Genomic DNA, 67,071 nt, shown 5'->3' on the forward strand with positions numbered 1-67,071 from the left:
CCATCTGCTGGAGATGTTTGGTTTGCTTCTGCTAGTGCAGTGGTGAAATAAGGCTGCTAGGAACATTCCTGGACAGGTTTTTCTGTAGAAACAGGTTTTCCTCTCCCCAGGGCATATGCTAGAGTGGAATAAAACTCAGGGTGAGGTAGTTACTTTGTCTTTAGTAACTTGGAGAACTGACAAACTGGTTTTGCAAAGTGCTACCCCAATTTACATTCCCACCAGCAATCTGTGGGGTTTCAGCTTATCACCTTTGTTAATACTTACTACTGTCCTTTATTTCATTTTAATCTGCAACCTTCAGGGTAAGGAGAAGGCTCCAGTTACCCTCCCTGTTAGTCAGTGAGAGTCCTCTCCCACTCACTCTTTGCAAACTATATATATATATATTTTTTAACTTGGTATTGTTTTAAAGAGTTATTTATTTTTATTGGAAAGGCAGATTTACAGAGAGAAGGAAATAAAGCAAGTTCTGCTTTCTACTGGTTCACTCCCCAAATGGCAGCAATAGTTGGAACTGAGCAAATTCAAAGCCAGGGACCAGGAGCTTCTTCCAGGTCTCCCACATGGATGCAGAGTTCTAAAGACTTCAGCTGTTCTCCACTACTTGAGCAGGTTGTAAGCCGGGAGCTGGATGGGCAGTGGAGCAGCTGGGACACAAACCGGTACCCATAAAGGATCCTGGCACTTGCAGGTGGAGGATTAGCCTGTTGTTAACCTGTTGAACCATCACACTGGCCCCCTATTTTAAAAAATGTATTTATTATCTGAAAAGCAGAAGGATATTGAGAGAGAGAGAGGGAAAGAGAGAATAAGAATCGGGCCAGGCAGGAACAAGGAGCCAGAGACTCCACCAACAGAGGCCTAAATATTTGGACAACCCTCTTCTGCTTTCCTACTTATGCATTTACAGGGAACTGGATTGGAAGCAGAGTAGCTGAGACTCAAACAGGCATTCATATGGGCTGCCATGTCACAGGCAGCAGCGTAACTCACTGTGCCACCATACTGCTGCAGGCCCCTGTCTGTTCCCCTCCTTTCTTAGTTTCTAGAGGCTGCCTACATTTCTTGCCTTCGTATCTTTGATGTCATGAAATGTGTTTTTTTGTTTTCATGCAGTTTATGGCTCTATGGTTAAAATATTTGGTGTTCTTATTTATTTTCATTCTATTTGGAAGGCAGGGAGAGAGAGAAAGCTAGACAGACAGATCTTCCACCTGCTGGCTTGTTCCCAGTTGAGGCTAGACTAAGCCAAATCTAATAGGCCTGAACTGCATCCGGGTCTCTCCTGTAGGTGGCAGGTGCCCACTGTCTTCTGCATCCCAAGGTACTCATGAACAGGAACCAGGGACTGGAACTGAACTAGACACTCCTAGTTGTGGGCATCCAGGGCAGTGACTTAACTGCTATGCCAAGCACCTGCCCCAATATTCAGCCATTTGTCCTTGGTTCTGACAGCAGCTTTGGAATGATGAATGAGAAAGAGTCTTTTGCTGTGTTGGGGGCTTTAGGACTCGCGAAGTCTTTCCATTCTTCCACATGCTGCTTTATTACCTTCAGTGGGCCGCAGGCACTACAGTTTGTCTTTTCCAAAGCGGGTCATAGAAACTAAACACGCACGCTTTTCACTCTCCGCCTTTCTGACTCGGAGCTAGCCATCAGGAAATTCTCTGCTGGTAGATGACAGGATGCCCACTTCGGCAGGGGTCCATCATGCCCCTACCCAGGGTAAAGGACATGAGTCCTTCAGTCGGCAAGCAGGGCAGTCCCTTAGGAGTAAAGCAGACTTTCTGTCCAATCACATTCCCACTGATTGTCCAGGTTGTAGTGATGTTCACACACTGAAGTCTCCACACAGCTCCCAGGGAACAAAAGTTGGGGTAGTTGAATCATGAAGGCCCCTGGAGAGGCACAGAGCTGCCACTGCCCTCCCTGTAGGCCAGGTATAAGGCCCTGTCCAGCCCAGAGGCTATAGGAGGCTGTGAGATCATTTGATCTGGCCAAAAGTTTGTGACTCCATAGCAGGCTAAAGATGGATGATTTAGCTACTGAGCTATCACACTGGACCCCTGGGCTATTTTTTCTTTTAAGATTTACTTATTTTTATTGCAAAGTCAGATATACAGAGAGGAGGAGAGACAGAGAGGAAAGATCTTCCATCCGCTAATTCACTCCCCAAGTGGCTACAATAGCCAGAGCTAAGCCGGTCCAAAGCCAGGAGCCAGGAACTTCTTTCCAGGTCTCCCATGCGGATAAAGGGTCCCAAGGCTTTGGGCCATCTTCAACTGTTTTCCCAGACCGCAGCAGGGAGCTGGATGGGAAGCAGGAAGGCCGAAACAGGAACCAGTGCCTATATGGGATCCCAGCACGTGCAAGAAGAGGACTTTATTTATTTATTTATTTTTGGGAGAGGACTTTAGTTGGTAGGCTACTGTACTAGGCCCCCTTGGGCTAATTTTTAAGTTGATGGTTTTGAATGACCCATGAATGAAACAGGTTCCCTACCCCAGCACCTTGCCCCACATGGGACTATACTTGTGTTCCTGGTGATGCTTTTATATTAAATCAGCTGGCAAAGCAGGAAGCTCTTCCCCAAGTTCTGTGTGTCCCTGCAGTGAGGGATCAGATCTGAGGAGGGGCTGTGGGAGCTCCATGCACTTGCAACTTGTGGGTGCCACCTGTAGGGGGGACAGTGATGGAAGACTGAGCCCGCAGCCTGGGGCATCCACGTGGAGAGGGTCTGAGTTGAAATGGGCTGGGGGGCACCTATCTGGTACCCACCCTAGGGGGGTGTGGGAGGGAGCTGCATTTCTGGTGTCAAAAGGGATCTGTGTTTTGAGGGTATCATTGGAGAGGCTGAGCCCAAGGGCCAAGTCCTTCTTCCCTTGCTAATCCAGCCAGGAAAGGTTTACTGACTGAAGGACTCAGGTGCTGACACTCAGCTTCCCCACATGACCAGCGTAATCCCTTCAGCTCAAAGTCTCTTTCTGTAGCTTCACCTGCACAGTCCTTTGTGACCCCTGTCCAGGTGCACAGGCTCTGGGGTTTATGGGGTGTACATGTTGGGGGGATCATGACTCTGCCTACTGTGCATAGTCATACCTCCTTCTGGGAGTGACACTGTTTCTACATAACAGTGCCATGCCAACTTCCCCTTCAAAGCTGTTTCCTTTTCCAATGAAGTCAGCTGGCTTAAGGGACATGTTGGGCAAGCAGCATTCACCCAGTTGTCAGATAGGAGGCAAGCACAGAAGCTGCAGACGTGGCCCAATGGAGACTGAGATTTGGGAAACTGAGGGGTGCATGAGAAGAAGTTTCCAAAAACCTACCCATGTAACCCAAGCCAGGAAGCACTGACGTTGAAAGATTCCGTTTCTGTTTAGTAGGAGGCAGCCCTCCCAGCTACTCAACAATAATCCTGTTGACATAACCAAGTTGATCAAAGCAATGCCTCACCGCCCCGGGCCAGTTCCCGTGGCTCTTTGGTGGAACTCAGCAGATCCGGATCTGGTTCCGGTAAATATAAAAGGCCCGGTCCCAGGGTGGGAGAGCTACATCCTGCAAGAGGCAGGCAAGAGCTGCTTTCCTGCTGCCAGAGCGATGCTGTTGCTGTCTCATCACATGGCTTCCTCTGAAGACTCCAGAGACTGCGGAGCTAACCTCAGAGACCCCAGCATTGGGACACACTTGGAGACCAGCTCTGGTAAGAGGGTCCAGAAGGGAGCCCACACTTAGAGAGAGGCGTGACAGGGGATATGTGGAGTACTGGGGATCTTGTGGCAGACCCCCAACCCTCTCGGGGCAGCCAGGGTGTGGTCCCGTTATTGCCATGTTCACAGCCCCAGCAGCACACAAGCCCCACTGAGCCTGTGTCCTGGTTCACAGCACCAAGTACAAGGGCAAACATGTGTAGCACTCCAGTGAGCTAGCAAGTCATTCTTAAGAGCACAGGCTTTGGGCCAGCACAATGGCTCAGTGATTAAATCCTCACCTTGCAAGTGCTGGGATCCTAAATGGGTCCTGGTTCATGTTCTAGAGGATGGCCCAAAGCTTTTGGATCCTGCACCTGCGTGGGAAACCCAGAAGAAATTTCTGGCTCCTGGCTTTGGATCAGCTCAGCTCCACCTGTTGCGGCCATTTGGGAGTAAATCAGTAGAGAGAAAATCTTTCTCTCTGTCTCTCCTCTCCATCAATCTGATTCGTCTTTCCAATAAAAGTATATAAATCTTTTTTTTCAAAGATTTATTTTTTTATTTTTATTGGAAAGGCAGATGTACAGAGAGGAGGAGAGACAGTGAGAAAGATCTTCCATCCGATGATTCACTCCCCAAGTGAGCCCAACAGCCGATACTATGCCGATCCGAAGCCAGGTCTCCCACACGGGTGCAGAGTCCCAAGGCTTTGGGCCGTCCTCGACTGCTTTCCCAGGCCATAAGCAGGGAGCTGGATGGGAAGCGGGGCCGCCGGGATTAGAAGCGGCATCCATATGGGATCCTGGTGCGTTCAAGGTGAGGACTTTAGCCGCTAGGCCACGCCACCGGGCCCATATAAGTATATAAATCTTAAAACCAAAAAAAAAAAAAAAAAAAGGAAAGAAAGAAAGAAAGAGAGCAAGCGAGTGAGACAGATTTTACATTCAGGTGGATGGCCCTGCCCCTTCTTCCATGCATAAATTGCCCCGGGGCTGGCATCTGAACTGAGCAGTGGGTTCCACCAGCTGCACAGAGACAGGGTCCCAGGGCCCATGATGGACCCTTGTTGGGTTTCTACCTGTCTGTGGACCACATTGCATGGGGTGGGAAGAGTGGCTTCCTGAACGCCCAGCCCCATGAAAAGTGGAGCTTTTATCTTTAAAAATTTGTTATTTACTTATTTGAAAGGTAGAGTGACAGAAAGTGAGAGACAGAGATCCTCAACTGCTATCCCAGACTGCTGGTGGGTCTCAGGCCGGGGTGTCTTCATGCTCAGATCCCTGACTCCAGCCACTGCGTGCATGTGGTGAGCTGTGCCCAGGCCTGCCTGGGCTCCAGGGGCTACTCCCTTCGGAGTGAGTACACTGATGGAGGGAGTCTCAAGGGCCCAGAAGGGCACAGGGCCCACCCGCCACCATCATTGGGCGGGGGATGGGATGGGGAGGGGCGCGACCTTGGGCCTGGGGGCTGAAACTTCCGGCTCTGCCTGCAGGCCACCCGGCCGCAAGCTCTGTGTTTGCTTCTTTGAATCGCTGTTTATGTAGCTCCATGTTGAACCCAGTGTGCTTCTCGGATGTGAATCAATCCTATAGGTTCTCAACGACAGAATATATTTAATTTGAAGAACTTGTAATCACTGAACAATGCTGACCACCGAACACTCGTCCATGCAAAAGCTAAGGCTTGGGGCTTGTCTAGCAGTATCATATCCTATTACCTGACATGGAGGTGAGTCACAAGACAGGTCACATTAGGCAGGACCACGACATTAACTAGCACGCTAGAGAACCATATCTGGGGGAAGATTCTGTGGGGGATATATAGATTCCAAACCCTGTGGAAATACTAGCCCCACTGGTTAGCTCAAGAGTTGGAGTGGTGATGGACTAAGCTGGTGTGACCAAGGAGCCTGCCATCACTCACAGGTGAAGGAACCCACAACAGTCTGGACTGGTCAAGGCAGCAGCACCCGAATGTGCATCCTGAATAGGGCGTGGAGTGGGCCGGGCTGCAATGTCCACCAGCTCATACAAGGCCAAAAGGAAGGCCTGACTATGCTGGACACTGGCCTAAGACCCAATGGCATGTATGAGAACTGGGTCTGGGAGTGGGTCAAGTGGAGGAACTTGGGAAACTTCTGTGGCGGGTCATAGCTCCCACTGGTGAACATGTGGTCCAGACCTTGGGGTCAGACAAGCTGAGAAAATAGCTCCAACGGTTGGCCAATGTGTGAGTTGGTAATGGAGCGGGGCATACCGGGCAGGACTGAGCAAACCTTAGCCCATAAGCAAAATTAGAAACCAGGATGGAGCACAGGGCATGCCGAGCTAGGCTCTTGCACCTACTGGTCTGCGTGAGCCAGGGACACTAAACCACAGTGTCCCACCCTTATGGGATCCCGGCGCATTCAAGGTGAAGACTTTAGCCACTAGGCCATGGTGCCGGGCCCTGGACTTGATTTTTAATACGATTCCCAGGCAGCCACATACACATTCAAGCAGAGAAGGTCTGCTGTGTCGGGTTCTGGGAAGGCAGGTGGCTGATAAGAGGAGGAGACAGGATTTTTTTTTTTTCCAAGAGGCAGAGACAGGCAAAAGGACAGAGAAACAGTTCCATCTGCTGGCTCATGCCCCAGTTATCCACAAGGTCTGACTCTGGGCCAGGCTGAAGTCCAGAGCCAAGAAGTATATACAGGTCTCCCAAAAGCAGTCCAACTACTTGAGCTCTCGCCTGCGGCCTCCCAGAGGCAAGAAGCTGTCACTGTGAATGGAGCGGGCTGTGGAAGCCAGGCACTCTGACATGAGATGCAGGTGCTCAGACCAGCATCTGAAAAAAAAAAGAGAGAGAGAGATTTATTGATTTTTATTGGAAAATCAGATTTACACAGAGTAAGATACATAGAGAGAAAGTTCTTCCATCTGCTGGTTCGTTCCCCAAGTAGCCACCAGAGCTAAGCCAACTCAAAGACAGGAGCCAGGTGCTTCTTCCTTCATGCAGGTGCAGAGTCCCAAGGTTTTGGGCCATCCTGTACTGCTTTCCATGGCCACAATCTGGGAGTTGGAAGGTAAGTGCAGCAGCCAGGATACGAACCACCATCCATATGGGATCCCGTTGTGTGCAAGGCAAGGACTTTTAGCCTTTAAGCTAGTGCGCCAGGCCCAGATCAGCATCTTAATTATTAGATCAAGGGCTTGCTCTGAGCATCCAGGGTTTAAACTTAGATCTGTGCAGTGCTGGATTTAAAAAAAAAGTTTGGGAAGCTGGCATTGTGGCACAGTGGGTTAAGCAGTCTGCAATGCCAGCATCCCATATGGCCACCAGTTGGAGTCCTAGTTACTATGTCTCTAATCCAGTTTCCTGCTAATGTGCCTAAGAAAACAGCAAAGAATGAGCTAATTCCTTGGGCCCCTGCACTCATGTGGAGAGACCCTGACAGAATTCTAGGCTCTTAGTTTTGGCCTGGCACAGTCCTGGCATTCAACTATTTGGGGAGTGAACCAGTGGATGGAAGATTTCTCTGTCCAACCTTTCTGTAACTCTGCCTTTCAAATGGATAAATAAGTCTTTCAAGAAAGCAAGATGTATTTTTTCTTTTTTTGAAAGGAAGAAAGAGATAAGAAATTCTTCCACCCACTAGTTCACGTCTCAAATGTCTATAACAGCCAAGATTGGTTCAGGTTGAAGTCCAAAGCTAAGAACTCAATCTTGCCCTCCCAGGAAGGAGGCAGAAACTCCGAGGGAGACTCGGAATGAAGTTCCTGGCTCCTGGCTTCAGATTGGCGCAGTACTGGCCGTTGCGGCCACTTGGGGAGTGAATCATTGAATGTAAGATCTTTCTCTGTCTCTCCTCCTCTCTGTACATCTGCCTTTCCAATAAAATAAATAAATCTTTTTTTCCCATTTTTTATTGTATTTTTGACAATCTTTACATAGTTAATTAGGGTAAAAAGGTTCAAGGACTACAGGAAAACGGGTAAGACTATCATTTCCACAATGTTTCCTTCATATATCTGAGGTAAGGGGATTTTAAGGGAGAAGCCCCACCCAGTCTCCCACCTGCCCCAGGTCCCTGATATGGGGCATGCTCCAAGGATCCTGCTCAAGTAGTTTTGATGGTTCAACACTTATGAATTGCTGCCAGTCTCTCCAGTGCAAGCACGATGAGGTCACTGAAGAATCCACTGATTGGCATAGTCCATCATAGAGTCTCCATTTGCCCAGTTTTTTACTGCCAACATATAGCTGAGGTGGTTGATTGACTTGTTCTGTCCTCTGTCTTTTCATGGTTAGGGTTCTGAGTCCGGCATTCCGATTGAGAGGATCCCCAAAGAAACTTTATCTGAGGTGAACCCAGACCAGGTTCTTCTATGTACTAGCTAGCATAGGGCCCAGCACAGTCCATCGCCCTAATCAGCTGGTGGTTGCAGTTGCTGGGTTGATTCTGTTTCCAGCCCTGTCTTCCACTGAAACCAATGGGTGTTGCAGTCCAGCCTGGTTCTGCCCAGCACACACTCGGCCCTCACAGAAACCAGTGGGAGCTGCAGCCTAGTCGGAGTGACCCACAATAACCCCCAACATACCCGCCCCCTATCCTGGTTTGCCAGTATGTGCAGCAGACTAGTCCAGTCTGTCCCACATTCAGCTCTCATACATGTCAATAGGCATTGAAGCCTAGTGCAACCCAACCAGCCCGCCTATCCAGCCCTCACGGATGTTGTGTTGGGTGTCTCTCTGTCTAGCCACCCCAGCCCCTGTCCTGGTTTTCATGTCCTCCCTTGGGAGTGGTAACCCAAGAGGGAGGAACCCACTATTCCCCTCCTGGGCCACTCCCACTCCTGGATTATGCACTTTCCAGGTGGTCTTGTGGTTTAACTTGACAGAATTAGCCCCCAGTGCCAGCTTCTGCCAGCTGATGCTGTGGCTAAGCCCAACCAACCCTCACCCACTCTAATTGTAGATTGCACCAGGAGGACCAATCAGCCCAGCCTGGCTTTTCCCTGGTCTAGCACGCATGAGGTCCACAGGTGTTGTATCCCTGCTGCGCCCATCCCAGCTCACGCTCTCCAGTGGGAGTAAATGTCCAGTAGGGGAGCACCCTTCTTATTCCCCCTGCTGGCTCGGCCCCTCTCTTCCTGGTTCTCACGTGTGCTGTTGGGCACTGCGTCCACATCTGGTACAGGTAACCTCACCTTGGCATTCTGTAATGTGCACTGGTTATGGTCGTGACTGAACCAGGGTCGACCCACACTCTGTTCTGGTGCCCGGATTCACCAGTAGATGACATGAACTGATTCAGCCTGGTCTGCCCCTGACCTGTGCCAAATGTATGCCAGTGGGTAACTTTCCATGGCCTGTTCTGGGCTGTTTCCTATCATGCTTCTTGTGCTTACCAGCAGGGACCGTGTCCTGCCAGAGGAGTTGCCCAGGCTCCTCCATCAGAACCCCTCCCAATGCCAGATTTCGCGCATACCAGGGCCAGCCCTACTCAGTTCACCTTCTGTCCTAGCAGGAACAGTGGCTTTTTCTAACTGGCCTTCAACCCAATCTGGTTCTTGCTGTTACATGTTTCAGCTCAGCCACGGCTCGTCCAAACCCACATACACCTCACACATGGTTCAGTAGGGATTGAGACCTAGCCTAGTCCGTGCCACATCTACCCTGGTCCTCCAGAACACCAGATGGTGTTTGAGTCTGGCCCGGCTCGGTGCATCCAGTCTCATTCCACACTTGTGCCAAGGGAGACTACAACTGTATCCTGATCAGAACACAGCCCCCATTCCAGCCAACGCGTCCCATGGTGGGAACCTCAACCCTGCTAGGGTGTCTCCTTAGCTCCCCAGCTGGGTCTGTTCCCAGCCATAGATCATACGCATGCCAGTGTTTGCTCTGACTCAGCTTGGCACAGCCCCTCACCTGTCCTGACCCCTGCCTTAGACACTGTGGTTTAGTGTCCCTGGCTCACGCAGACCAGTAGGTGCAAGAGCCTAGCTCGGCATGCCCTGTGCTCCATCCTGGTTTCTAATTTTGCTTATGGGCTAAGGTTTGCTCAGTCCTGCCCGGTATGCCCTGCTCCATTACCAACTCACACATTGGCCAACCGTTGGAGCTATTTTCTCAGCTTGTCTGACCCCAAGGTCTGGACCACATGTTCACCAGTGGGAGCTATGACCCGCCACAGAAGTTTCCCAAGTTCCTCCACTTGACCCACTCCCAGACCCAGTTCTCATACATGCCATTGGGTCTTAGGCCAGTGTCCAGCATAGTCAGGCCTTCCTTTTGGCCTTGTATGAGCTGGTGGACGTTGCAGCCAGGCCCACTCCACACCCTATTCAGGATGCATATTCAGGTGCTGCTGCCTTGACCAGTCCAGACTGTTGTGGGTTCCTTCACCTGTGAGTGATGGCAGGCTCCTTGGTCACACCAGCTTAGTCCATCACCACTCCAACTCTTGAGCTAACCAGTGGGGCTAGTATTTCCACAGGGTTTGGAATCTACACATCCCCCACAGAATCTTCCCCCAGATATGGTTCTCTAGCGTGCTAGTTAATGTCGTGGTCCTGCCTAATGTGACCTGTCTTGTGACTCACCTCCATGTCAGGTAATAGGATATGATACTGCTAGACAAGCCCCAAGCCTTAGCTTTTGCATGGACGAGTGTTCGGTGGTCAGCATTGTTCAGTGATTACAAGTACTACAGAGGATTTAAAGGAGTTTGGTATATCAGTCTTATCCATAAAGATCATCTGGTCCCTTTCCTCCAACCTTCTAGGTCTCATTACCCTCGCTTACCTTCAAAGGAAAAGTTGAAACAAACAAACAAACAAACAAACCCAAGTGTCTTCCTGTCTTTGTATCAGCCACTACCCTGTCTAACCCCCATAAGGTGAATGAACAGACAGAGGGAGGGAAACTTGTCTCTTGCCTTTGCCACTGCAAGTCTTGGTCTTTTCCTTCCAGGAGAGAAGCCGAATCGCCCTCAGAAGGCCATCCCTAAAGCTCATGTGACCTTCCTCGTTGACTGCACTCGAGGGGAACGGCTCTTGCTGCCAGCCACTCCCATGGCGCATGGAGGCTGGAGGCCCCCACAAAGCCCTGCTATGCCACCAATGAAGACCTACATGGTGTTCTGTGGGGAGAGCACAGCTCAGAAGATGCCCCTGGAGAGTGGACTCCAGGCTCAGCCGCCGTGCAAAGGGGTTAAGACCCCAGATTCCTCCGCAGTTGGCTCACTCTGCCCCCAGGAGGTTTCAAGTGCCAAGGGGAACCCCTCAAAGGGTGGGCCTGGCAGGTCTTCAACGTGGGGCACAGTCAAGGGCTCGCTCAAAGCCCTCTCTTCCTGTGTCTGCGGGCAGGCAGATTAGTGGGAAGGGTCAGGCCATGGAAAGTGGGCTGCCATCGTCAGGACCAACCTACACTTCCCCAGTCAAGCCAGAGTCTTGGGTGAGCCAGAGAAGGACCCTGGAGACAACCTTTGGGGTAGTGATCCTACTTCTACTCTCATACCATCACCTCCAGCTTGGCAGGGATTAATCCATTCCTGCAGCAAATATGACCAGCATCTTCCCCCACGCCAGGTTCTGGCTGGGGAGTGTATGCTATACAGCTTTCTTGGCAGTAGGAGAAGGGGGAAGGACAACAGGAATCACCCATTAAGTTGATGTTGAACAGCGATGGATGCTGTGCAGGCACAAGTCAGATGCTGTGATGGAACATGCCTGGGGGAAGAACTTTGTGACTGGAATCTAGGAAGAGTGTCTCTGAGCAGGAAATAAAGCATGAACTAACCTAGGAGGGGCAGGTGTTTGGGTAGCCATCAAGATGCCCTTTGGAACACCCACATAATAGAGTGCCTGGATTTGGGTCCTCACTTGGTTCTAAATTCAAGCTTTCTGCTGATTTGCATCCTCGGAGACAGTGGGGGAGAACACAAGTGCTTGGGGCACAGTCCAGGGCTCACTCAAAGCCCGTGTGGGAGGCTTGGGTGGAGTGCGGGGCTCCTGGCTTTAGCCCAGCCCCAGCTGTTGTGGGCATTTGGGGACTGAACCAGCAAAGGGAATGGGAAATCTCTGTAACTTTTTTGAATAAAAATTTAATTAAAAAAATGAAAAGGAGCTTGCAAGAGCAGATGGTCAGGATTCCCCAGGGTGCTAAACGGGTGGTATGCTGCTTGCTGTCATCTTGGTTCCTCATGCAAGAGTGGACATCACCAGCAGGGCACAGGACATCAAAGAGCGTGATTCGCCAGCTTAGCAGTGGTATGAGGTCCGGAGATGCTGGCACCTCACAGGAGAGCCCAGGAGGGCCCTGGTGTCCCAAAGTAGGAACTAGGGGGAGCTCTTCTCTCGGAGGACAATGTTCAGAAAGAAAAGGGAGTATTAAATTCCACTTAATGGAAGTAAGAGTAATAATTGTTTACCTACTGCATGCCAGGCTCACACTGTCCCCAGTGGATACAGAAAATCAGGGAAGGAGGGGTTGGTCTGGTTCCTGCATTCCTGAGCAGGAGTTGGGTCACTGGCATGGCTGTGAGGCTGTACACACGTCTTAGATGAACAGCCTTAACTCCACCTGTGCAGGGAAGGGACTCAATGGCGATTTCATAGGTTTTCACAAAATCTAGTGACCCAGATGCATCTATTGCTTGCTTACTCTGCCAGTAAAATGCCACCCCCACAGGTCTACTGTAGGGGAAAAAACCCTCTGGCTCCTGTGCGTGGGCTTTAACAAGCACAGGAGGCCGAGCCTTCATCTAGGCAAAGGGGCGTGCCGGTGTGACTGCAGACACCATGGCTGTATGTTGGCGATGCATGCGCCGATGGAGTCCTCCCCTCTCCTTACCCCAAGCCCAAACGCTGCGCAGGGATTTGGACCCTCCAGGAAAAGGGAGGCCCATGGCTGCGCACCCAGCTCAGCAACAGCAGGTGTCGCTCTGCCACCACACTGGACAGCCCTGGGTCCAGGGTTGAGCTGCATCAGGATCTGTGACTAAGCCAGGTACTTATGGACCTGCCATCTCAGAATGTAACCGTAGGGGTCCTGATGAGGCTTTAGCAGGGGTCGGGGAGAATCAGACACTTTGTTCCTGCTACCCTTGGTCATTCTTATGGACACCGCGGCTTTCCCTGTCCTGGGAGGTGAGCTGCGGAAACAGGTACCAAGAGAGAAATACTTTGCCCAAGGTCACTGAGTAGAGGTCACTGAGCAAAACACAAATTCACAGCCTGGGCAGGGTGACTGCACACCCTGGATCCTGCTGTGCCCTGTGCATGGTTGTTCAATGAACAAGTGAGGGTAAAAGAGTGCTTTCTAGTGCCCCAGGCACCAGGAAAGTCTTTGGTGACTGGGAGAGTGATATAGAAGTTGGAGGGGAGTGGATGTCATTACACAACGGGGTCAGAAAGGGACAGGCATTTGTGCAGTCCCCTGGGACATGTCGGCAAGAAGTTGGCAGATGGTCCTGAGGGTGCCTCTCCCCCGAATCTAGGTGGCATTAGTGATTTTGCAGAAAGACACTGCACTGGGACCCAGCAGCAGGCAGGCCCTCCTCTGGTGCCTGGCAGAGACCTCCGGCACCGCATTGCACTCCCAGGCTTTCAAGATGGTAGGCCAGGTCAGCTTCCAGTCTCCATAGGTGACCTGATCTCCTTGTGTTTTGTCACAACACACTGTGGAGGAGAGGGTGAGGCTGCTGCTTTGGCTGCGCACATCACACACTGGAGTGCCAGATCGAGTCTGGCTGCTCTGCTTCCTGCGGCTATGCCCAGGTCCTTGGGTCCCTGCCCACCCAGGTGGGAGATTCAGATGGGGTTAGGAGCTCCTGGTTTTGTTCTGGCCCCAGTTTGGGTCGCTACATCATTTGGAAAGAACTTGGGGAGTGAGCCAGTGGATAGATCTTTCCTTCTCTTTCTGTTTCTATGTTACTCTACCTTTCAAGTAGAAAAGATAAACATGATTTTTTTTTTTTTTAAAGGAACCAAGACACAGGATTGCTTTAGCTGTTACAAAAAAAATGTTCCGGAATTGGAGAATGGTTATGGCTGTATGACCTTGGAAATGTTCTCAGCGCCACTGAAGCATACACTAGAAAATGATTAATTTTTACCTTGTGTGAATTTTCCCTCCATGCTAGTAATAAACTCTCTTTAACCCTGACCCGTTTCATGTTTGTATGAAAGCCATGATTTCACTCCTTGTCTTTAAGTACTTTTAACAAAGAAAAGAAATGGGAATAGAGGCAGGTATAGTATGGGAGGTAGAGAAAAACCACAAGAAAAACACAGCTGGAAGGAGACAGTGAAGGAATGGCTGTTCCGAACACAAAGCCCTGTGGGCAGTGGAGTGGAGAGTGGTGAGAGCTGGCTGCCAGTGTCCCTTGGGCACCAGACATCATGCTGAGGCCCCCACAGACCACCTGACTGGCTTAGCCGGTGGCAGATCAGGCTTGGGACAGAGACTTACCTGGCCGTCCCCCGTCCGCCCTCCTCCGTCTCGTCCCTTCCCCTGCCCTGGCAGCCCCCATCCTGCCACCATGGCAGGAGATATGTCCCTTCTAGTTTTCTTTCCCTTCACTCCCGCTCCCGTCCCTACCCGGTTGGAATAAAAGGACCTCCTAAGCACCTTTCTGTGTCTGGGATTTTGGCTTGTGGCAAACCAATTGTGAAAAGAGGGCTTGGCAGGGGGAATTAGCTGTGCATAACAACTGTAAGAACTTTAAGTGCATTTAAAACCTAACAGTCACCATCAGAGAGCTCACTGAACTGGCAAATGCCGTGTGTGATGGTATAGAGGCCGTGCAAAGCACAGTGAGGGGAATTCGCTGCTCAGAGCCACACAGCACAGACGCAGCCCCAAGCTTTGACCCGAGGCAGCCAGGCTTCAGACACACTGCCCCTTCACTCTGTACCAGGCTGGTGGCTTGGCTTTGGAAGCAAGAGGGGCAGGAGAAGGTACTAACCAAATACAGAGCAAGTGTTCCCGACAACCTGGGGAGCCTGCGAGCTGGGATTTGGGGAGCCATGAGGGATGTGGGATTTGCAGAGTGGGGGTGGTACGGGGGAGCAGCTCTGGCCTGAGGCTATGGAGTCTGGGGTCTTCACTCTTCTGGAGGAAGTAGAGGAGGAGGGGCCTGTACAATGAGGGAAACTCAGACACCCTCTGTGCTCCTCAGGGCATCCTCCTCCTTATCCAGACCCTCCCAAAAGTCTTCAGCCTCAAAAATCCTCAGTCATTTAAATTCCCTCTGGAAAAAAATTAAAAATAAATAAATAAATATATACACTTCTTCTGGCTCCTTTCCAGGTCCACCCCAAAAGCTGCAAGAACCCCTTCCTCCATATAAAGGCTCCGGGCGGGGGATGTGAGGCTGTGCTTCCTCAACTCCCTGGCAGGCTGATTTGGAGAAAGGCTCAAATCCCAGCCTTTCCACTTCTGAGCCAGCTGGCTTTGGGCCAGCTACTTGCATTCCCTGAACTAGGCACCCTTCTGCGGAGGACAGCAGCCCTCCATAGCAGGAGTGAGGTGGGGCGGGCAGCACGCCTTTGGGCACACACTGGGCATGATGAATGGAGCCTCAGGACTCACTCTTCGAGGGCTGGGGGTAGGGAGCACGGTGCAGGGCCAGTGTCCAGGCCTAAATTTAGCCTCAAAGGAGTGGGGAGCACACCCCCCCAGACAAAGCACGCTGGCGCCCAGGGGCGGAGCCGACGACAGGTGGGGCCATGTTTCCCCTTTCGCGCCCGGCGCGGGGTCACCTTGGCGGTCCCGCTTTCTTTATCTGATTGCTGGGGTCCCCCCTCTCCCCGCACAGCCCTCATGTCCTCCTCCACTGCCGCCAGCGGAGGAGATCGCTAGGACCAAAGGTGTTCACCGCCCTCCCCCCACAAACACACAAACGCCTCTTCTTTTCCAACGCGGATGCCAGCGGCCCAGGACAGGGGCGCCGCATTGGGGTCAGGACGTTACGGTGAGCTTGCCTGGGGATGAAGGGGGTGGGGGAGACACCGCCCCTCTCCCACCCCTGCTGGGGTAGTCCATGAGTGTCGGGCTGCAAATAGCCTGTGGAATCAGTGAGTCATGGAGCCTGGAAATACCGCACCCCGTTACCCCCACCCAGACTGGTTAGGGGGTTGGAGCGTCTGCAGCTCAGATTTCAGTAGTGCTGCGGGTGTGCAGGGCGTGTCCCCCCCCAAACAGTGAACACCCCTCCCCTGGTGCCACTGGGGTCCCAGCAGGCTGCACCCTTGGGTGCTCAGCCTCTGTCAGCCCCAGAGCTCTAGTTCCATACAAAAAGGACTTCCAGAGGGAAGGGACCTGGTGTAGCCTGGCTGCCCTTGAAGCCGGTGCCTGGCACCATGCCTGGCACACTGTAGCCAGACAATACATGTCTCAGGAGTGAATGGATGGCAAGACAGGTGAGAGAGAGGGACGGCAAAGTTTCTTACCACTGCCATCCTGGGGTTCCTGCCCAGGTGGGTCAGGGGAGCCATAGGCACATACAGTTTCTGTGAGGGCTTAGCTGGAGCTGGAGTCTTCCCTCCTCCTCCCAGACCCCAAATCCCAGTAAGGGTGTGGCTCTTTATCTTGGAGTTCCCCAGCTCAGCTGTCTCCAGCCCCGTCCCAAGTAGAGACTTCAGCCAGCGATCCCAGGAGACTGGGACCATCCTTTATTGTGTGTACAGTTTACAGCACACCCCTGTCCTCCCCCACCCCCAAGGGCCCCAGAGCGGCTGGCCCTGCTACTTGGCCTGGGGACCCCAGCCACCTGGGAGACATCCTCTTCACCCTGCATCGGTATGTGGGAGGCTGAGCACTGGGCTCGGTCAGGGCTCCGCAAGGTTAAGATTGACCTGGATGGGGAGGGTGGTCAGGGAGATGATTTGGGACACTTCCTGTGTTCCCCATGTCCCCCCAACAGGACTGCATGGGGCAGAATGAGGGGAGATAGTTCCCTCAGGGCACATAGGCAGGGGTATGGACAGCTAGTGTCCTGAGTTCAGCTCCAGCCTTAAATGACAAGACCTAGTATCCCCCTTGACAACAGCAGATGGTAAATATGCTCGTAGGATGCCCTGGCCCTGACCGACAGCAATGCTAACATCTGAAGGGCAACGTTAGGTGCGTGTGATCCATCTACCAAGCCTACAGTCATCAGTCAGGAAAGGAGAAGGGTGGTGACCCAGAGAAGACTACATAAAACGGGTTCCCAACATGAGACCCCAAAGTCCTGTCCTGGGCTTGTGGCTACCTCTGATGGTACATCCTGTCTGCAGGGGCGACTGCCTCAGGAACCCTAGGCTATGGCTGGAAGTACCCAGCTTTGCCCTGGCCTGGTCTGGAGGCTCATCAGGCAGCCCACATCAGGAATCTCGCACATCCTATCAAGAATCAGTTATGCTGGGGAAAGCCCGACTAGGCTGAGGTGCGGCATGGCCCTACCTTGGCACAGCTGGCTGACTGGCCTGGGGCATAGGATGGCACATAGCCTGTTGGTAGGTCGAGGACTTAGAGAACAGCCGAGAACAGTTTTATACCATGAGTGGTTTCTCCTCCTAGTCTGTCTGAGGAATCCCACTTAGATCTGTCTCTGTCCATGACCCTCTCTCTGCCTCTTCTGTTCCCCTCGGTCGGGGTGTCTCAGTTCCCCAATCCCCCGCCCCTGCCCTGCAAAGACCACCCCCTCAGATAATAAGATTTGTCTGTCCTGCAGATTCTAGGCCCCCCAACGCATTCCCCAAAGTAGCATCTTTGGAATTCCTTTTCCCCACTGCAAGCCCTGTAACCTGGTTGAAGGGAGGATGGCCACACCTGGAACCTGGGTACCCTAAGCAAGGCAAAGTGGAAGACCCTAGTCTGGGGGATGACCCACCTGGGGTCTGGGGGTGTCAGGGGCCAGACCCCGGGCTGAGCTGTCCTGGGGGCTCAGTGAAGGGGTCAGGCCACAGTCCCCACCCACCTCTGCCGCTGGTGGCAGGTCAGTGGGGAAGGAGCAGGGGGGAGGGAAGGAGACTGTCAGATCTTAATCTCTGTCCGGAAGGTCTGCTGGACGTGCTGTGTGTGTGGGTGACGTCGGGCCCGGATGGTGAGACTGCCGTCTTCCCGCAGGGCAGAGGTCACCGATGTGGGGTCCACGTCATCCGGCAGCTGGCACTTGTGAGCAAAGGTGTTCATGATGGTGCCATCTGCCGCCAGCTGTGGAAAGGGCCACACACAGGTCAAGGAGGATGCCCCAACTCCTATCCGGCTCTTATCGAGCCACAGCCTCTCCCTCTCCATTCTGTCCTCATCTGGGCTCCCACATGGGGGCAACCTCTGCCATTGGGTGCACAGGAGGTGAGCAAAGGGGCTCCAGGAATTCCCAGAAATGGCCAAGGGACTTAGGCTGTGTCTGAAGGCAGGCGGGGGCTCTGAGCCTGGCCTCCTGAGCTTTGTAGGAGATGATGGTGCAGGGGACAGCTGTGCCTTCTTGGCTGTCTAGACACATTGTTGTCTACTCTTGGGCCAGGCCGATGGCTCCTGCTGGGTAGGTCCAGCCAGCACACAGTGTCCAGAGGGGATGGGATGGCTGAGTCACTGTCACGGTGGCAGAGCTGACACGTGCTCCCCTGGTCCTGAGGGCCCACAGTCCTTGACATCCCTGGCAGAGGTGCCCAACATGCTAGCCTTGCATGCTCTGGGGACAAAAGCCAGGTCCTGGGGGAATGGGGGCGGAGTCCTTGGGTAGGATGCCCTGGGGAATGCCAGAGGTAGCGGTGGCTGCAGCCACCTGGGACAGCAGGGCTGGCAGTACCTTCCTCCCAAATGGATACCCAATGCCTCCCACCCAGGAGCACAGGCCAATAAGTGTGTGTGTATCCCCAGCTGCAGGTTTTTGCCTGGCCCCTAAGTCAGGGTCCAGGATGGGGCTGGCTGAGGTCTGGAGGTGGGGTGTGTGGGAACTCCTCCCACTATTGGCAGCTGAGTCCCCCATCTACCCACCTCACTCCACACCACCACCTTCAATCCTCCTGCTGTGGCCCCTCTGCTTCTATGCCCCCACCTCTCCCTATTCTACAGGTTCCCCCTTTTGCCCAGGATTCCTTACTCTGGCTCCCGGAGAGGCAGAGGGAGGCAGTAGGAGGTTACTGTCCGTGGCCTACGGGAACAGGTCTCTAACCTCAGCGAGTGGAGCAGGCATTCCAGGATGAAAGATGGGGGAGGGAGACACGGAGGGCAGGGGCGCAGGAGTGACTCCTGGGGTAGGGGTGGGAGAGGCCAGGCTTACCTTCTCGGCTCGCACTTCGATGTGGTTGTTGGAGGTAGTGACAATGATGTCTTCCGGTGAGAAGTCCCTCACGTCCACTGCAAACTCATAGGCATCTCCAAGGGTCTTGATGTTCCCCGGACCTGCTGAACGGGCTGTGAGAAAGGCCCTCCCGTGAGCCGGGCATGGGGCATGGCGGGCATCCAGGATTTGCTGGCCTCCTCATTTGTTGCTCACACCACCCTCTTCTCCAGTGCAACCCACCTTTGCTGTGGTGGGTGTGGGGCCGTGTGTGTATGGCAGTGCTTGGCCATCCCTCTTAGCCTGGAGGTGGGGCGTATCTCCCACCCCCAACCCACACCTCCAGTGCTCCATCTGGGATCCAGCCAGTCACAGGCCTTATGTGACCCCGAGAGCGAGTGGCTCAGCCCTAAAGCCATAACCATTCATTGGGAGCCCACCTGTTCCCATGACCACATCTGCCTCTGTAACCACATGTGACTCAGACTGCAGTCCCTGTCCCCGGAAGGTGGACAACCACAGTATACATCTGGCAGTGTCCTGGAGCCAGTGTCCCCTCCCCATATGTTTCCCACCCCTTCAAAACCTGAGCACTTGCCTGGAAAGGCCAGGGCCTCCGAGTGGGGCCGCATGAAGCTGCCAAAGTCCTCAGAAAACATGCTCAGTGCCTTCTCCATGGGTGGGTCCTGGGCTGGGAGGGCACGGGAGGCCGCGGAGGAAGAGGAGGAAGAGGAGGAGGAGGAGGAAGAGGAGTGAAAACTTCTCTCCGCTCTGAAGGAGGAGGAGGTCCTGTGGCTCATCCACGGGTGGCGTGGGCCCTGTCCCGGCGGGCAGGGGCTGCACAGGAGTAGTGAGTGGGTGCAGGCCTCTGGCGGAGTGTGCCGGGGGCCCTGGTTGTGAGCGCTTTATAAGGCTCTACTGACCCAGGGCTCACTGCCAGCCCCTTGTCTCCCAGCTAAATTTAGGCCTCTCCATGGCCGTAGGGGACTGGAAATCTTCTCCCGTGAGCCAGCCTTGCTGACAGCCGAGCACACGCAGGCCACAGGCCGGAGAGCTGAGCTCACAGCCTAACATTCCAGACCCATTGCTCCAGCCCCAGGGCGCCCAACACTGCAGGGCTGGGGGTGGGGCAGGGGTAAGGGTGCTGTCCCCTGGCCACCCAGACTGCCCCTACCCCCTGCCGTGCCTGCCCCAAGCCCTCACGGGAAGGCGTGTGTATGGGGGGGAGGGGGTTATCTGGTGGTCCCTGTGTCTTCTGTCTCCTCCTTCAACCTGGAGCCTCTCAGGGGACTTCAGACCCTGGTTCTGCAAAGGCTGAGCCCCCCACCCCCAACCAGCTGGCAAACTCCAGGGTGGTGGAAGACCACCCCTCCACCCTACATCAGGACCACTCTGTGCAGTGAGGCCCATCCGTGCAGCATGGCATGGGATGTCTCCAGCCCATTTCTTAGTAAAGCCTCACAGCCACCTGGGTTGGGGGCAGGAGGTAGGTGGGCGGCTGCCTCTCGCCAGCCAGCTCTCATGGGAACCCTGTTTCCAAAACAACCCCCCACCTCCAGGTCACACACACACACACATACACACACACACACACACTCTTAGGGGCCCAAGAGAAGAGAGCTGGAGATTGACTCAGACAGGGCCGGGGGCAGATCCAGTGATCTTGTCTGGCAGTTGTCTGGGAGGTGCTGGTGGGTCACCTTCCGAGCCACTTGATCTGGGCTCCATGGGGTTGCCCTGAACCTCACCCTGCTGTGTAATTTCCTTTGCAGGTGAAGGAGCGTTCCGGCAGCTGACTTTTCTAGCTCCAACTTCCAGGCTGCTTTGTGAACACAGTTTCTGGCCAGGAGCTGCCCAGCATGGTCAGACAGGTGGGGTGGGGGGCTGCTGTTAAGCTCGTTTTATAGGGCCGTCCAGGCAGGGAAGGGCTTACCTTTGTGGACAGGGGCAGAGCTGGGATTCAAACCCAGAGGTGTCTGATCTGGCCCCCGTCCAGCTACCCTAGTCGCTTGACCTGTCTGGTGACCGTCTGGCTGGGGTGAACCCAGGAAGCCCTCATCTGCTCACCCGTGGCTCAGTAAAGCTGGATTCAAGTCATGCCAGTCTTGGGGGACAAAAGCCAGAGGAAGGATCTCCAGCGAGGAGGGCAAGGCCCTCGACCCTGATCAGGTGGCAGTGTGTGCCCCCTTCTCTGAGGATCCTCCCTTTCCTTCCCAGACCAGCTTAGGTTCCTCCCACCTCCACCAAGGAGGCCTCTTGGATTGCTCCACCCTGCACAGCGGCCATCCAGATGCCCACAGCACAGATGGTCACGGTCACCACCAGACGTGACAGTGTGTCAAGGTGCCCTGTATTCTACGACTGCCCTTTCCCCCTACCCAACTGTCATTCTCCCTCCACCCTCTGCAGAAGTCTGCCTGTTTGCCCAATAGACTGAGGGCTCCCACAGCTGGGACTGTTTTTATCTGTGGCTCCCACAAACCCAGACTGGAGACTCCTCTCTGTGGGGCTCTGTCTTAAGGGAAGTGGGAGTAGGGAAGGGCATGGGGCAGGGAGACCAGAGCTGTTGAGAAATCATTAGTACCAAAGCGAGATGGAGAGAGGGTGGTGGTAGATGGGGGGCCCAGAGGGCCAGGGCCCGCCAGGGACACAGGAGCCAGCAGCTAAATGCAGACACAGTGTCATGGTGCTGAGCGCCTGAGTCACTGCTCCTGGATGCCTCAACCCTTACCCACCCCTCAGCCCCGCCTCCCGGGCCCGGAGGCATCGCCCACACAAATACTGGCTCCTCCAGCTTCAGTGGTCAGGAGGCACTTGGAAAGGTCACCAGGGCCAGCCCCCCTGTCTCAGCCATGCGTCTCCCTTCAGCTCACACAGACGGAGGGCCTGGCAGCCAACATGCTGGGACCGTGCCACCCTCCAGGGGAACCTTAGCCCCGGGTTCCTGATGTGGGTCCTGGAGGTGACTGGAGACCTGTTCCTCTGCAGAGCAGCCCTGAGACCCACGTGTGAAAACCACTTCCCGGGCCTGACTATGTGTGTATGCTGGGCTCTGTCCCAGACTCAGGACACAGAAGGATGAGGCCCACCCAGGCCTCTTGCCCAGGAGAGGAGCTGGATGCCCTCAGGGGTGCGGGGGCAGAAGTAGCATAGGGTCAGTGCTGTGCTGGCCTTGAACTTGCTCTTGCCCCACCCAAGAAGGAGGAGCTAGGACTGGCAGGTGAGGAGTGATGGCTTAGTAGGGGGTCTCCCCCTGGGCACTGTGAGCCCCACTTGCCCTCTTCTCAGCTTCTTGGGGCTCAGGAGGTGAGGGCAGCCTGAGGACTGTGGCCAACAGCTGCCTGTGCCGGAGCCTGGAGTTTGAAGTGTCAACAGAGCCAGGGACTCTGAGTGCAGGAGGCTATTGCCTGGGGGTAGGAAAGGTGAAATGCCTGGCCCCTCCACCTGCTGCTATTTGAGTTATTCATTCTTCATTTGAAATGAAGCACAAACAGATCACCCTGCTGCTGGTTCACTTCCCAAATGCCCACAACAGCCAGGGCTGAGCCAGGATGAAACCCAGAGATAGGAACACATTCCGTATCCCCCATGTGGGTGGCAGGGTTCTGCTGCCCAAGGCGGCATCTTAACAGCTGTCTGCCCCTGCTCCTGTGTTAAATTGGATCGTCCTTTTCATCAATTGATGTTCCTCCACCCCTGGGTGCTGATGTAGTTTGACAGCAAGGAGTAGTTCCCTCCCTTTCCCCGCCCCCTGCTGTGTGGGGGGCTGAACTTGGGATATTTGTCCAACCTGCCTTACTCCATGACTCGACCCTCCCTACACCACATGGGTGTACATCCCTCTCAACTACTTAAAAGCAACTTGGTAAAAACAACAGTGGAAATTATTTAAATATTAGACTATTAAAAGTTTTCTAGGTAATCAGCATTTTCTTTTTTTAGGTATATTTAGGAAAGTATTCAGGGAATTCTTTTGTTTGATCTGACAGCGTACTGTCTGGTGTGGCAACTATTAAAATTCTGATTTAATATAAAAAATCATATTAAAAATGAATTGGTTTGGTCTGACTTCTGGGACAAAGGGTTGCTCAGGGTCCGAGATTGGAACCAGTCAGTCCAGGGCCACCGTGACTTACAAAGGTGGCATCATCAGGGGCATGGGGGAGGATAATGTCCTACTTCTCTTGCCCACATCTCACAGGCACAAGCCCTCTGCTGTGCCCAGACCATTGCCCTGTGAGGCCTTGGTGGTCAGGGAGCTTCTGGCAGTGGGGGCGGGGGGCACACACAGGCAAAGACCTGCTCCAGCCCCTGCTGTGTGACTCTGATGACTGTCTGCCCCTCTCTGGTCCTCTGTGCATCCCTGAGAAATGTTGATGCTGTCCCTGGCTCACAGAGGCAAGGGAGGGGGAAGGGAGGGGCAGATGCAGAGGTCCTGCAGGTAGCTGGCCCCCAACTCACATGTGCCCTCACCATATGCCCATCTCCTGCCCACTGTGGGTGTGAGACCGAGTCCATGGCCTTTACCCAGTGGTCCTTGGGCATAGCCCCACAGTGGACCCCTCCCTGTTCTGTTGAGTGCCCCAGCGTCCCAGGCCAAGGAACCTCCCTCTGCGCTGTCCTGCAGGTGAGGGAAGCCCCTGTTCCCCTCTCCTCTCTCCTGGCAGCTCTGGCCTGCAAGGCTGGGCTGTTCTGGCAGTTCTGCTTGGTTTACAAGGACATTCTTAATGACCAAGGAAAGTTAGGGCTGGGTGGGGGAGAGGGCAGGTTTTGATTGGTGGAGTACACTTCTTCCAGGAGCTCCTGACTGGGAAGCAGAGGGCTGGGTCAGAGGCTGGCAGAGCTGGGCTCATAGCAGAAAGTGCTGACAGGTAAGGGGTCTGGGGGTGGAGGGAGGGGCTGAGGGCTTGTGAACCTGGATGGGTCTGGAGAAGACAGAGCAGGAGGAAGGCAGGGGCAGGAGCTGGCCCTGCACTTGACCCTCCAGGGGTCTCCTTCTGACTCCAGGGTCATGCCTCTGTGGCCAGAGGGGGCATGGGCTTGGGGAGTCAGAGCTGCCCATGGGAACCACAGGGACAGGGACATTCCTGGGGTGACAGCAGAACCCACAGAATGGGGCAGGTGGCTCTGAGAGAGGAGCTCAGGGCACACAGAGGTGACTCTGGGAGACACACACTTCTACCTCACACAGGCACATGCGAGACAGCCTCTCAGTGCTGAGGACACCCTGCGTCCCCTGACTGCACGCGGTCACCACAACACATAACAGGGACGAAAGGAGGGAGCGGGACAGGCAGCAGGTGGGACAGGCTATGCAGTGGCTGATTGCGGGTTCATCTGTCCTTCTGCCTCACCAGGAAGCCCATGGATGAGCTGGTGGGGCTGCGTGAGGGCTCCTCGGGGAACCCCGTGGCTCTGCAGGAGCTCTGGGGCCCGTGTCCCCGCCTGCGCCGGGGCATCCGAGGTGAGAGCTGGGCGCTCACATCCCCTCTAAAGACCCTTGGGCTATCTGCCCTGCCCAGCCCCACCTGGATGTCCCGCAATGGTTTCCTCCTTTCATGTGCCTCTGGGGACATCGTCACCCAGTCTCTGAGGGGTTGGGAGGGGAGGGATCTGCCAGCCTGTCCATCTGCCAGGGCCGGGTATGCCCAGCATGTCCCCTCTGCCTTAAAGTTTCAGCCCTGCTGACTGAGCCTAACTCCAGCATTGCTGGATCCACAGCAGGCGTCCAGGGAGCTGTGGATCCAATGCCTTTCCTAGGAGTCCCAAGTGCATTGTTGACCTTGAGACCTGACTGTCCCTCATAAGGGGGCAGAGATGGCGGGCACCCCCAGACACACCCCGCCCAGTGGGTTAGGGATGTAGTTGGTGCTCCTGGAGAGGTATAAAGGTACAATACAGAGATGGCAAAGGCCGTAGAGCACCAAGTCTGGTTCCCTTGGTGCCACCCTGCACCTGCCCCAACTGCTCTGTGCCCGATGCCCGGTCTAGGTGGCCTGGAGTGGCTGAAGCAGAAGCTGTTCCGTGTGGGTGAGGACTGGTGCTTCCTGCTGGTCCTAGGGGTGCTCATGGCGCTCATCAGCTATGCAATGGATCTTGCTGTTGGGAGTGTGGTGCGAGGTATCTCCTTTCCAGAAACACAGATCCTGCTTGGGGACTTGGGTTCCCAGCACACTCTCGGGGATGCCTATGGGTTGCCAAGTGCAGTGGGGTGGGAAGGGTGGGGTGGCAACAAGTGTGAGTGTGGTTGTGACTCAGTTTCTGAAAGCTGTGTGACCTTGAGCAGGCTCCTGCCCCCTCTGTGCTTCAGTCAGATCTTCCACGCAAAGACAAGTGCAAACCCTCCATGTGTTCTCGAGTCCTGGCTTCTCTGAGAGTGAGATGCTGGCCCTAGGTCACACCGGATTAGGAAGCAGTTGGGATCTGGACCCCCGAGCTGCACCCCTAACCTCTTCCTGGCATCTGCCCTGCCCTGGGTGCCCTTAACCATATTCCCTGGGATCCCAGGGTCTGGCCTGAGGGCTACTGCGTCCCAGGGTGACTCCTTGATGCCTCGTTGTCCCCAGCGCACAAGTGGCTATACCGGGAGATTGGGGACAGCCACCTGCTCCGCTACCTCTCCTGGGCCGTGTACCCGGTGGCCCTGGTCTCCTTCTCCTCCGGGTTCTCCCAGAGCATCACGCCCTTCTCAGGAGGTGGGTTTGCGTCACCATGCCATGTGCCAGGGTCTGGGTCTGTGGTCCCCACTGCTAATCCTTCTCATGTGCCCAGGGCCTGTGTGGGCAGGGGAGGCAGGGAGCAGCCACCCTCCTCAGGCCAAGGACAGTGGAATAGGAATGTGGCAGCAGGTAGCTTAACCCGCTGTGTCACTTCAGCCATGTAAAAGTTTTGCCTTTTTTCCTTTTAAAGATTTACTTGTTGACTTATTGATTAATCAGTATTTATTGACTGATTGGTCACGGACCCCACATCTCCCTCTGCATGGGGAGGAAAGTGGGTCCCATCTCCTAGGGCTGGGAGGCTCTGAGTGTATCCCAAGGAGTTCCCCGTGTGTGGGAGGTAGCCTCAGGGCTCTTACTGTTTTTGTTTTGTTTTTAATAATTTATTTGAAAGACACAGCAATACAGAGAGGAAAAACAGAACTTCCATCTGCTGTCTCACTTTCTAGCCAGGAGCCTGGTGGCCAGGAACTTGAGCTCTGTCCAGGTCACTTGTGAGTGGCAGGGGCCAAGCACTGAGGGTGTCTTCCACGGCCCCGCCAGACATGTTTGCAGGCGGCTGGGCCAGCAGCACAGCAGCCTGGAATGGAACCAGCGGTGCTGATACGTGGGGACAGGCAACAGCTCTCTGCTAGGCCACGCCAGCCAAAGAAGGGTTTTGCTTGTTCGTTTTCTTCTTCTCACTCTGCTCATTCTCCCCTCCTCTTCCTCCTTCTTTTAAAGATTTACTTTCTTGGTTTTCTAAAATGGTTCATCCTCCACTTGACTAAGCATCCTACTGGGAGCCAGTTTGTGCCCCGGTGGCTGAATTTCTCGTCCAGCTCCCTGCCAGTGGCCTGGGAAAGCAGTAGAGGATGGCCCAAAGCCTTGGGATCCCGCACCCATGTGCAAGACCCAGAAGCACCTCCAGGCTCAGGTTTTGGATCAGCTCAGCTTCAGACATTGTGGTCACTTGGGTAGTGAATCAATGGACAGAAGATCTTTCTTCTCTTTCCTCCTCTCTGTGTATCTATCTGACTTTCCAATAAAAAATAAATCTTTTTGTTAAACATTGCTTATTTATTTGAAAGAATCACAGAGAGGGAGAAATAGAAAGAGATCTTCCTTCTACTGGTTCACTCTCCAAATGGCTGCAACAACCAAGGCTGTTCAGATTAAAGGTGAAAGCTAGGAACAAGCTGAGACCTAAACTGGTGCTCATATGGAATGCAACATTGCAAGTGACCACTTAACATCTTGTGCCATAATCCCAGCCCTCTCCTTGGAGCTGTAATCCAGAGATTCCTCCCCCTCTTTGTTCAGGTTCAGGAATCCCAGAGGTGAAGACCATCTTGTCAGGGGTGATCCTGGAGGACTACCTGGACATCAAGAACTTTGGGGCCAAGGTGGTCGGCCTCTCCTGCACCCTGGCCACGGGCAGCACCATCTTCCTAGGGAAAGTGGTATGACTGGTATCTGCACCCTCACTCCCTCCCTGCCCAGCTCCATGGATGTGACAGAAGGGCTCAGCCAGTTCCTGCCTCAGGGAGCTCAGTGTCGGGGGACAAGGCCGTGGAGGCCCCAGAGGGGACAAAAGCCATCCCAGACCTCCCTGGCCTGTGGGGGAGACAGAGCAGGAGGGGCACAGGGCAAGCTACCCCCAGTGTGAAGGGGCCCTCTCTGCTGCCCTCTCCCTGGGCCCAGAGACAGATGAGGGGGTGGAGACAGGCAGCTGAGGGCTGGAGGAGGCACAGGCTGCCTCTGTGCCCTCTGCCCTGTGTCCACACCTTGCCCCACACAGGGCCCCTTCGTGCACCTGAGCGTGATGATCGCCGCCTACCTTGGGCGCCTGCGCACCAAGACTCTCGGGGAGGCAGAGGTAGGGGCTGGGGGAGGTCCCAGCCTGGAGGAATGGGTGAGGGCAGGAGGGGCCGGCTGTAAGCCCTGGGTCTCCACTCTGGCAGAACAAGAGCAAGCAACATGAGATGCTGGTGGCGGGGGCGGCGGTGGGCGTGGCCACGGTGTTTGCAGCCCCCTTCAGCGGTGAGACCCTCTTCCTGCCTTTTCTCTGCCCCCTGGGCCTCCACCAGCCCTGCCCTCTTCAGTTTAATGTGCCTGCCCGCCAGAGGGACCTGGGGCATTGGGCTTTGCCTGGATCTCCCTGTTGTCCTGCTTGACCAGCCACCTTCCATACCACATTAAAGAGAACGGGGTGGCAGAGGTGGAATCAATTCAGTTCATGTTTGTGGCCCTGGCCAGGAGACCCGGCTGTGTAACCTATAGGAGTAGACGGTCACAGTCCCCACCCAATGTGTGAGATACACACTCGCACAGGCACACATGCATGGTATCACAGATTATGCATCCCCACATGGAATACCATACATGTGCACACACACGCACACTCACACACGGGTTCAAGTGAGGGTCAGGAGGGGATGGTACGCTACTCACCTGCAGCCCAGGTCCCAGGAAAGCTGGTGACCCCACCTATCCAGGCTGCTGGGCACCAGGACAGGTGGTGGCCAAAGAGGAGAGTTCTGGAAGCTGTGGGACCCAGGGTTGGTGGAGCAGGTGCTTTGAGCTTGGTGCTCCTCCCCAGGCGTCCTGTTTAGCATCGAGGTCATGTCTTCCCATTTTACTGTCTGGGATTACTGGAGGGGCTTCTTTGCCGCCACCTGCGGGGCCTTCATGTTCCGCCTCCTGGCCGTCTTCAACAGCGAGCAGGGTGAGCCACACTGGGCACCTGCACAGGGAGGGGAAACTCCTCCTTCCCTCCTTCCACCTCACCTTCCCTGCCCTCCCTGTGTCCCCCCTCCAGTGTGTCCTCCCCCTCATCCTCCTCCCTCTCCTCCTTTCCTAGTCCACCTGCCCCTCCTGGGGAGGGAACAGAGCTGTGCTGGATTTGTGGGTTCCTAGCATAGAGAGGGCCGCACTGGCTGGAGGCAGGGGAGGGCTGGGGGCCTTGAGTGTCATGAGCAGGGTACTGGGATGGGCTTGGCAGCAGCACCCCAGCCTCTGGTGGGCCTGATAGGCTTGTGTGGGGAGTGGGCTGGGGGCTCAGAGCAGCCTTGGACCCCTGCTCCCCAGAGACCATCACCTCCCTCTACAAGACCAGCTTCCGGGTGGACGTCCCCTTCGACCTGCCCGAGATCTTCTTTTTCGTGGTGCTGGGGTGAGCAAGTGCCTGGGCTCCTGAGGGCACTCCTGGGGGTCTCCTTGCCTGGGCCAGGTGGAGCTGAGGCTTCACTGTGCCTGTCCCCAGGGCCATCTGTGGCATGGCAAGCTGTGCCTACCTCTTCTGCCAGCGCACCTTCCTGGCCTTCATCAGGACCAACCGGGTCATCTCCAAGCTGCTGGCCACCAGGTGGGCTGGTGGACGGAGTGACCCTTGACTATGGGTCACTGCCACCCTTCATTTCCCTCAAGGTGGCAGGGGTGCTGTAGCTGAGACTCCCCCAGCCTGACTCCCTTGTCCATGCAGTGGGAAAGGTAGGGGTCAGCCTACCTTCCTACTGTCAGCTCCTGCATTCTCCCCCCACAGCAAGCCCCTGTACTCAGCTCTGGCAGCTCTGCTCTTGGCCTCCCTCACCTACCCTCCTGGCGTGGGTCGCTTCATGGCTTCTCGGGTGAGCTGAGTTGGGCTGAGAGAAGTGGGGGTCCCATTAGTTGCCCCTTAGGTGCCCTCTATGTCTAAATGCCTAGGCGGCATTTACAGGAATGGGGGCAGACAGGAAGTTCCTGATTTCCAGCTACCCAGCTCAGGAGGGCTCAGTGGGACTGGAGGCAGCCTCTCGCTTTGCTGGGTGGGGGTCTGCTGGGCCCCACGTGCAGACCCCTCCCCCAGCTCTCCATGAAGGAACATCTGGACTCACTCTTCGATAACCGCTCCTGGGCGCTGCTGACCCGCAACGCGTCCCCACCCTGGCCCAAGGAACTTGACCCCCAGAACCTGTGGCTCGAATGGTACCACCCACACTTCACCATCTTCGGGACCCTCGCCTTCTTCCTAGTGATGAAGGTGGGCACCCAGAGCCACCAGGGCCACAGCTGACACCTGCTTGGGTCAGCAGGGGCAGCGCGGTGCCCCATCCTGCCATGGCGAGGTCCTGGGCAAGTGGGCTGAACTCTCTGAGCATCGGTCTGCTCTCCTTTCAAATGGGGTGGCTCTTAGTCCTAAGGGAAGGCTAAGCGGGAAGACGGCATAGCCAGCCCAGCCTCTGCCCTCGATACCAGGCACACACAGTGGGCACATTGTTGAAGGAGAGGGTTCTGGCCCTGGCCCATGTATCCCTGACCCCAACGCTGGTGGTGGGCACATGGCTGGCCTGCCCTGGTCTCCTCGTGCCTGGCTGGCTGCCTCTCATGCTGCCCTAACCCCACCCCTGCAGTTCTGGATGCTGATCCTGGCTACCACCATCCCCATGCCCGCTGGCTACTTCCTGCCCATCTTCATTTATGGTGAGTCTGGGGTTCTGGGAATCTGGGAGGGGCAGAACTCGGCCAGTCTACGGCCGCCTCCTCAGCCTCAGCCTGTGTCCAGGAGCGGCTATCGGACGTCTCTTGGGCGAGGCCCTCTCTCTCGCCTTCCCTGAGGGCATCGTGGCTGGGGGCATCACCAACCCCATCATGCCTGGTGGCTATGCCCTGGCAGGTGAGTGGGTCAGCTCCCTGCTGTGTGGGTTGCATCTGAGAATGGGCTGACAGTGAAGCAAGGCACAGAGAGAAGACATGGAGATATCTGTCCCACCACTCCCCGAGAACCTGACACCCCTCAGCTCTTGTTCTGTCCCCAATTCCCTGTCCCCTACCTTCTGTCTCCCCTCAGCCAGAGGCCTTGCCTGATTCTCACCTGAGCCCGTGACCTTGGCCATGCCGGGATGCTGAGCTCTGGCCTGAGCCTCCTGCCTGTGCTGTCCCTGCAGGGGCGGCAGCCTTCTCGGGGGCAGTGACCCACTCCATCTCCACAGCGCTGCTGGCCTTCGAGCTGACCGGGCAGATTGTGCATGCCCTGCCCGTGCTCATGGCGGTGCTGGTGGCCAATGCCATCGCCCAGAGCTGCCAGCCCTCCTTCTACGATGGCACCATCATTGTAAAGAAACTGCCTTACCTGCCATGGATCCGGGGTCGCCCCATCGGGTGAGAGTGCTCACTGTGGCCCCTGGGTATGAACAGTAGTAGGGGTAGGGGCTAGGGTGCAGAGCCCTCAGACGCCCTCACTCCTGCCCTGCAAAGCTTGGCAAACGGGCCCGGGAAGGTCCTCTGGTGTCCGCCTGCCTATACCCCCTGTTGTTGCATGAGGAAGCTGGGGCACAGGCAGTGGTCAGGGCTTGCTCCAGGTCCCACGGTGCATGAGCCCTAGCCCCGAGGGGCCCTGGCCTGTCCTACCACTGTTGTTTTCCTCGCTGGGAGCAGAGGAGCAGGAGGCACAGCTGAAAGGAAACAGCTTTGAGGGCGTCCCGGGACCCAGTTGGGCCAGAATGCTGCCATCGGCCCGAAGTACAGGGTTGAGAGGCTGAATCGGGTCCTTAGCCAGGCCTAGCTCTAGCGACTGGCAAGCCACCAACTTGCCTCAAAGCTCAGCATTCCCACCTGTAAAATGGGCTGGTTACTGTAGTGCTTTGTAATCTTGAAGGTGTTTGTTCCCTCATCTATCTTGTCCTGAAATGGAATTCTCAGGGAATGCTCCCCTATGAATGTGAACATGATGAAGTTCACGGTGGCGTGACTGCACTGGGATTCAGATCTGGGTGTTTTGTAAGATGACCCCAGCTATCTCTCTCTCCGCCCACCCAGTGGGGCTCCTGGTTGGTTCATTCCAAGAAGCTGTCTGTCCATGCTGGAGTACTAAGACCCTGTCTGTGCTTGTCACCTCCCAGGGGCCCCTGCTTCGTCCTGAGGTCTGACTCTGGGGCCTGATGGGTGCTCCTTCTGCCCCCAGCTCGCACCGCGTGACCGTGGAGAACTTCATGAACCACACCATCACCACACTGGCCAGGGACGCACCGCTGGAGCAGGTGGTCAAGGTTGTGACCTCCACGGATGTGGCCGAGTACCCTGTGGTGGAGAGCAGAGGTACCCAGCAGGGAGGGTGGCAGCCAGGGCTCCCCCTGCCCTCTCTCTTTCCCCACCCAGACTCCAGAGGGTCAGGCCCAGGAAAAGCAAGTCCAGTGGAAGGCTTGTCTGCGTTTGGATGTGCCTTCTAACAGCCATGTGAGCCTGGGCGAGCACCGGTCCTCCTCCAGCTTCAGGTTTTCTAACAATAACATGGCAACATTAACTCCCTCTCTCGACATGGGTGATACGGCTGCACGCGAGGTGACAGTGGCTGTGGGCTGTCTGATCCATGCCTGCCATTCTGCGTATGCTGGCACCAGTAAGGTCTTCACGAGTTTTTGTTCATTTTTTAAAAGAAGGTGTATTTATTTTCATCTGACAGGCAAATTTGCAGAGAGAGAAGAGATAGATCTTCCATCTGCTGCTTCACTCCCCAAATGGCACAATTGTCAGGGCTAAGCTGATCCAAAGCCAGGAGCCTGGAGCTTTTTCTGGGTCTCCCACGTGGGTACAGGTGCCCAAGGACTTGGCTGGGAGCTGGATCAGAAGTGGAGTATCTGGGACATGAACCAGCATCCATATGATATGACAGTGCTACAATTGGAGGATTAGCCTGTTAATCCACCACGCCAGCCCCTTCTTGAGTTTCCTGCAGCCAATGCCTGGTAGGGGTCACACCCCTTGCCATCCCAAGAGGGACAGAGTCACTCAATGAGCTGAACATCTGCAGGTTTCTCACCTTGCAAACAGGGCTCCTCTTCAGTTAGGGTTACCCAAGGGTCTCACAAGGCCCTCTTGTGGGCCTCCCCCACATATCACACCCATGGCAGAGTTCTCCTCATTGTCCTTGGGAATTTTCCTGCGAGTGGGTGAGCTGCCAAGAGCTCTTGGCTCCTGGACAAAGCAGGAATTGTCCTCGTGGTCAAAGCTGTCTTCTCCCTGAACTAGAGCTCCATGCAGCACAGGCCAGGACTGGGGGACCCCACTGCCCACCCAGCCACAGCTCTCTGCATTTCACGGATTCACTTGTTGATCGATCGATCTATCTATCTCTCTATCTATCTGAATTTGAAAGAATTACAGACAAATAGAGAGGAAGGGAGGGAGGGACAGAGTGTGAGAATCTTCCCTTTGGTGGGTCATTTCCCAAATGGACCCAGGGGTCCAGACTGGGCCAGGCTGAAGCCAGGAGCCAGGAACAAGCAATTCCATCCAGGTCTGTCCTGAGAGTGACCAGGACCCAAACACTTGGACCATGTCTGCACTGCCTTCCCAGGCCATTAGCAAGAGCTGATCAGAAGGGGACGAGCTGGTGTTGGACAAGCTCTCATAAGGGATGCCCAGCAAGCTTGGCTTAACCCTTTGCACCGCAAGGCTGGCACTCAATTTGTTTATTTTAAAAGAGGAAGAATGTGGGACCATTGCTGTGGTATTTCTGGTTGTGTTGCTCTTTGCAACATCAGCATCCCATATGAGACATGGTTTCTATGAAGCTGTTCCACCTCCAATCCAGCTTCCTGCTAATGTACTTGGAAAAGCAGCAAGAGATCGCCCAAGTGCCTGGGCCTCTGTACCCACGTGAGAGACTCAGAAGTTCATTGGGCCTGGAGTGGTGGCCTAGTGGCTAAAGTCCTTACCTTGAAAGCGCCACGATCCCAAATGGTCGCCAGTTCTAATTCCGGTGGCCCATCTTCCCATCCACCTACCTGTTTGTGGCCTGGGAAAGCAATCGAGGACGGCCCAAAGCCTTGGGACCCTGCACACGTGTGGGAGACCTGGAGGAGGTTCCTGGCTCCTGACTTAAGACAGATATACAGAGAGTAGGAGAGATCAGAGAGGAAGATCTTCCGTCCAATGGTTCACTCCCCAAGCGACCACAACGGTTGGTGCTGCGCTGATCCGAAGTTCATGGTATGGTTCCTGACTTCAGTGAGCCTTGACTTTTGAGACCATCTAGGGTGTGTACCGATGGATGAAATATTTCTCTCCTCTTTCTCCCTCTCTCTCTAACTCTGCTTTTCAAATCAATCGATGCATCTTTTGGAAGTAAAAGTGAAAAGGGGACTTACATATCTGTCTTGTCACATTTTTATTGTAATGTGTGGAAAGTAAAAACACCCAGCAGGCAGTCAGCCTCCTTGCCTGCCAGCTCCACACCTGCCAGTTCAGCCCATCCTGAGTCCAACGCATCGGGAAAAAGGGCTGCGTCTGGACGGAACGAGTCCAGATTCCTGCCATCTGCATCCTTCGATAAGACTGTTCAGCCACATCCGAGCACTTGCGCTGCAGGAGGTCACACAGGAACGCCAGGAGGCAGAGTGTACACACGTTCCTGACAGCCCCTATGGCATTTATACGCAGAGTCTGAGCACCAGTGCCTTGGGGGTCCAGGTGGTCCTAGACGGAGCCCTCTAGATGTTCAGGACAGAAGCTGACCCTCTGGGCATGTAGATTCTCACCAGGCCCCTGCTCACCAGAGGATCCCTGAGCCAGTCATCATGCAGGTGGCCCGAGCTGGCCGCTGCCTCCCTGGACCTGCAGCAAGGGCCAGCTCCTTACGCCTGCTCTGTACCACCTGCCGCACCTCCACACTGGAAGCTGAGTGACTTTGGGTGTGGCGCTCAGCAGTTCTGGGCCTGAGAACTCACCACCAGACCGACAGGAAAAGTCCAGCACACAGGTTCTTGGCACACACTAGGTCTTCAGTACAGGTGAGTTCCTTCTTCCTAATGTGCTTCTCTACCCTCCCTGTGCTCCTGCTAGAGTCCCAGATCCTGGTGGGCACCGTGCGAAGGGCCCAGTTGGTGCAAGCCCTCCAGGCCGAGCCGCCTGCCTGGGCTTCAGGACAACAGGTGTGTATGGGGGAGAGGTGGGCAGCAGGGAGCTGATGGGAGTGGTGGTCAGGCAGGGCAGCCTGAGGAGGGGTGCAGGACCATGTGCCCCTCACTCTGCCTCTGTCCCAGCACTATCTCCAGGACATGTTGGTTGGAGGTTGCTCCCTGGAGCCAGTGACCCTGATGTTGTTCCCTGAGACCTCACTTCACCAGGTAATGAGAAGCAGTGGGGAAGGGGAGAATTTGGGGGTCAGCTAGGGCCCTGGGACAGAGGGGAAGCCCCCAGCAGGGAATGAGGTTCCAGGCTCCCCGACTGCGCTGGAGGAACACCGAAATAGAAGTTTTGGGGCGGGGAAAACAGTGTAGGGAAATGAGACAATGTGGGGAGGGATGAGGTGGCAAGAGGGAGATGGAGGAGCGAGACCCTGGGCACAAGTGTCGCATCACTGCACATGGGATGTCCCTCCCTTGTGACCAGGTACGGTTCCCAACCTGCACAGCCAGAGTCCAGCTGTCAGGTGGGCAAGGCCAGAAATACCCAGGGCAGCTGGCAGTGACCACTCATGATTTGCCACTAGGTTCCTTGCTCTGCTCTTGTGTGTGCTCTATATGCCCCCTAGTGGCCTTAGCGAACATTGCAGTCACATTCCAGGTTCCCGCTGAGATTTAGAGCAGCGGGCCAGAAGGATGGGCTGGGGACCCTGATTTTCCTGTGTTTCCCTACAAAACCCCTACAGGCACACAATCTCTTTGAACTGTTGAACCTTCAGTCGCTCTTCGTGACGTCCAAGGGCAGAGCTGTGGGCTTCGTGACCTGGGTGGAGGTACCAGGGACTCCCAGGGAGCAGGGTGGTGGGGGCCATAGAGAATTCCTTTCTGCTTTTGTTCTGATTTATTTATCGACAAGCTTGAGCAACAAAGAAAGAGGGAAGGAAAAGGGAGACAGAGAGAGTTTCCATCCACTAGCTGCAACAACCAAGACTAAGCCAGACTGTAGCTAGGAGCCAGGAAGTCCACCTGGATTTTCCATAAGGGCGGGCAGATCCTCAAGCACTTGGGTGGATGACCACCTGCTGCTTCCCAAGCACATCCACAGGAAGCTACATGTTAAGTGGAGTTGCTGGGGCTCCAACCAGCACAACACGTGCTCCACTGCTCCTCTCACGGCCTCCAGTTCCTGGCCAGGGACTCCTGGGCTTGGCTGTCCCTGCCCTGGTTCTGTGGCCTGCAGTCCTGACGCCCTCCCATCAGTGCAATGGGGAGGCACAGCTCCAGCAGTCACAGGATCCCCACCCACATCCAGGGAAGCTATGACAAAGCCCACTCTCACCAACCCTCCATCTCCCTCCTGGGATCCGCTTTGCTCTGTTCCAGTTGGAGAAAGCCATCTCTGCCCTGACCAACCCTCCAGCCGCCAAGTGAGTCACCTAAGGAGGGGACAGGATACCTCGCTGCCCAGTGACCACAGGGCCTCAGGTCACAGCCTTTCCCACCGCTCCATCACCACCCCAGCATGGCAGGCCTCCCTAACCCAGCCCAAGATGATCCCTACATTCACCCCAAGCCATTGTCAGGCTCACCAACTACAGCTGCAGGGCAGATGTGCGAGCCAGCAGGAGGCCCGACCATGGGTGCCTGGGAACCGTCCCAAGGCTCATGGCCGACGACAAGGGCATCCACCGTCACCATGACAGGCCCAGGAGCCCTCTGGGGTTGTCTGATCCTAACCAGAGGTACCTGCACAATAAAGCTGAGCCCTTCCCAGCTGTAGCACCCAATCAGGTCGTGCCTGGGCTGAGGCCAGTCAAGGTCACACTGTGAGCAGGAGCTGGGCCCAGAAAGCCTCACCTCAGTTGTAGAAAACCTCATCTTCCTCTTCCGAGAGGGAGCCGCTGTCCACTGAGGACAGGGAGCCCTGCGGGCAGCCCCCCACCTCAGGCCCCAGTCCCCCAGGCAGCCGCTGCCGGGGCTGCTGCTCAGGACTAGGGGGCTGCGGGCAGACAGCTGCTTTGGGGTCAGGGGAGGGCCAGCCATCAGGGGAGAGGCCAGGAGAGGAGAAGGCCAGGAGACTGTCATCCCGCGAGGGGCCGCTGGGGAAGCTGTCCTGCAGGCCTGGAAGCAGAGCGGCACATGTATCTGGGTCCTGCCCATCACTGCCCCCCACCCCCACCCCAAAGCACCTGCCCCATGCCCCAGTGCAGCTGCTGAGCTGTGTGACCTGACCAGGGCCCAGAACCCTGCTGTGTCATCTCCTCTCTGCCACTCCAGGGGGCTGTAGTGTTCTAGCAGGTGCTTGGCTGTGTCTGGTGCCAAGTTTCACACCGTGCTCTGACGTTTCTGGTGGGGTGACTGGGGTGCGTTCCTATGCCCTTAGTGCCTCTATTTCTTTGTTGTAATGTGGAGACTCAAGGCCCCCTCCTCCTCTCAGTGAGGGAATCACGCCAGCACACACTTGGGTGCACAATTCCATTTCCTGACTCATTTTGCTGTTGACACACACTTGGGGAGGCAGCCATGAAGTGTTGCCACCACAAGGGAGACTCGCCTGAGTTCCAGGCTCCCCATTTCGGCCTGGATCACCCCCAAGCTGTCGTGGTCACTGGGGAGTGAAGTGGCTGGTGGGAGATCTTAGTCTGTGTCTTTCAAATTAAAAAAGAAGAAAATGTTGATCTCAATGGAGTGTTCATCCCCCCCCCCCCCCCCAGAAGCCGCTCAACTTCCTGCTCCCTGGCTGTGTGGACGCGGCCCACTTCCTGATCAGAATCCAACCTGTGGATTGGCTCTGGGTCTAAGGACCCAACTGACCTCACACTAAGGTGGTGACCACCATCTGAGGCAGGTGCTGCCAGGGACCCTTGTCCATTCCCTGTAGGACACACCCAGACTCGCTGCTGCCCCTCTTGGGCCGCCTGCAGGTCACCACGGCCCTGGTCCCTGCTGAGAGCCTCTGCTTGTCTCAGTCTGGGTCTGGAAGCCTTTGGGAGGCCCCAGCCTGGCCTAGCGTCCCACATCGCCCCTTCCTGCCCCATGGACCCACTTTCCCTCCTGTGAGAGGTGGGGAGCTACTCCTTGCACCTCAGGCCTCTGTCCCAGAGGAAGTGGGGGACAGGGCAGAGCACACATGGGGAGCAGGAGGGGCTTGCCACCCTCAAGAGGGGTGGGGAAGATCCCTCCCTGTATTGTGGGCTGCTGACCTCCCTCCTGGCCAGGGGGTTCCACCAGGCTGTTAGAAAGTCACCGGTACTGAGGTACCTGGAAAGACAGTGAACCAAGGGGGGTCCCTGAGGGCCGGAGACACAAGAGCAGAGACCTGCTCACCTGTCCAGGGCCTGAGGCACTGCTCCTGGTGCCTGATGCCTTAACCAGCCTTACCCACTCCACCATGGCTCCACCCCCTTTTGTCTCCTAGGCATCGCCCACACAGATACTGGCTCCTCCAGCTTCAGTGGTCAGGAGGCACTTGGAAAGGTCACCAGGGCCAGCCCCCCTGTCTCCAGCCATGCGTCTCCCTTCAGCTCACACAGACGGAGGGCCTGGCAGCCAACATGCTGGGATCGTGCCACCCTCCAGGGGAACCTTAGCCCCGGGTTCCTGATGTGGGTCCTGGAGGTGACTGGGGACCTGTTCCTCTGTGTGCTCTGCAGAGCAGCCCTGAGACCCACGTGTGCAAGCCACTTCCCGGGCCTGACTGTGTGTATGTTGGGCTCTGTCCCAGACTCAGGACACAGAAGGACGAGGCCCACCCAGGCCTCTTGCCCAGGAGAGGAGCTGGATGCCCTCAGGGGTGCGGGGGCAGAAGTAGCATAGGGTCAGTGCTGTGCTGGCCTTGAACTTGCTCTTGCCCCACCCAAGAAGGAGGAGCTAGGACTGGCAGGTGAGGAGTGATGGCTTAGTAGGGGGGTCTCCCCCTGGGCACTGTAAGCCCCACTTGCCCTCTTCTCAGCTTCCTGGGGCTCAGGAGGTGAGGGTGTGGTCACATAGGGCAGCCTGAGGACTGTGGCCAACAGCTGCCTGTGCCGGAGCCTGGAGTTTGAAGTGTCAACAGAGCCAGGGACTCTGAGTGCATGAGGCAGCAAGCGGTAGGGTGACAGCAGCTGGGTGTCCCCACACCGCCCACACCTGTTCTTCCTGTACTTCATGTATTTGTGAAAATTTCCACTTTAGCTCAGAGCAGAGAGGCAGAAACACATCTTTGTATCCATTTACTAAATGCCCACAAAGGCCTGCATGGGTCAGCCCAGAGCCAGGAGTCTGCAGCTCCATCTGAGTCCCCCACGTGCGCGGCAGGGACCCCAGGACTTGAGGAGGACCTGTGGCCCCCTCAGTGAGCATATTAGCAGGAAGCTACATCAGATGCTGAACCAGGACTTGAACCCAGGATGCTGATAAGGCATATGATTTAACTGCTGCACCCAACCTGCCCCTGCTCCTGTGTTACATTGGCTCACAGTCCCAGGTTGGAACCAGTCAGTCCAGGGCCACCATGACTTACAAAGGTGGCATCGTCAGGGGCATGGGGGAGGGTGATGTCCTACTTCTCTTGCCCACATCTCACAGAAGCAACCTCAGGCACAAGCCCTCTGCTGTGCCCAGACCATTGCCCTGTGAGGCCTTGGTGGTCAGGGAGCTTCTGGCAGTGGGGGCGGGGGGGGCCACACACAGGCAAAGACCTGCTCCAACCCCTGCTGTGTGACTCTGATGACTGTCTGCCCCTCTCTGGTCCTCTGTGCATCCCTGAGAAATGTTGATGCTGTCCCTGGCTCACAGAGGCAAGGGAGGGGGAAGGGAGGGGCAGATGCAGAGGTCCTGCAGGTAGCTGGCCCCCAACTCACATGTGCCCTCACCATATGCCCATCTCCTGCCCACTGTGGGTGTGAGACCGAGTCCATGGCCTTTACCCAGTGGCCCTGGGCAGAGCTGCTGCCCCTTAGATGCCGTGGGTTGGACGCAGCTTTGCTAGAAGGGATGCCCAGACACAAAAACCACGCCTGTGCTCCTGGCCAGGATCTGGAGGCCTCTGGCTGTCCCAGGTCACTGCCGCATTGTCCTCCTTGCTGACTGTCTTCTCACCACTCAACAATATGCACATTCCCTTGGACTTGGGGTACAGGTGGGGCAGACCAGGGCAGGATCGTGGCACTGCCTTATGCAGCCGGAATCTTGGGCAAGCAGCCTCGCCTTTAACAATGCCATTTTTTAAATGGGCTAATGTAGGGGCTGTTACTGTGGCATAGCAGGAAAGCCTCTGCCCTTTGGCACCAGTATCCCATATTGGGTGCCAGTTGGAATCCTGGCTACTCCACTTCAGATCCAGCTCTCTGTTGATGTACCTGCAAAAGCAGTAGAAAATGACCCAAATGACCCAAATGCTTGGGCCCCTATGGAGCTCCTTGCTTTTGACTTCAGACTTGCCAGCTCTGGCTGTTGTAGGTGTTTGGGGAGTGAACCAGAGGATGAAAGATTTCTCTTTCACTCTCTTACCTCTGCTTTTCAAATAAATGAATAAAATCTTAGAACCAAGGAGCTCAGGAACTGCGGTGCCTGTGGCAGGATGAGCGCCTTCCTCTGCAGGTGTTGCGCCTGAGGGAACCTGCTCTGTGCCTGCTATCCTGCGCAGTTCTGCTTGGTTTACAAGGACATTCTAATTGGCTCAGGCCCAGGCTGGGAGGGGGGGAAATGTTGATAGGTGGAGTAGACACCTGTCCAGGTGCATTTGAACTGGAGGCGAAGAGGCTTGGCCGAGCTGGAGCAGCTGGGCTCATAGCAGAAAGTGCTGACAGGTAAGGGGTCTGGGGGTGGAGGGAGGGGCTGAGGGCTTGTGAACCTGGATGGGTCTGGAGAAGACGGAGCAAGAGGAAGGCAGGGGCAGGAGCTGGCCCTGCACTTGACCCTCCAGGGGTCTCCTTCTGACTCCAGGGTCATGCCTCTGTGGCCAGAGGGGGCATGGGCTTGGGGAGTCAGAGCTGCCCATGGGAACCACAGGGACAGGGACATTCCTGGGGTGACAGCAGAACCCACAGAATGGGGCAGGTGGCTCTGAGAGAGGAGCTCAGGGCACACAGAGGTGACACTGGGAGACACACACTTCTACCTCACACAGGCACATGCGAGACAGCCTCTCAGTGCTGAGGACACCCTGCGTCCCCTGACTGCACGCGGTCACCACAACACATAACAGGGACGAAAGGAGGGAGCGGGACAGGCAGCAGGTGGGACAGGCTATGCAGTGGCTGATTGCGGGTTCATCTGTCCTTCTGCCTCACCAGGAAGCCCATGGATGAGCTGGTGGGGCTGCGTGAGGGCTCCTCGGGGAACCCCGTGGCTCTGCAGGAGCTCTGGGGCCCGTGTCCCCGCCTGCGCCGGGGCATCCGAGGTGAGAGCTGGGCGCTCACATCCCCTCTAAAGACCCCTGGGCTATCTGCCCTGCCCAGCCCCACCTGGATGTCCCGCAATGGTTTCCTCCTTTCATGTGCCTCTGGGGACATCGCTACTCCAATCTCTGAGTGGTTGGGAGGGGAGGAGTCTGCCAGCCTGTCCATCTGCCAGGGCCGGGTATGCCCAGCATGTCCCCTCTGCCTTAAAGATTCAGCCCTGCTGACTGAGCCTAAGTGGGGTCCAAGGCCAACTCCAGCATTGCTGGATCCATAGCAGGTGTCCAGGGAGCTGTGGATCCAACACCTTTCCTAGGAGTCCCAAGTGCATTGTTGACCTTGAGACCTGACTGTCCCTCACAAGGGGGCAGAGATGGCGGGCACCCCCAGACAGAGGGTCCCTGGCCTCTTCTGGCCACAGCCCTTCTGTGGGAGCCCATGCAGCCCTGCAGCTGTGGCGCTGCCCCATCACCTGCCCCAACTGCTGTGTGCCCGATGCCCCATCCAGGTGGCCTGGAGTGGCTGAAGCAGAAGCTGTTCCGTGTGGGTGAGGACTGGTGCTTCCTGCTGGTCCTGGGGGTGCTCATGGCACTCATCAGCTATGCCATGAATTTTGCCATCGGGCGTGTGGTGCGAGGTAACCCCTCCCAGGCACGCTCTTGGGATGCCTATGGGCTGCCACGTGCAGTGAGGTGGAGAGGGCTGGGAAGGACTGGGGTGCGTGACTCAGTTCCTGACGACTGTCCTCCTGAACAGGCTCCCGCCCCTCTCTGAGCTTCAGTCAGATTTTCCAAACAATGAAAAAGCAAACCCTCCCTGTGTCCCTGAGTCCTGGCTCCTCTGAGCTTGAGCCCCTTGCTTGTGCACCCCCACACATGCCTTCTGTCACCCCACTTACTGGTAGCTCTGTTACCCTGAGGGGAAAGGGGTTATGCAGACTACCAGGCAGAGTGGTCTTTCATAATCTTCAGCAGGTCTCCACCCAAGGCCTCCATGGAGGACAGGGCAGGGTCAGGGAGACTAAGCCACGTTCCCTTGTGTTGGCCTGAAGAAGTCCGACAGGTGCTTCCCAGCCTGTTCGGCTTTCTTCTCATGAGTCTCTCTGAACCCTCACTGACCTTGTTTCTGGCCCATTTGACAGACAGGGAAACTGAGGCTCAGAGTGAGATGCTGGCCCTAGGTCACACCGGATTAGGAAGCAGTTGGGATCTGGACCCCCGAGCTGCACCCCTAACCTCTTCCTGGCATCTGCCCTGCCCTGGGTGCCCTTAACCATATTCCCTGGGATCCCAGGGTCTGGCCGGAGGGCTACTGCGTCCCAGGGTGACTCCTTGATGCCTCGTTGTCCCCAGCGCACAAGTGGCTATACCGGGAGATTGGGGACAGCCACCTGCTCCGCTACCTCTCCTGGGCCGTGTACCCGGTGGCCCTGGTCTCCTTCTCCTCCGGGTTCTCCCAGAGTATCACGCCCTTCTCGGGAGGTAAGTTTGCGTCATCATGTCATGTGCCAGGATCTGGGTCTGTGGTCCCCGCTGCTAATCCTTCTCATGTGTCCAGGGCCTGTGTGGGCAGGGGAGGCAGGGAGCAGCCACCCTCCTCAGGCCAAGGACAGGGGAGCTGGGAAGACCAGGGATCCTGGGGAGGGGGCCGCTGCTACTCCCAGGTCCCTGTGTGCCCTGTCTGCCGTGGGCTGAGATGGGAGGGCTGAGCCAGGCTGGTGCTGATGTAGAGCACCTAGTTCCCACTGGTTCCTCAGAGCCCCCCAGCTCCAGACAGAGGGTTGCCTAGTGGGTGTCCAGAGGGCCATGACACTCTGTCCTGGGTTTCTTGTCCTTCCCTTCGGTGCCACAGGCTAAGCAGGTGTCACAGGCCCCACATCCCCTTCTGCACGAGGAGGCTGCAACTCCTGACCCCTCAGGGCACCACATCAGTCATGTGAAAGTTTTGTTTTTGTTTTCCCTTTTAAAGATTTACTTATTAATTTATTTGAAGGGCAGACTCACAGAGAAAATTAGAAACACACACACACAGAGATTGATTCCTTATGCATGTTTCAATTCTTAAATGGCAGCATCACCCAAGGTTAAGCCAGACTGAAGCCAGAAGCTGAGTCAGAAAATGGAACTGGTGCTCAAAAAGAGTGCAGGTGTTGCAGGTGGTGGCTTAACCTCCTGAGCTACAACACCTGCTTCTTGGAGCTGTAATCCAGAGATTCCTCCCCCTCTTTGTTCAGGTTCAGGAATCCCAGAGCTGAAGACCATCTTGTCAGGGGTGATCCTGGAGGACTACCTGGACATCAAGAACTTTGGGGCCAAGGTGGTCGGCCTCTCCTGCACCCTGGCCATGGGCAGCACCCTCTTCCTAGGGAAAGTGGTATGACTGGTATCTGCACCCTCACTCCCTCCCTGCCCAGCTCCATGGATGTGACAGAAGGGCTCAGCCAGTTCTTGCCTCAGGGAGCTCAGTGTCAGGGACAAGGCCGTGGAGGCCCCAGAGGGGACAAAAGCCATCCCAGACCTCCCTGGCCTGTGGGGGAGACAGAGCAGGAGGGGCACAGGGCAAGCTACCCCCAGTGTGAAGGGGCCCTCTCTGCTGCCCTCTCCCTGGGCCCAGAGACAGATGAGGGGGTGGAGACAGGCAGCTGAGGGCTGGAGGAGGCACAGGCTGCCTCTGTGCCCTCTGCCCTGTGTCCACACCTTGCCCCACACAGGGCCCCTTCGTGCACCTGAGCGTGATGATCGCCGCCTACCTTGGGCGCCTGCGCACCAAGACTCTCGGGGAGGCAGAGGTAGGGGCTGGGGGAGGTCCCAGCCTGGAGGAATGGGTGAGGGCAGGAGGGGCTGGCTCTAAGCCCTGGGTCTCCACTCTGGCAGAACAAGAGCAAGCAACATGAGATGCTGGTGGCGGGGGCGGCGGTGGGCGTGGCCACGGTGTTTGCAGCCCCCTTCAGCGGTGAGACCCTCTTCCTGCCTTTGTCGCCTGGGCCTCCACCAGCCCTGCCCTCTTCAGTTCAATGTGCCTGCCCAGCAAGAGTCCTGGGGGCAGTGGGGAGGTATCTCTCACCTCACATTGGCAGAAAACTCCAGGAGACCTATACCCAGTGTATAGTCGGGGACAACAGGTGTAGGCACACAGGCACACAAACATACTTACACATTAGGTCCAGGGTGGGTCAGCTGCCTACTGGTGGAGACCTCTCTAATCTCCTGCAGGTCAGGAGTGGGTGAACAACCTGTCCAGGCTGCTCTAGAACAGGACAGGGTGCCCAGGAGGTGGGCTTCCACCCTACCACCATTAGCAGTGAGCTGTGCCTGCCTGTGACCTTATGTTGGGTAGGCAGGGTCCCCTGAGCTTGGTGCTCCTCCCCAGGCATCCTGTTCTGTATTGAGGTCATATACTCCCACTTCTCTGTCTGGGATTACTGGAGGGGCTTCTTTGCCGCCACCTGCGGGGCCTTCATGTTCCGCCTCCTGGCCGTCTTCAACAGCGAGCAGGGTGAGCCACACTGGGCACCTGCACAGGGAGGGGAAACTCCTCCTTCCCTCCTTCCACCTCACCTTCCCTGCCCTCCCTGTGTCCCCCCTCCAGTGTGTCCTCCCCCTCATCCTCCTCCCTCTCCTCCTTTCCTAGTCCACCTGCCCCTCCTGGGGAGGGAACAGAGCTGTGCTGGATTTGTGGGTTCCTAGCATAGAGAGGGCCGCACTGGCTGGAGGCAGGGGAGGGCTGGGGGCCTTGAGTGTCATGAGCAGGGTACTGGGATGGGCTTGGCAGCAGCACCCCAGCCTCTGGTGGGCCTGATAGGCTTGTGTGGGGAGTGGGCTGGGAGCTAGGAGCAGCCTTGGACCCCTGCTCCCCAGAGACCATCACCTCCCTCTACAAGACCAGCTTCCGGGTGGACGTCCCCTTCGACCTGCCCGAGATCTTCTTTTTCGTGGTGCTGGGGTGAGCAGATGCCTGGGCTCCTGAGGGCACTCCTGGGGGTCTCCTTGCCTGGGCCAGGTGGAGCTGAGGCTTCACTGTGCCTGTCCCCAGGGCCATCTGTGGCATGGCAAGCTGTGCCTACCTCTTCTGCCAGCGCACCTTTCTGGCCTTCATCAGGACCAACCGGGTCATCTCCAAGCTGCTGGCCACCAGGTGGGCTGGTGGATGGAGGTTGGCAGGCCTTCCTGGAGGCCCAGGCAGACTCCTGACTCATACAGTCAAGCCAGCCCCTGGCTGAACCCCTGTCCAGACTCCCCCATGTTGGAATTTGGCCCCTCACTCACTCCCCCTGCCCTGCCTTTACTAGGTCTCAGCCTCTTACTAGGACCCCACCCCAGTATTTCTCTGCGCTGGCTTTGACATTGGCCAGCCCAGCTCCTGTCCTAGGCTAGTGACTCATGCCCCAGTGAGGCCTGACCAGCTCTGTCCTTCCTGCCAGCCTGATTCTTCCCCAACACCATCAGCCCTTTCCCCATTACAGGGAGCAGTGGCCTGTCACCTTGTCTCTTCCTTGAAGGTGACTTGTCTATGTTTCCCTGCAGTCCTGCCTCCTCCCCCTCATGTGGCCTGAGCATCAGCACCCAGGATGATGGGGTCTGCTCTGTCTGGGTCTGCCCCACCCCGTTTTCCCTGTGCAAGAAGTTGGGGGAGGTCAGCCCTGGATCTCTAACACTTCCCCCACAGCAAGCCTCTGTACGCAGCCCTGGCAACCCTGGTTCTGGCCTCCATCACCTACCCTCCTGGCGTGGGTCGCTTCATGGCTTCTCGGGTGAGCTCAGCCGGGGCAGGGGAGACCACCCTTCGTTGTCGGTTTGGGGCTAGCTGGAATATGCCAGAGTCATATTGCAGGGAAAGAAGGATTAGTATTAGGGTACCCAGGGTTAGGGTTAGGGTACCCAGCTGAGTAGGGCTCAGTGGGACTGGAGGCAGCCTCTCGCTTTGCTGGGTGGGGGTCTGCTGGGCCCCACGTGCAGACCCCTCCCCCAGCTCTCCATGAAGGAACATCTGGACTCACTCTTCGATAACCGCTCCTGGGCGCTGCTGACCCGCAACGCGTCCCCACCCTGGCCCAAGGAACTTGACCCCCAGAACCTGTGGCTCGAATGGTACCACCCACACTTCACCATCTTCGGGACCCTCGCCTTCTTCCTAGTGATGAAGGTGGGCACCCAGAGCCACCAGGGCCACAGCTGACACCTGCTTGGGTCAGCAGGGGCAGCGCGGTGCCCCATCCTGCCATGGCGAGGTCCTGGGCAAGTGGGCTGAACTCTCTGAGCATCGGTCTGCTCTCCTTTCAAATGGGGTGGCTCTTAGTCCTAAGGGAAGGCTAAGCGGGAAGACGGCATAGCCAGCCCAGCTTCTGCCCTCGATACCAGGCACACACAGTGGGCACATTGTTGAGGGAGAGGGTTCTGGTCCTGGCCCATGTATCCCTGACCCCAGCACTGGTGGTGAGCACATGGCTGGCCTGCCCTGGTCTCCTCGTGCCTGTGCCTGGCTGGCTGCCTCTCATGCTGCCCTAACCCCACCCCTGCAGTTCTGGATGCTGATCCTGGCTACCACCATCCCCATGCCCGCTGGCTACTTCCTGCCCATCTTCATTTATGGTGAGTCTGGGGTTCTGGGAATCTGGGAGGGGCAGAACTCGGCCAGTCTACGGCCGCCTCCTCAGCCTCAGCCTGTGTCCAGGAGCGGCTATCGGACGTCTCTTGGGCGAGGCCCTCTCTCTCGCCTTCCCTGAGGGCATCGTGGCTGGGGGCATCACCAACCCCATCATGCCTGGTGGCTATGCCCTGGCAGGTGAGTGGGTCAGCTCCCTGCTGTGTGGGCTGCATCTGAGAATGGGCTGACAGTGAAGCAAGGCACAGAGAGAAGACATGGAGATATCTGTCCCACCACTCCCCGAGAACCTGACACCCCTCAGCTCTTGTTCTGTCCCCAATTCCCTGTCCCCTACCTTCTGTCTCCCCTCAGCCAGAGGCCTTGCCTGATTCTCACCTGAGCCCGTGACCTTGGCCATGCCGGGATGCTGAGCTCTGGCCTGAGCCTCCTGCCTGTGCTGTCCCTGCAGGGGCGGCAGCCTTCTCGGGGGCAGTGACCCACTCCATCTCCACAGCGCTGCTGGCCTTCGAGCTGACCGGGCAGATTGTGCATGCCCTGCCCGTGCTCATGGCGGTGCTGGTGGCCAATGCCATCGCCCAGAGCTGCCAGCCCTCCTTCTACGATGGCACCATCATTGTAAAGAAACTGCCTTACCTGCCATGGATCCGGGGTCGCCCCATCGGGTGAGAGTGCTCACTGTGGCCCCTGGGTATGGACAGGGTGGGCCCTAGATGGGCTGGAGTGCAGGGCCCCCTGACATCCCCCAGCAAAGCTTGGCAAACGGGCCTGGGAAGGACGGCCAGCCACTGCCCTCTGATCTCTTCTGTCTGTACCATACTTGCTGCATGAGGAAGCTGGGGCATAGGCAGTGGTCAGGGCTTGCTCCAGGTCCCAAGCCTGAGGGGTAGAAGCAAGCTGTTATCCTCACTGGCACCAGAGGACCAGGAAGCAGAGCTGAAGGGATCTGATCGGGACAGAGCTGCTTCCGGCTCAAAGCACAGGCCTTAGGCAGAGCCGGGTCGTGGGCCAGGTGCAGCCCTAGAGGCTGGAGAGCCACCACCTTGCTGTCTGCCCAATCTTGAGAACAGGACACTGTGCTTGTCACCTCCCTGGACCTGCCCACCTGCCCTCAGCTTCCTGAGGTCTAACTCTGGGGCCTGATGGGCACTCCTTTCGCCCCCAGCTCGCACCGCGTGACCGTGGAGAACTTCATGAACCACACCATCACCACACTGGCCAGGGACGCACCGCTGGAGCAGGTGGTCAAGGCTGTGACCTCCACGGATGTGGCCGAGTACCCTGTGGTGGAGAGCGGAGGTACCTAGCAGGAAGTGTGCGACAAAGGTGTCTAGCACACAGGTTCTTGGCACACACTAGGTCTTCAGTACAGGTGAGTTCCTTCTTCCTAATGTGCTTCTCTACCCTCCCTGTGCTCCTGCTAGAGTCCCAGATCCTGGTGGGCACCGTGCGAAGGGCCCAGTTGGTGCAAGCCCTCCAGGCCGAGCCGCCTGCCTGGGCTTCAGGACAACAGGTGTGTATGGGGGAGAGGTGGGCAGCAGGGAGCTGATGGGAGTGGTGGTCAGGCAGGGCAGCCTGAGGAGGGGTGCAGGACCATGTGCCCCTCACTCTGCCTCTGTCCCAGCACTATCTCCAGGACATGTTGGTTGGAGGTTGCTCCCTGGAGCCAGTGACCCTGATGTTGTTCCCTGAGACCTCACTTCACCAGGTAATGAGAAGCAGTGAGGAAGAGGAGAATTTGGGGGTCAGCTAGGGCCCTGGGACAGAGGGGAAGCCCCCAGCAGGGAATGAGGCTCCAGGCTCCCCAACTGTGCTGTGCTGCTCTGCTCCTTCTGGCCTACTCCTCACTGTGGAATGAACACAGTGGTGCCTGCCCTGTGCCCCTGACCTCAGTCGGGGGTTGGGGTGACCCAGAAACTTGAGGGAAGCTCTTTGGGGGGGGAAGTGTTGGAAAATGAGACAATGTGGGGAGGGGGAGGGAGTGGCAGGAGGTAGCTGGTGGAAGGGAGGGAGATGCCAGTTATTGGCATGGTCTCCGCACCCAGGGTGTCCCTTTTTGGTTTACTACCTTCTGCCCCAGTGATCTCGGGCACATTCTTCTGATCCGTAGTCAGACGCGTTATCCATTGCGCTACTGGCCCCGTGCTTGGGCACATTCTTGAATTGTGAGGTCAGAACGCAGCACTCCAACGGGGAAATGGGGGAGGGACAGAAACAAATCCTGGACCTGCCCACCTGCCCTCAGTGCCAACTCTGCAGCCCCCTTGTGGTGACAGTGGACACTGCAGGACAGGTGTTTCTGGTGTTCCACCAGATACAAGCTGAGTCCGGGGAGAGATTTAGGGGAGAAGGCCAGAGGCTGCCCTGACCCTCCTTTATTTCCCCAAACCCCTCTACAGGCACACAACCTCTTTAAGCTGTTGAACCTTCAGTCGCTCTTCGTGACATCCAAGGGCAGAGCTGTGGGCTCCGTGACCTGGATGGAGGTACCAGAGACCCCTAGGAGAGCAGGGTGGTGGGGGCCATTAAGAACCCTTCAAAATATATATGTATGTGTTCGAAAGGCAGAATGACAGAGAAAGACAGAGAGGGACAGACACAAGGGGACAAAGAAAGATCATCAACGCAGTCACTCACCCGATGGCCCCACCAGCTGGGTCTGGGCCAAGCTGAAGCCAGGACCCAGGCCCTCCACCTGCTTCTTGCACATGAGCGGCAAGGACCCTAGGACATGAGCCACCATCCACTGCTTCCCTGGCACACAGGCAGGAAACTGAATGGCAAGCACAGTAGTTACTCCTGGCTCACACTCCTCACAGGATGTTACGGCCTCCACTTCCTGGCCGGGGACTCCTGGGCTTGGCTGCCCCTGCCCTGGTTCTGTGGCCAGCAGCCCTACAGCCCTCTCATCAGTGCAATGGGGAGGCACAGCTCCAGTAGTCACAGGGACCCCACCCACATCCAGGGAAGCCTTGACGCAGCCCACTCTCACCACCCCACCTCCGCCCTCCCGGGATCCCCTTTGCTCTGTTCCAGTTGAAGAAAGCCATCTCTGCCCTGACCAAACCCCCAGCCGCCAAGTGATCTGCCTTCAGAGGGGACAGGACACCTCGCTTCCTAGTGACCACTGGGACCAGGAGCTGGCTTCTCTCCTCTTATCACAGCCCTCCCCACCACTCCATCACCTCCTTGGCATGGCAGGCAGCCCTAACCCAGCCCAAGATGATCCCTGCATTCACCCTGAACCATCATTATGTTCACCAGCTACAGCTGCAGGACAGATGTGCACGACAGCAGGAGGCCCGTCACTCAGCTAGTGACCAAGGACACAAGTGTCTCCCGTCACCAGGGTAGGCTCAGAGGCCATCTGGGGTCATCTGATCCTGAGCAATAAAGCTGACCCCTCCTGGACCACAGCTCCTCCTTCACTTCCACTCCTTGGGCACTAACTGGCCCCTCCACCACTCACCTGTGCTGGCCCAGAATTCTTGGGGTTACTGATCCTGGATACATTGCGGCCTGGGGCCCTTGTCCCCGCCCCATGTCCTGCTTCCGGGATGGAGCTAGGATCCCCACAGTCTCAGGACATTCTCTCTCTCTGGATTCCATCCTTCCAGCCTGCATCTCGCAAGCTGAGCCCCAGCTGGCAAAGGCGGTCGTCAGTGTGTCCCTCTGAGACATCCCCGATGCTTGGGGGTGTCTTCCAGGTCAGGATTAGCTAGGTCCTTGGGGCACACATGGTCAACTCCACACCTGGTAAAATTAGGCATGAGCAACAAAGCCCTAAGGAACAACTGGTGTTTCATCTCCTGAGAAAGTGCCAGCTTCGCTCTGACCTTCACAGGCTTTCGACAGGAGTGTGGGTCGCTAAGGCCATGTGGATGTTCGCTGCTGACTCCCACAGTCCCAGCCAAGGGGGACTTTTGCTTTTCCAGGCCCATGAACAGCGGTGGACATAGGCCCCCATAGGAAGACAAGGTCCCTTCCCAGGCAAGGAGTGTCAAAAAGGATGCCCACACTGCGGGGTGGGTTGGGAGGCTAATGTTTCCCTTCAGATCTCCCCCCTCACACACACACCTGCTGTCCATGGGCCCAAATCCTACTGTACCTTGCTACACGACAAGCCTTTCCTATTTGAACAGTTGTCTCCGTGCCTTCCCAGACTAGTACTTTAAACCCAGCACTCCATGCAATCTGTCCTGATTAGGGGGCAGCAGGTGCAATAGGTGTGTGTGTGTGTGTGTGTGTGTGTGTGTGTGTGTGTGTGTGTGTGTGTTTATGTGCACGCACACTGGGGGACAGGGACCCTCCTCTCTCGCCCTCTAGTACCTTCTGCCCAGAGGCCCAGAACCCGCCTTCCCTAGCAAAGACCAGACCACATTCATGCAGGGTGAACCCACCACTTTAATACCAGGGCACCATGAGGAAGATGGGACGGGAGTTAGGGCACCAAAGGGGCAGATTCAGAGGGGACAGACAGATGCCCTGAAGGATGCAACAGAGCAGGGGCTGTGCTACCAGGGAGATGACATCATTGCCATAGAGGGCCGGTGCACAGAGGGAGGAAGGGACTGAACTTAGGGACAACGAAGGGTCCCTAGCTCCACTCCTGGTGGATGCCCTAGGGGTCCTGGCAGCAGCGCCTCTGGGGTCTGTGGCCCAGATCTGCCTGTGTCCTTGAGGTCCCTTGCAGGAGGCAATGTCCCCCTGAGCCAACTAAAATAGGAGTAGGGGGACTCTGGCCACCTCTGAAGTGCTGTTCCACAGAGGCACAGAGACCTGCAGGAGTGCCAACCCCACTCTGCCCCCTCCACACTAGGCCTGCCATCAGAGATCAGGAGATGGCCAGCTGCGGCCCTAGAGTCCAGATGTGCCTGGGCTGAGGCCAGTCAAGGTCACACTGTGAGCAGGAGCTGGGCCCAGAAAGCCTCACCTCAGTTATAGAAAACCTCATCTTCCTCTTCCGAGAGGGAGCCGCTGTCCACTGAGGGCAGGGAGCCCTGCGGGCAGCCCCCCACCTCAGGCCCCAGTCCCCCAGGCAGCCGCTGCCGGGGCTGCTGCTCAGGGCTAGGGGGCTGCGGGCAGACAGCTGCTTTGGGGTCAGGGGAGGGCCAGCCATCAGGGGAGAGGCCAGGAGAGGAGAACGCCAGGAGACTGTCATCCCGCGAGGGGCCGCTGGGGAAGCTGTCCTGCAGGCCTGGAAGCAGAGCGGCACATGTATCTGGGTCCTGCCCATCACTGCCCCCCACCCCCACCCCAAAGCACCTGCCCCATGCCCCAGTGCAGCTGCTGAGCTGTGTGACCTGACCAGGGCCCAGAACCCTGCTGTGTCATCTCCTCTCTGCCACTCCAGGGGGCTGTAGTGTTCTAGCAGGTGCTTGGCTGTGTCTGGTGCCAAGTTTCACACCGTGCTCTGACGTTTCTGGTGGGGTGACTGGGGTGCGTTCCTATGCCCTTAGTGCCTCTATTTCTTTATTTTTAACGTGGGGACTGCAGGATCTGCCCCCTCTCAGTGCAATGAGGGAATCACGCCAGGCGCACACTTGGTGCAAGGGGCCCGGCAGAATTCTTTCCTTGTTCATGGTGCTCCCAGAGCCTAGGGCCCCTTCTACAAATGAGGAAATTGAGGAGAAGAAGGGACTTGCCCAAGTCACACTGCCTGGCATGATCACAGCGTCCAGCCTGAGCTCTGCATTGCTTCCACCCTTAGCCCAGCTCCCACCCCACCATACCCTGGAGCTGATCAATATCTTGGGGGCTGAGGCCAGCAGGCAGCTCATCGTCCAGCTCCTCGTCATCCAGCGAGGACCAGGCACTCAGCGTGGCCTCTGTGATGGCAAACTGTTCGGCGACCCCTAGTGGACAGTGGGGGAAGGGGGTTGGAGAGGGCTGCCATCACACCCTAGCCACCTCTGCCCACACTGTGCCCATGCATGCCTCTGGGTCCCAAGGCCCAGACTCACCCCACCCCTCCCCATCCCTGCTGACCTGCGGCGAAGCGGGCCTCCCGTAGCTCATCGGAGAGACAGCAGTAACGCTCATCCTCGCCTGGGGACACGTCCCAGCCTGATCGCTGGGCGCTCCAGCCCTTCCACTCGATGAGGTGGGCCACACGGCCCCGAGCCATGGCCGTGGGCTTTGTCATGTGGTCTTTGATGCTCTGCACCACACCTGCGGGCACCGAGGGTGTCTTGGGGGGAGGGTGGGCCTGACACTGATCAGGCCTCACTCTCACCTCCCTACCGGGCAGTCATTCCTCAGGTCCTTTGGGTATCCCACAGTCCAGTGCATCCTACGCACAGATGCTGCTGCCTTGTGCTCCCTGTATCCCATAGGACTCCATGGCCTGTTCTTTCCCTCCTCCGACTCCCTGCCAGGTGCCTTCCCAAGGTGCAAGGCCACACTTGATTGCATCCCCTACAACTCCATGTCCACCTTCTCCAGACGGGCCACGCCCCTCTCTTCTTTCTGGCCAAGTTCATAAGCTCCACCCCAGCCTTCCCTCCTTGCATGAACAACTGCTTTCTCAGGTTCTGCTTCTGGGAACCACCACCCAAGGGGATGCGAGTGGCAGAGAGCAGGCAGACAGACGAGACCTAGCCACACCTGGACGATCCAGGTTATCCCACCAGTCCCGCACAGAGCTGGTAGTAGAAAACATTGACTTGAATCAGAGGTAGCTGTCTGGCTCAGGTGCTCAGATCCTCCTGAGGCACCCATGTGTCACATCAAGTACCCGGATCTCAGTCTGGCTGTCTTTCCCATCATAGCTTCCTACTGGTGCACACTCCAGGCAGCAGTTGGGAAATTTCTGCCGCCACTTGGGAGACTGGCCTGAGCAAATGTTGATTCCAACTTGGCGCATACCTCCCAGCTGTCATTTCATGTCCTGCCTCCCTCCCCCGGGCTCAGTGTACTCAGCCAACTCCAAAGGCAGGAAGAGGCCACAGCCACCTACCCACAAGGGACGAGGTGGCCAGAGCAGCCACGTTGTAGTTGCTGGCACAGGATCTGGAGTCGCAGAGATGGCCGTTGGTGGTCTGGAAGCACCTCTGCTGGGGCAGGGAGTGCATGGAGGTCAGCAGGGGGCGGTAGCGGGAAGCTGTGCAACATCTCCCACCATGGCCACCACCATTGCTCAGTCCCACCACCCATGCCTCTGGGCAGCGGGCAAGAAAGTGGGAGTAAAGCCAGGAGTTTTCCTCCCACTCCCACAGGACCACTGCCTCTCCTGGGCTGAGTTCAGCAGAGGGAGGGACAATGGGGTAAGCAGCAGGTGGCTAGACCAGGGCACAGTGAGGGCACTGACCTGCCAAGGATCCCAACAGAAATCCATCTGTTTGTCCTGCAAATGAGATGAGAGAGGGTCAGGCTTGACCAGCTGACAACAGCCAGGAATCCCAGCACAGGCAGGTGGGAGCAGGAAGGAGAGGGAGTTACCTTGCCAGTGACATGGTCCGCAGCAGGGATGGGAGGGTGGCCCGATGGCAGATGTGGGCCGAGGGCACCCATGCCTTGGGGCATGGGGCAGTCGTGGTGGGCACTTGTGAAGAGATCTGCAAGTGAGAAGGGTGGGAGGAACTCAGGGCAGCCCTGACCTCCTCCACTAGCAAAACATGTTGGAGGCAGACTGTGAGATGACCTTGGTCTTATTGCCCAAGGTCATGTCATAGAAAGCTGATCCCAGACCACAGCAGGTCAGGTGCCCAATTTGGGCCCCTCTGGGAGGATCCCTGGACCCCATTCTCCTCTCTCTGGGTCTGGAACCCCTTCCAGCATCGTTATGAAAACCCATGGTCTATCATCAGGTCCCATAGTCGCCGCCTTCCCCGCCTCCTGCCTCTGATACTGCCTGGCACGCCCCACTCCTGCTCCAGCGCTCTCCTGCACACACTCTGACACCGGTTTGACTCTAACCCTTGGCCTGCTCCACATCTGGGCCTGAGGATGAAACCTGGCTGGGTATGGTCGCCAGCCTCATGCTAAGATGGTGCCCGTAGGCAGGGGGTTTGACCCATCTCCACTTCCTGCTAGGTTCACCCAGGCATGCTGTCGCCTCTTCTCAGGCATCTGGCAACTGTCGCCATGGCCCTGGATCCTGCTTCAGGCCTCTTCCTGACTCGTCCTGGGTCCAGAAGCTTTGGAAGGCCCCACCCAGGCCTTTCCTCTCCCACCCCGTCTACTTGACCCTCGAGCCCACGTCACTTGCTTTCCCTCCCGTGAGAAGGGAGGAACTGCCCCTGAGCCCAAGCTGAGCGGAACTGGAGGGGCTGGTCCCTCCTGCTTCCCCTCAGGGGCTTTGTTCCCTCTTCTGGGCTGTGGGGTACAGAGGCACCTGCCAGTTTCACACAGCCCCTAATGACTCCTAATTCCCTGCCTCATCAAGTAGCCCCACCTCCTCCATCCATCCTTCCTTCCTTCCTTCCTTCCTTCCTTCCTTCCTTCCTTCTTTCTTTTTTTACAGGGAGGAGAAGAGACAGAAAGGAAGATCTTCCATCTGTTGATTCACTCCCCAAGTGGCCGTAACGGCCAGAGCTGAGCCGATCCAAAGCCAGGAGTCCGGAGCCTCTTCTGGGTCTCCCATACGGGTGCAGGGTCCCAAGTCTTTGGGTTATCCTCGACTGCTTTCCCGGGCCACAAGCAGGGAGCTGGATGGAGGGCGGGGCTGCTAGGATTAGAATTGGCACCCAGACGGGATCCTGGTGCATGCAAGGCGAGGACTTTAGCCACTAGGCTACCGTGCTGGGCCCCACCACCTCCATTCTTAAAACTTTCTCCTGGGGACAGCTTTACCCGTATATCCCATATCCCATATAACAACTGTTCCATTTCTGATCCAAGTGCCTACTGATGCACCTGGGAAAGCAGTGGAGAATGGCCCAGTGCTTGGGCCTCTGTACCTGTATTGGAGACCCTGAAGAAACTCCTAGCTCCAGTGTGACCCTATTTTATTACAGCCATTTGCAGAGTGAACTAGTGGATGCATGAAAGATCTCACCCTTCCGCTCCCTCTAACTCTGCCTTTTAAGTAAATAAAATAAATCTTAAGAAAAATGGGAATAATTTATTTTAAAAAACGTTTCCTCACCCCTTTGCCCCCAGCACGTGGTCTGCCCTTCTGCCCACATTCCAGGGGTGCATGCAACCTCCAGTTTCTCTTCTACCTCTGCCAGGGCCCAGCCCTTGCGAAACTGCCAGAAACCTGCATGCATTTGGCCAAGTCCAGGGTCGACGCCTCTAGCTCCGCTGTGCATGGGCTCAAAGGGGGATTCGGGCAACGCTGTCCCTCTCCTGCCCTCCTGAGCCACCCTCCCCTACTTTCTCCCACCCAATAGCTGCTCCTGGTCTCCTTGTGGCAAAACCCCTTTGCTGCGGTTTGAATATTTGCCCTCAACTTGGGAAGTTGGTCCCCACAGCCTTCTATCAACAGCACTAAGAGTTTGGAGACCTAGTGAGGGCGCTAGAGAATCAGCGACTGAATTGAGCTATGTCATTGGAGCCCTGATTGGATCAAGGTTGCTGTACGTAGGAAGCCTGCTGCGTGATGCCCTGGGCCAACTCAGCATTCTGCCAGCAAGAACAATCCAGGGGATGGGGGTGGCGACTGACCTCTGTGAACCCCCAGAACTATCAGCTAAAATGAACCTCTTTTCCTTATAAAGTTAGGCTGCCTCTGCAATGCCATAGATTAGTGCTGACTAATACAATCTTCCTCCCTTTCCCCAGTTTTCCAAAACGAGGCAATCATCTGCCCAGATGCACCAGCTAAAAACCTGGGCCTTTCGGCAGACTTCTGCCTCCCTTTCCCACCCTCCAGGGCATCCAACCAATCAGCGAGTCTGACGGGCTCCTCCCCCAAGGGCACCCAACCAATCAGCGAGCCTGACGGGCTTCCTCCTCCTGACTCACCTGTTCCTTACCCTGGACCCCCTGGCATGGTCACTGCGTTCTGGTCATCAGCAGCTCCTGTGTCCCCTGTCACCTCACAGAACAGGCCAAGCTGGGACTCTGAGGTTGGAGGACAGTGTGGGAGCTCCGCCCAGGCAGGGGAGCTTGCTCTCCAGCTTTTGCTCCCTCATTCTGATTGGCTTCCACAGGTGGAACCTTGGCTGTGTCTGGGAGGGCTGCCCTGAGTTTGTGCTAAAAATACAGACAGAGGGGCTTAACAGGGGCTGAGCCTGGGAGGAGCATCACTAGGGATTTTATCAGCGTCTACCCCCATGGCGTGCCCAGATACGCACCTAACAAATAGGGCTTGGCCACACACTTAGGTCATGAGGGGCAGAGCAGGGGGCAATTGTAACACAATTGCAAGTAGCTGAGTAGCTGCACAGGCAGACAGAAAAGGCCCAGTAATAACACAATAGGAAAGATTTTAAAATGGTTGTGGCACAGCATATGAAATTGCTGCTGGGTCACCAGCATTCCACATGGGAGCACCGGTTCAAGTGCCAGCTCCTCTGCTTCCTGTCTAGCTTCTTGCTGACGTGGCAGGGAAGCAGCAGAGATGGCCGGAATACTTGAGTTCCTGCCACCCACACAGGAAACCAGGATCCTACTCCTGGCTTCCGGCTGGCCCAGCTAGACTCAGCCATTGTGGCTATCTAGAAACTGAACCAACAAATGTAACACCTCTGTCTCTCCCATACCTCTCTCGCTCTGTCACTCTGCTTTTCAAATAGGTCAATGAACAAATAATAGATGTTTAAAAAAAACCCAGATAAAAACTTTTTGATAATAAAATGCTCCATGTATAGCGGCTACTTAACCATGAGTGCAGCTGGCGGGCCTGCACGTGGCCCCAGGTTCGGGAGGGAGTGAGAGTGAATAAAAAGTTCATGGTTCTCCCCTGCATTCTCTGAGACAATGCACACAGAGGCCACACCTAAGACTTTTCTTTTTCTTTTTTTTTAATTTCTTTTGGAGTGAGCATGGGGTACGGTGTTCTGAACAGCCACAGCCCCTATCAGGGTGCTCTGCTTCCAGCACAGTTCCCTGCTGATGAGACCCCAGGAAGCAACAGATGATGGCTCAAGCCCTGGGGTCTCTGCCACCCCCATGGGAGATCCAGAAGAAGCTCCTGACTTCTAGCTTCAAACTGACCCAACTCCGGCCCTTGCCACCATTGGGGGAGTAAACCAGCAGACAGAAGAACCTGTCTCTCTCTCTCTTTCTCTCTTTCTCTCTCTCTGTAATTCTGCCTGTCAAATAAAAATAAATAAATCTTTTCAAAAGTACAGTTTGTGAAGTTATGCAAAAGTTTTTTAAAATGCAATCTGCTAAACCTCCTGGATTTTTTTAAAAGTTGTATTTATTCTCATTGGAAAGGCAAATTTACAACCAGAAGGAGAGAAAGAGAAAAAGATCTTCCATTCACTGTTTCACTTCCCACACTTTCAAAGTCAGGAGCCAGAAGCTTCATCCAGATCTCCCACACGGGTGTGGAGTTCCAAGGATTTGGCCTGTTCTCCACTACCCTCCCAGGTCATAAGCAGAGAGCTGGATGGGAAGTGCAGCAGCAAGACATGAACCAGTGTCCATATGGGATGCGTGGGATGGCGACACTTGCAGGTGAAGGATTAGCCTGTTAAGTCATCATGCCAGCCTCACAAAAGTATTTTTATTTCCTTTTTACAAAGCTTTTTAAAACGGGCTGGACAGCAATCACCCATTGGTTCCAGTAAAAAACAGGGATGGAATGCGGAACCAGCCCAGCAACTGCAACCACCAGCCGATAGGGGTGATGGACTGTGCCGAGCCCTGTGCTTGCTGGTGCATACAGGAATCTCACAAAGTTTCTTCTGGGATACCCGCAATCGAGCTTTTGGTCTCTGGATGCTAAACATCAAATGACAGAGGACAGAACAAGTCAGTCGACCACCTCACCTATATGTTGACAATGAAAAAATGGGCCAACTGGAGACTATATGATGGACTATATCAATCAGTGGATTCTCCAATGACCGCATCGTGCCTGGAGTGGTGAGGCTGGCAGCAATACAGTTCTGTGGAACTATCAAAACCACTTTGCCGGCTCTACCTTTGGACCAGAGATGGCCTCCCCAAGAAACTGATGAGCTTCTCTAGACAATAAGATGCGGGACTTCTTGCCTGGTAGATGCACGCAATGAAAGAATCTCAACTGAATTTGATCTGTGGTAATGCAACAAGGTGGAGGAATACACTATGGTGGTGGTGGGGAGAATCATAGGGCCTATAAAACCATGACAAATAATGCAATGTAATAAAAAAAAATGTAATACAGCAACAAGGTGGAGCAATCCACCATGGGGAGAGGGTACAGGGAGGGGTTAGGGCATCCCCAGAGCCTATGAAACGGTCACATAATAAAATGTAATTAATAAAATTTATATATATAAAAAAAGCTTTTTAAAAAAAGATTTACTTCTTATTTCCAAGGCAGAGAGAGATCTTCCATTCACTTGTCCACGCTATCCAAATAGCCACAACAGCTGGAGCTGGACTGGTATCAAGCCAGAAGGTAGGAACCGCTTCCAGCTCTCCCGTGTGGCCACAGGGATCCAAGTGTTTGGATCATCGCCTTGCCTTTCTGGGCACATTTCTGGAAATGGAGCAGCTGGGATACAAATCTACACCCATACAGGATGTGGCAGTGGTTTTACCTGCCACTCCATAGGGCAGCCCCCAGCTTTTTCTATGTGTAAGACGTTCTATGGACAGGGCTAGCATTGGATATAGCAAGTTAAGCTGCTACGCGCAGCACTGGCATTACAATTCCTATCCCAACCACTCTACTTCCCATCCAGCTCCTGGTTAGCACCCTGGAAAACAGTGCAAGTTGGTCCAAGTACCTGGGCCCCTGCCACTCGCGTGGGAGGCCTGGGTAAAGCGTGGGGCGCCTGGCTTTGACCTGGTCCAGCCTTGGGTGGTGCAGCCATTTAGGGATCAAACCAGTAATGAACAGTCTGTCTGTGTGTTTGTAAGTGTGTCTCGTCTCCATGATTCTACCTTTCAGGTAAATAAAAAATTTTTTAAAATGTTTAGTTTTTTAATTTTTACACTCTTTTGTTTAAAAAGTAAGTTAAGACACAAAAACGCCTATGAGCCTGGACCCACTGGGAGTCAGCATCGTCAGTATCACCATCTCCTACCTCTGTCCCATGTCCCAGTGCAGGAACAGAGCTGTCCTCTGCTATGACAATAACACCATCTTAAGGACGGTGTTTAAGCAATCGCTTAACTGTGCGTGCTATGCTGTTACACGCCTGGCAGCACCTAAGTGTGTTCACACATAGAAGCAGCATGACTTTATGCCAGCTCTGGTGTGGTGCCAGTACGCTGTCACCAGCAACAGTCATTTTTTAGCCTGTCATGTGACTGTACTTCACTTCGAGCAGCCCTTAGCCAGTGCCTGGCCGATGCAGGACCCCGACTTGGAGTGCACCATGCTGGGCTGCGTCTCCTGCAGCCTGTCAGGTGCACCCCATGCCTTCCAAGCCAACGGTGGAAGGATTTGAAGACACTGAGCCCAGGTCTTGTCTCCACACGGCTCATTAAGACTTTGGAGGGAGAGCGAGCGACTTCTCCCCTTGAAGCCTCGGCACCATCATCTGTCAAATGGACAGCTTGGTTAGGAAAACCCCGGTCCCGTCCAATGTGCTGAGAAAGGCTCTGTGTGCCAACAGTGTGCCACACAGACTACCCATCTCTCCCACGTTTCCAAATGGGCACATGCAGAAACAGGGGGCGGGGTGAGGGCAGCCCCTAAGTCAGAAGTCTGCATAACCTGGGCCACTCGGTAGGGCTGGGTAGGCCAGGGGGAGGGAGTCAGCCGGCTCTCCTGCCTCTGATATGGCCAAGTTTGTGAGTTTTCCAAGGGTTAAGTGGGGAGGAAGTTAACATGTGAGGGTCTTGCTGGTACCTCCCTCCATCAGAAAGGCTGCCTGCAATGCAAAAGGACCCCAGAAAAGGGGGCAGATCTCTCAAGACAGAGTTCTAGAATGAATGCCTCCAACCAAGGTTTCTAAAGAACTCAATCAACCATGGTAACCCAGAAGATGGTCCCACTGTATCTCCTGCCATGCTGGTCCTCTCCAGCCTAGCCATGCTCACCGTTCCCCTGGGTGTCCCTCAGACACATCCAGCACAGTCCTGCCCTAGGGCCATCACACCATCTATCCCTTCCCTCCTTCCGGAACTTTCTCTGCTGAGATGACCACAGGGTCCAACCCTCACTCCACTCAGCTCAAACACTGAGACCTCAACACAGCTTCCCCCATCTTGCCACTTACGACACCTGTGCCTTCCCACCCTCCTCCCGTCTTTCCCTTCCCACTGTTCACCCAGTGTGTCTGTCTCCTTGGTCACTGCCTCGTACCAGCACACTGGCTCTAGACGAACAGCTGGGATCTTATCAGCTATGTTCTCTAGGGCAGCTCCCTGCACCTGCCACAGGATGTCACTGAATAATTACTGGGAGAAGGAAGGCATGACTGGATGCCAGCCACACCAAGGCCCCAACAATGAGCCCATGTGTACAAATGCACCCAGACAGAGGGTATACCTAAGAAGCCGTTGAACTTGACTGGACAATAAGAAGCTGGACTCTATGTTTGGTATACGCTTGCAATGGGGGAATCTCAACTGAACTTGAGCTGTGGTTATGCAACAAGGTGGAGGAATCCACCATGGTGGGAGGGTTTGGGGAGGGGTGGGAGAACCCAAGTATCTATGTAACTGTGTCACATAATACAATGTAATTAATGAAGTTAAATAATAAATAATTAAAAAAAAAATACAAATGCACCCAGACGTCCTGGACCCTTTTCCCAAACTCCTCATGCTGTACTCATCCATGAAGAGAGGGAACCCAGGAGGGGAAAAGAGGCCAGCAGGATAAGGAGCAGAGAGTAGCCCTCAGGCCAGGCTGGAGGCCAGAGGACAGTTGGCGGCCCAAATGGACCAGGTCTAGCTGCAAGATCTGCCCAAAGGCTGAGGAGGGTAGGATGGAGAAAGGCGGGCAGAACCATGACTCACAGCCCCTCCCCCAATGACCCAGGTGTGAGGTCAGAGCCCGTAGCACCGCAAAGGCGGAGCTGTGCAGCTGCACACCACGGGGCTCAGCGCGGCTTGCTCCCAAACCCCAGTTACAGCTGGGCCCCCCTGAGCTGGCCTTGTCCTTCCCTGGGCTTCAGAGTCTCCAACTGGCAAGGCTGAATGTCAGGGAAGCCTCGCTTGGCGGGTCCCGTGGAGTCACCATCTGAGAAATTAAACAGAATGGAGTGCAGACATCCCGAGGCGAGGGTGCTGCCAGCCCAAAGGCTGCTTCCTGAAGCTTCTGTCTGGATGACACGACAATCATGTGGGCATGAATCTTCTGTGTGTGCAGCCTGGGTCACGAGGCAAACCCTGTATACTCTTGTAAGCACAAACACATCTAGAAGTCATCACTTCAAACATTCTGGAGGTTCTGCGTGCCAGGCACAAGCTGGGCCTTGTCAAGGTGCCAGCTGCAGGCTCCCTGGGGCAGGCTGAGAAGGGCTGGCATGGTCCTGTGGTCCCAGGTGGTCCGTGAAGCTGTTGTCCAAGTCCCCAGCTGCACGCTAGGGTGTGAGGGGGAGGGGACCACAGAGCAGACTCAGGGGAGCCATGACTCAAACAAGGTCAGCCAGTGAGGTGGCAGTGGGCACGGGAATTCCTGGCTCCATGTCCCCCGAGCCTGCCTCTCACCTTAGCTGGGGTGCAGGCACCTAGGCCCAAGCTACCGGCTCCCCCTGAGGACTTTGGCTCCCTGATATCACAGGCACGTTGCCACGGAGATGTCAGGTAATGAAGCGAGGCTGCTCCTAGCCCAGCTGGGACCCAGCCACGTCACCACAGGCAACTGAAAACAGTCCTGGGGGTGGGGCGGTCCCGGGGGACCCTCAGCTCCTGCCCAAAGGAGCTAGCAGGGACGCCCCTTTGCTTTCACAGCCCACGAACCCTCCTTCCACCTTAAGATCAGCAGCCCCTGGTCAGACCAGCTCCCTTCCCGCTTCCCCTGGCCTGTGGCTGCCATGACGACATGGCGAGCTATTTCCCCCTCCACCCAAGCTTCTGCTCATCAAGGATGAAGTCTACCTGCCCATACCAGCCCCCCTATAGTGCCCTAGTGTGTAGCCACCCAGACAGTTCCTCCTGTGGTCTAACCCAATTCCCAGTTGCTGCAAAGCTCTCCTGAGGTCTTCTTAACTCACCCAACTCCCTTTGCTGTTCTTTAAGGGTCCAGGTACCAGCCTATTGGTCACCATGGTGCCATCTGCTCCTACCTGCCCCTCCCCAGGGAGGTCTCCCAGGGCTCCAGGTCCCAAGGATGGCAGGGAAGCCACATGTTTAACCCCACTCTTCCTCAGCAACCCAGGGAAGTCACACGTCATCTTGAAATCACAGTCAGGGAGCAATTGCCTGGCTACCCCCACTGAGCTGCTTTTCCCAGGCCAGCTGCTTCTGCTGTTGGCATCTTGGGGCACCTGTGACCAAATGCTGCTGAGCCACAGGTGTGCAACTTCACCCCTGGGAGCCTCAGCCTCTAGTTTGGAAGATGGGACCATGAGTGTGCACTCGGCAAGGCTGGCGGGAGGAAGAGGCACCTGCCACGGCTGTGCCCCACCCCTTTCCATCAACCACTCTTCTGCTTCCGTCCCTCAGCTGGTGTTCAGCTCGGAGGCACCACAGAAGGAGACACTAACGGGCAGCCTGCGTCTCTGCCACAGGAAAAGGCCATGGAGTTGGCAGAGGCTATGCCCATGGCTCTCGGGACACTGGTTTTCAGGTCATCTGGGCATACCCCAGGACTGGTACAGCTCTGAGCTGCCACGGACAGTCTCTCTATCCTCTCCAAGGATGGAGAGAGCAGGTACCTGTCTAAAGTTTCTCGCACTCAGCCCCTTCCCATTTTGCCTGCGACACCGTGGCTCAGCCTCTTTGAATGCCCCCTTTGTCCTCACCTCCTCCACGCAGCCTGCCCAGATAGGCCATGCTGTATTAGGTGATGCCTTCAACAGTGGCCATCTACGCAAGTGTCAGATAGTGTCCTAGACCTTTCGTCCACCGTCTGTCTTGAACTGTTCTCCCGACCCAGCCAGGTAGGAAACAGTATGCCCACTCTGCCAATGGGAAGACCGAGGCTTGGAGAGGTTCAATCATGGGTGTAAGACCATCAACAATGGGGACAGGTGCAGCCCTCAGCCAATCTGAAACCCCAAAACTCTGCCCTGACCCCTTGTGCCAGCTGCTGGAGAGGGACCTCGGGCAGTTTGCCAAGCGTGTGTCCATTCTTGCTCACTGTGTCCCTCCAAGGGTCAAGCCTCAGCAGCCTGGGCCTACCCTAGAAGCCAACATCTCGCCTGCCCTTCCCCCTTGTCTCAGGATGCCCAGTCTGAGGCTGTACTCTGGCTTTCCTGAAGCAAACCCTTGGGTCCCATCCTTGCTCTCACAATCCCCGGTGCGCAGTGCACAGTGACTTCAGGGCTGGTCTGACGGAGAGGGCTGGGGTGGGAGGGGCAGCTCCTCTCTGCTCCCTACAGATGGTCCCTGGTGGAGACAGCTAGCCCCGGGCAAGCAGGACCCATCTGATGGATCTCTGAAAGGCACTGCCTTAAGCATCGCTAGGAGAGAACAGGAGAAAGCAGAGCGAAGGGCTTCCCGGTAGCTCTGGGGTCACTCGGACCCCTGGCTCTGAGCCCCACTTCCGCCGTGCAGGGCTGAGTGAGAGCTATCTAGGTCAGGAGAGCCAAGGCTCAACCCGCTCAGCCAAAGCGCCCAACAAATGGTGACTTAAAAATAGACGGTGAACACAAAACAGCTCCCAGAAACAGTGGGCATCGCCTTCATCTGGTCCCAATCCCTTCCCCAGTGTCTCCGGGACCTCAGGTGCCTCTTCCCAGGAGGCAGGATGAGCCCTGGGGCCTCTGTAGCTTCTCCTTGTCCAGCCAAGAAGCTCCAGGCTAGCCATCTGCATGGAGGGGGTCAAGACAGAGGGCCACAGTGTGGGCACCAGCTAAGCCCTCTGGGTGCTTGCTACACAGCAGGTCTGGGTGCTATGCAGGAACCAAACCATGACACAAATATTGTTAGGCTTCCCATTTTAGAGATGAGAATGTTGAGATACAAGCACATGATTGAGGAAGTGGTGAAGGGTAGAACTGGAACTCCCACTGGGAAGGAAGTGGCTCTCCCAGCTGCAGCCTGGACCCAGGGCGTGGCCAGACAGCCTCAGCTAGGCCCAAGCATGGAACTCTCAGTACACCAGTGCAAGTGGCAGGGGGCTCACGGCCCTGATTTGGCCTTCAGACAGCACACCTGATCCAAGGAAACACTTGGAGCAGGTGCAGAGACCAGGAAGAGGGTTTTGAGGGCCCACGGGAGCCAGCAGCTCCAGGGGAGGGAGGAGGACAGGTGCAGGGCTGTGGGGTATAGACGAAGGATCCAGGCTCTGATGTCTGTGTGACAGACTTCGTGTCCAGCTTTGCTATGTCCTAGCTGTGTGACCGCCAGGGCAGGTCACTCTACTGCCCCCTGCTTCATGTACAAATGGGAACCATGGTGGCTAATAGCCTCACTTAGCTGTTAACTCTACAGCTTTCAAACTGATATCTGGCGAGCTGTGAGCTCTCCTATTGGACCCGTGGCAAGCAGAGGGACAAGAAGCGTCTACTCTGTGGACAGCACCGCTCCTCTGCCCTCCGGAGCTCCCAGACCTCCTGCCCCGGCAACCGGCAGACACTTGGACTCTCGGGAGGGAAGCAGGACGGGAATGCATGACCAGAAGTGCCCAGACTGTGGAAACGTGGGTGCAGACAGCACGGCCGTGCCAGGGTGGCTGCAGATGGCCCTGACAGAGGATACCACAGAGGGAGCACCAGGGACATGGGCCCTAGCCTTCCAGTGCGACCTTAGCAAGTGTCTTTCCTTCTTTACCTCTGTCCTGTGCCTGCTCTCAGCTCTCAGGCCAGCGCACCTGGGGCTGGGTCCCCACACGGCCAGTATGAAATGGCTGAGGCTTGGAGAAGAGGCAGTCACTGAGAAAACGCTGGACCACTGCCCGTCCCCCACCGGCCCCCTGCCCACCATCGCCCTGAGATTGCACAGAGCCAGGGGTCACCATCGCTACACAGGGGCCCTTCAACTCTTTGCTCTTCCCACTTCTCAGGAGCCAGAGCCAGCACACGTGGGTGTCATGTCACCCACAGCCAAGCGGCTGGACCTGCAAAGGAGCCTCCCAGGTGCTTCCCCTCCCCACCTTGACCCCGCCCCCGACACACCTTCCCAACTCAGCCCCAACACCCCCAGGAAGTCCCCGAGGACAGCAGGGGTGTTAGGCTCTCTCCTCAACATCACCCCCCCAGCCCCTCCCCAAGGCCAGCATAGCCCAGCGCACCTGACCTAGACCTTGGGAGTGACCGGTGGGAGAGCAGCTCCCTCCCCCCACTCTGCAAATGGGCTCAGCGTGCAAAGCCAGATTCAAAGCCAAAGTCCTGCGCCCTCCCACTCCTGGCCCCTGCTTCACTGGAGGTCCCCAGGGGCGGGGGTCCCGGGCCCAACCCCTCTCCTGAGAGGCTGCTCAGCAGCCTCCTGGGCAGCAGGTGGAACCCTGCCCTCTGCCCCACCCCCACCCGCAGACCGTCAGGAGGAGGGCGGGCAAGGGCAGATCGCTCCCAGCTCCACCAAGTGCGGGCCTGGGGAGGAGGAGGGGCCAGGTCAGACACGGAGACAGGCCCAGGGTTCCAAGGAACGTCAATGTCCTCTGTCCCTTCCGGTCCTCTGATCTTGGAGGGGGTGGGGCTGACGGTGGGGGAGGGAGCCTTCTTCATAACGGGTCCACCACCACAGTCCTTCCTGCCGCGGGGAAGGGGGTTGAGGGGCGAAGAGTAGCTTGGGGGCAGGTGATAGAGGCCTGTGTCTTGGGGGGCTGGGGCGGAGGGTGCCCCCACAGCCCCTCCAGAGAAACTGGCTAGAACACGAAGCTCCCTCCCAGGCACACGGCCGGGGCTGCGTGGCCGCTGGGGTGCCAGGCGCGGCCACGACGCGGTGGCCGCCGCACGTTCTCTCTGCGCTGTCTCCTTCACCGTCACCCCACCCCGTCCCCTCGGGGCACTGTGGTCCCCAGAGATGCGTGGCTGCTCCGGCAGTGCGGATCTCTGCCCCCAGCCCCAGATCCCTCCTAGCGGTCCCCTCACCTCGCGACACGCAGGAGCCCATCACGGGGCCGCGGGGCCGGGCCGCTGCGCCTCGGGTGCGTCGGGCCGCGGGGCGCTCATGTCTCCGCGGGCCGGGGCTGCACGCGCGGCAGGCGCGTCGCGGGCGAGCGAGCGCGCGGGGACAGCGGTTCAGGCTCCGCTCGCCTCGGTCTCCGCTGCCGCCGCGCCCCGCTGGCTTCGCGCCGCCGCAGCTGCCGCCCGTGCCGCGCCCGCAGCTGCCAGAGGCGGGAGGCACCGCGGGGCGCGGAGCGTGGGGCTGGGGGTGCGGCCCGAGAGCGCCCCGCCCACGCCCCGCCCCCATGCACCTGTTCCGTGGATCCGGCGTCCCGCGGGCAGGGTC

The 67,071-nt window shown here is 56.4% G+C and overlaps 5 protein-coding genes across 7 annotated transcripts; 3 read left to right on the forward strand and 2 right to left on the reverse strand.

Moving 5' to 3' along the window:
• The first annotated feature begins 3,602 nt into the window (after positions 1–3,602).
• SRARP (steroid receptor associated and regulated protein) lies at positions 3,603–11,755 on the forward strand. Its single transcript, XM_058675739.1, has 2 exons — positions 3,603–3,703; positions 10,650–11,755. The coding sequence occupies exons 1-2, from the start codon at positions 3,622–3,624 to the stop codon at positions 11,051–11,053; spliced, it is 486 nt and encodes a 161-aa protein (XP_058531722.1). The 5' UTR covers positions 3,603–3,621; the 3' UTR covers positions 11,054–11,755.
• Positions 11,756–17,652: 5,897 nt separating this feature from the next.
• On the reverse strand, positions 17,653–19,843 carry HSPB7 (heat shock protein family B (small) member 7). Its single transcript, XM_004592336.4, has 3 exons — positions 19,550–19,843; positions 18,952–19,085; positions 17,653–17,879 (listed from the first exon to the last, which is right to left on the reverse strand). Exons 1-3 carry the CDS (start codon positions 19,749–19,751, stop codon positions 17,700–17,702), a joined length of 516 nt encoding a protein of 171 aa, XP_004592393.2. The 5' UTR covers positions 19,752–19,843; the 3' UTR covers positions 17,653–17,699.
• A 4,472-nt stretch (positions 19,844–24,315) lies between these two features.
• Positions 24,316–35,962, forward strand: LOC101531033 (chloride channel protein ClC-Ka). Of its 2 annotated transcripts, XM_058675697.1 has the most exons (19): positions 24,316–24,415; positions 24,943–25,071; positions 25,518–25,646; positions 26,973–27,112; positions 27,451–27,528; positions 27,614–27,692; positions 28,252–28,377; positions 28,740–28,824; positions 28,915–29,016; positions 29,194–29,278; positions 29,497–29,670; positions 30,041–30,110; positions 30,193–30,303; positions 30,575–30,788; positions 31,591–31,724; positions 34,470–34,558; positions 34,670–34,753; positions 35,278–35,364; positions 35,915–35,962. In XM_058675697.1, the coding sequence occupies exons 1-19, from the start codon at positions 24,316–24,318 to the stop codon at positions 35,960–35,962; spliced, it is 2,064 nt and encodes a 687-aa protein (XP_058531680.1). The 2 variants fall into 2 exon arrangements, with proteins under 2 accessions (XP_058531680.1, XP_058531684.1); XM_058675701.1 differs by lacking the exon at positions 25,518–25,646.
• A 4,851-nt stretch (positions 35,963–40,813) lies between these two features.
• On the forward strand, positions 40,814–49,596 carry LOC101530797 (chloride channel protein ClC-Ka). Of its 2 annotated transcripts, XM_058675679.1 has the most exons (19): positions 40,814–40,913; positions 41,420–41,548; positions 42,264–42,392; positions 43,145–43,284; positions 43,622–43,699; positions 43,785–43,863; positions 44,281–44,406; positions 44,769–44,853; positions 44,944–45,045; positions 45,577–45,661; positions 45,880–46,053; positions 46,430–46,499; positions 46,582–46,692; positions 46,964–47,177; positions 47,678–47,811; positions 47,937–48,025; positions 48,137–48,220; positions 48,912–48,998; positions 49,549–49,596. In XM_058675679.1, exons 1-19 carry the CDS (start codon positions 40,814–40,816, stop codon positions 49,594–49,596), a joined length of 2,064 nt encoding a protein of 687 aa, XP_058531662.1. The 2 variants fall into 2 exon arrangements, with proteins under 2 accessions (XP_058531662.1, XP_058531670.1); XM_058675687.1 differs by lacking the exon at positions 42,264–42,392.
• A 1,395-nt stretch (positions 49,597–50,991) lies between these two features.
• Positions 50,992–66,938, reverse strand: FAM131C (family with sequence similarity 131 member C). The gene is made up of 7 exons (XM_058675706.1): positions 66,711–66,938; positions 53,953–54,068; positions 53,822–53,857; positions 53,471–53,564; positions 52,501–52,683; positions 52,245–52,367; positions 50,992–51,709 (listed from the first exon to the last, which is right to left on the reverse strand). The coding sequence occupies exons 1-7, from the start codon at positions 66,730–66,732 to the stop codon at positions 51,447–51,449; spliced, it is 837 nt and encodes a 278-aa protein (XP_058531689.1). The 5' UTR covers positions 66,733–66,938; the 3' UTR covers positions 50,992–51,446.
• Positions 66,939–67,071: the final 133 nt, after the last annotated feature.

Source organism: Ochotona princeps, chromosome 2, assembly GCF_030435755.1.
Source record: "Ochotona princeps isolate mOchPri1 chromosome 2, mOchPri1.hap1, whole genome shotgun sequence".
Classification (NCBI taxonomy): domain Eukaryota; kingdom Metazoa; phylum Chordata; class Mammalia; order Lagomorpha; family Ochotonidae; genus Ochotona; species Ochotona princeps.

What these genes read in the sequence shown, in the direction of transcription:
- SRARP (XM_058675739.1), top strand. Translation starts at nt 3,622, where the DNA reads ATGGCTTCCTCTGAAGACTCCAGAGACTGCGGAGCTAACCTCAGAGAC. An exon ending in ACACTTGGAGACCAGCTCTG is followed by an intron (nt 3,704 to 10,649) that starts GTAAGAGGGTCC and finishes TTTTCCTTCCAG; the next exon opens with GAGAGAAGCCGAATCGCCCT.
- HSPB7 (XM_004592336.4), bottom strand. Translation starts at nt 19,751, where the DNA reads ATGAGCCACAGGACCTCCTCCTCCTTCAGAGCGGAGAGAAGTTTTCAC. An exon ending in GGAGGCCCTGGCCTTTCCAG is followed by an intron (nt 19,086 to 19,549) that starts GCAAGTGCTCAG and finishes CCTTTCTCACAG; the next exon opens with CCCGTTCAGCAGGTCCGGGG. An exon ending in TCGAAGTGCGAGCCGAGAAG is followed by an intron (nt 17,880 to 18,951) that starts GTAAGCCTGGCC and finishes CCCTTTCCACAG; the next exon opens with CTGGCGGCAGATGGCACCAT.
- LOC101531033 (XM_058675697.1), top strand. Translation starts at nt 24,316, where the DNA reads ATGGATGAGCTGGTGGGGCTGCGTGAGGGCTCCTCGGGGAACCCCGTG. An exon ending in TCCAAGCTGCTGGCCACCAG is followed by an intron (nt 29,017 to 29,193) that starts GTGGGCTGGTGG and finishes CTCCCCCCACAG; the next exon opens with CAAGCCCCTGTACTCAGCTC. An exon ending in CCTTCTTCCTAGTGATGAAG is followed by an intron (nt 29,671 to 30,040) that starts GTGGGCACCCAG and finishes CCACCCCTGCAG; the next exon opens with TTCTGGATGCTGATCCTGGC.
- LOC101530797 (XM_058675679.1), top strand. Translation starts at nt 40,814, where the DNA reads ATGGATGAGCTGGTGGGGCTGCGTGAGGGCTCCTCGGGGAACCCCGTG. An exon ending in CATCGGGCGTGTGGTGCGAG is followed by an intron (nt 41,549 to 42,263) that starts GTAACCCCTCCC and finishes CGTTGTCCCCAG; the next exon opens with CGCACAAGTGGCTATACCGG. An exon ending in TCCAAGCTGCTGGCCACCAG is followed by an intron (nt 45,046 to 45,576) that starts GTGGGCTGGTGG and finishes CTTCCCCCACAG; the next exon opens with CAAGCCTCTGTACGCAGCCC.
- FAM131C (XM_058675706.1), bottom strand. Translation starts at nt 66,732, where the DNA reads ATGGGCTCCTGCGTGTCGCGAG. An exon ending in CGGACCATGTCACTGGCAAG is followed by an intron (nt 53,858 to 53,952) that starts GTAACTCCCTCT and finishes TCTCATTTGCAG; the next exon opens with GACAAACAGATGGATTTCTG. An exon ending in TCTGTTGGGATCCTTGGCAG is followed by an intron (nt 53,565 to 53,821) that starts GTCAGTGCCCTC and finishes CTGCCCCAGCAG; the next exon opens with AGGTGCTTCCAGACCACCAA.